This window comes from Ostrinia furnacalis, unplaced genomic scaffold, assembly GCF_004193835.3.
Source record: "Ostrinia furnacalis isolate ACB-3 unplaced genomic scaffold, ASM419383v2 OfSCF0867, whole genome shotgun sequence".
In the NCBI taxonomy this organism is placed as follows: domain Eukaryota; kingdom Metazoa; phylum Arthropoda; class Insecta; order Lepidoptera; family Crambidae; genus Ostrinia; species Ostrinia furnacalis.
In genome coordinates, this window is record NW_021131106.1 from 7,858 (window position 1) to 68,805 (window position 60,948).

The 60,948-nt window shown below is 36.4% G+C and overlaps 2 protein-coding genes across 2 annotated transcripts; both read right to left on the bottom strand.

The window, feature by feature from the left end:
* Positions 1-19,923: 19,923 nt before the first annotated feature.
* Positions 19,924-50,890, bottom strand: LOC114350333 (uncharacterized). Its single transcript, XM_028301090.1, has 12 exons — positions 50,819-50,890; positions 48,452-48,521; positions 40,516-40,609; positions 40,034-40,191; positions 37,349-37,501; positions 33,309-33,515; positions 32,124-32,426; positions 31,680-31,816; positions 29,774-29,919; positions 27,540-27,706; positions 25,670-25,821; positions 19,924-20,071 (listed from the first exon to the last, which is right to left on the bottom strand). Exons 1-12 carry the CDS (start codon positions 50,884-50,886, stop codon positions 19,924-19,926), a joined length of 1,803 nt encoding a protein of 600 aa, XP_028156891.1. The 5' UTR covers positions 50,887-50,890.
* A 7,769-nt stretch (positions 50,891-58,659) lies between these two features.
* Positions 58,660-60,506, bottom strand: LOC114350332 (dynein intermediate chain 3, ciliary). The gene has a single exon (XM_028301089.1). It carries the CDS (start codon positions 60,503-60,505, stop codon positions 58,754-58,756), a length of 1,752 nt encoding a protein of 583 aa, XP_028156890.1. The 5' UTR covers position 60,506; the 3' UTR covers positions 58,660-58,753.
* Positions 60,507-60,948: the final 442 nt, after the last annotated feature.

Here is a 60,948-nt window from a genome sequence, read left to right on the forward strand (position 1 = left end):
ATTATTTTTTGAACAAAAACAAAACCTCTAGTATTTCCGGTTTTGACCCGGGGACTGGACAAAACCGTATACATATAATACGACATCCTCAGATGATGAAAATACGGGTTTGAAACGCCCTAATCCTTTAGGGTGTAGAAAGATTTATGTCACCTGATGACCTGAACTTATTTACGCGGTCCTGCATTTAAAAATATCCCATTCCTCCTTTGATAACAGTCTTACAGCTTTTTTCATTGTTTCGGCATCCCAGCTTTGCCTATTAGTTGTTCTTTTATAATTCCGCGGCAAATTTGTAAATTCTGTAAACAAAGAATACATATTTATTTATTAAACTGATTTTGGATCCAAACCGTATATTGGCCGATTTTACCCCGTACGCTTTTACCCCTATGCACACAGTAAAGACATTTATCAAATACTGCACACACACACACGATACTTGCCGGTAAAAACATTGCAACAAATTCGTAAATACACACAATTCAATATAAAATAAAGCACACTTACTTGTTCGTTATATTCATTTTACTATTTAGACTCCTATTTTCCAAAAAATTAGATCAAACAACCTAAAAACAAATAAATGTTGATAATGCGTTAACGTTCGTGCCTGCACCAACAAGTGTCTGTTGACAGATTGATCCTATTGCTTGCTAGCTGTGAGTAGTAAATGCGTGGCATATTTTGAAATAATAACGGTGAAATCTATACTTTACGGTTTTACCCCGGTATACGGTTTTGTACAGGTCTCCCCTACATCATAATTATAATACTCGTATGTTGCGTTTGGGTTCGATTTCTCTGTTTGAAATTTGAAACCAGTTCGAATGAAATTATATGCTCGTATCAATCACAACATCTAATACCTACTGAAATTCTGTCTTTACTTACAATAATACCTAGCATATTAATTATCTACAATAATATATTATTATTTGGGTTTCGCCTACAATCTAGGGGAAGCTCCAATAAAATATTTAACAAATTAACGTGTCTTAAAAATTATAGAATAGGTAGGTCTCGTACCTTACAAAAAAGATATTATGTCGCTGCTATAATGGCTGTTACGACTCTGGTTATCTTTTATCTGCTATCGAAAAGAATCCCAACGACATTTAGCAAATTGCGGCCATACAAGACAATTATAGAAATTGGCAATATCAGCCAATAACCAGTAACAGATCGCCGCCCGTAATATTGTTCAAGTGCATGCCAAAGCGCATCGCGATCGTTCCGCCGATACCTAATATGGTCACATTTCACATTGCCGATGTCACTTTGTGCGCGGTTCGCGATTTCAAAAGTGGACTGGCCCTCGATCAAAACGTTTGTAAATTATCACTGCTAAAGAATTTTGCAACAAAACACTTTTATATGTTTGTTTACTTACCTTTATAAAAGTGTTTTGTTGCAAAATCCCTTAGCAGTGATAATTTATAGTGAAAATGCAACATAATAATTTAAAACAAAACGCTTGTTTGTATATTATTATTATAATAGGTATTTGTGAACAAAAATATTGAAAAGACACAGGTCCCACGGGATTTTAATATTTTATAGATTCGAAAAATTAATCTAGACTACAGTCTTCGCGTATGCATCATTTCTGTAATATACTGACTGGCTTTCCTAGGCTTTTCGTTCCTTTCCTAAAAGATTGCTCCTTCGTTTCGTTACCTTCATTTCAGCCTATATCAGTCCATGTCTGGACTAGCTTTCCCCTAAAAACGCTCTAAGCACAATCTTACGCATTTTTCTTCCAACAATTGCTAGCTATTTCTTCTTGAAGTACCTAGTCTCCATCAAGCAGTTTTATGTTACGTTGATCCATCGTAGCCACATCTAATTAATTAATGACACCCTGTAATCATAATAAAGCCATTCAACCACCTGAACTTGAAGAAAGAAAATAAAAATGTCCCCAATTTAAAGTCTTCAACGTTCCTGTTAAAAATAGCGTAACGAAGCAGACAGTGGAAACTTGTCTTCATTCAGTCTGTAATCAAGTCACGGTCGGCCAGAATTGGGTCAAGAGACCCCGTTTGTTATATGTGGACGGGTCTAATAGGGACAAATGTCTCTTTTGACTTGTTTGGACGTAGACTCGTGAATTTTGAATTGTAGAGGACAATAAAGAGACAGATCTGTGTTACACATTGAATCTTTGATGCTGTGTTAAAGTGAAAATAAAGTTAACAAGTAATTTAACTGTTCAACATGAACTACCTACCTTTTAAATTAAGAACTACCACTATATTTGAACTAAGTTAACCTTAAGTTGAATAAGTTAACCCCATCAAAAACATTTTCATGTAAAGTTTTGCCAAGCCATATTATGGCTCGCCATGTGAAAATGTTAGCAGATCTGCTAAGCTTTTAGATTATTACGCTCTAACTCTACATTTTAGTCAAAAAATCTTCACCTGTCTCGTCTTGGCGGGGCCACTTCCGTGTCCCTAGATGAAGTTCATAACTACCTACCTATTTACTTCATTACGACTATTATCGCGTCGCTTTTCCGAAACTCCAACCAACCTTAATTACAACGATAAATGTAGGTATTGACAACATACCACAATAATAATCAACATAATAGTTAAGCGTATCGTAATAACGGAAATTATCATCTGTATTTAGCTAACCAAAACAGTTATCTTGCCAACGTGAAATATCTCTGATTACTCAAACCGCCTGATGTTTGTGCACGATACACGATACGGAGTCTGATTAGGGTGCTTACACACACTAATCGAAAGCTTAGGCATCGATTGGTTTAATTGGGATCGCAATTTAATCGCAGTAAAATGATTAAAGCCGTGGTAGGTATAGTAGTATCCTCTAGACCCTAGGGATGCTTATAAGCCTTAACCCTCCGTGTACGAGGTGACTAAAAGTTACGTCCCGTACCAGGTGGGGTATGACATACCCCAATATACAAAGTGATAAAATTTTCATTGAACATTTTTTTAGGTGGAATTTAATATTTAATATTGATTATTTACGTACGCTAATTAGGTGTAAGAAAAGCTCTGAGCTGAAAATGTGTATTATAACATTTTTATCATAAAATAACAAAAAGACACAATTTCCGTTGTTCTTGTAATTGAGGAATCAGTTTCTTATGTATAATTTTTAATTAGTGCCTTTAATTATGACAACCGTTTTATTTAACCAAGTACAAGATATTTACTTATAATTTAAAAGTAAATTAAAAACTGGAAGGGTATAAATTTATTTTGATTATCGGTTTTCAATTTATTACAATTCTGATGAAAGAAAATGAGTATGCTCAATGCATAAAATGGGAGCGTAACAATTTTATTTATTTATAAAATATGCTGTTCCATTTCTGTAGCCCATAAATTGTATCACCAAGTATAAATTGTTGCCCATAAGTGTATGTTCACATACATCTTCGGATCTCAGTACTAAACTTCCAGGTTCGCACTAAAAGTCATCTCATTTGACTAAAAGTGCTTGAAAATTTCAGATTCCGTGAAAATTACGAAAAATATTATTTGTATTGAATTTTATTCAATTAACAAAGCTAAAAATATATAAATTATACCAAAACTGTTAAATTATTTTTTAACTTTTTTATCAACGTCCCGTACCCACACGCACTTTAAAGGCATGTAACTCAGTTGGTAGTCACCGCTGGACTGATTTTGCAGCGCTGATCGAAGCAGCAGCGCCATAATTCCAGCTACTGAGAATTTCAAATTCAGCACTAGCAAATTTTTAAAATTATGGCGATTTTTAAAGGCCTGGGGTGTGTCACACCCCACCTCGTACAGCGAGGGTTAAGTTATGTAAGAGCATGCTTACTACAAAACGATCTTAGGTACTCGTACCTAGTTGTCTTGTTAAAGTATTTTAATTTTTTTTTTTCTCCAAACATACTCGTGCCTATTTTATTGACAGTATGCTACCAAGGCACTACATTAAGTACCTATGCCTAATTAACTGCCAATTACTAACATAATATTATTACATTGATTTTTCACAATAATGGTCGATTTGCTGATTCACACGCACGATACTTAACCGCATAGTCCGAACATACTTATTTATTAAAGAATATTAGAAATTTGTAAATACACACAAATTTGAAAGCTAAAAGCTTGTGTTACGAGTGTGTTCACCACAATAGTTTAGCACAATATTGAATGTTTAAATCGTTATTCTATGAATAAACTCACCCCAGTTGTACTTTGTATTGCAGTAAGTACTCGTAGTTTGACATCAAAGGTCTGGAAAAATAATTGATGTTCCAACTAGTGTGCAGGATCTCTTATCTATTGAATAGACAAGCTAATCTCAATGCAAACTTGTTAATATTAGTTAATTAATTAGATTGCCTCGGCGGATACGAAGTTAGACAATAAACATGGAATTGTGCGGTTCTCCATTGTGGGCTCCAGCTTTGATTAACGTTCAGAAAACTACCTAATTACATTAGCCTTGTAAAGTTTGCGTTTTCTAACTAACGACGTAAGGTGAAACGGACCAACTATACTAGCGGACAAATTCTATTAAAAATGTAGATTTAACTCTCAGTTATTAATAAAAAGTAGTCTATAAAAATAGATCGTAAGTGATTGTTTGAATGACAAAAGTGCATGAACTTTACAAATTATTTACTTTATAAATTAGGTATTTGCACTACATTAGTTTCTTGTAAATGCTATTTTCAGTATTAAATGAGAGGCTGAAAAAGATGACTGAACTGATTTTTCCACCATTACTTCTCAGCATCAACCGATATGTTGTCCCGAAGTGTTAGTGGCACGGCAAGCTATTTGTGGGGTACATTACTAAAAATAATTGGAATTTAAATAATGGTCAGTGGTAATTTTATGTTTCTAAAATTGGCTGTTTTAATTACCCGACTGCGCCAGAAGTTTAACTTATGTTGGTGAACTCTGACTGGGTCTACTCAGTAATGCCTTAGTGTAGCAGACTCAAATTGCTTGATTAAAGCTTTAGTGGCCAATCAAGCACCTGCCATTAACATAAAAGCCTTATTCAGTATTAAGGCCCTTTAGGCTTGTTAGCCGTTTCAAAACCACTGATTGTTATTTATTTATCGAAAATGTCTATTCCAATTTTTCAAATTCCAATTCGTTTATTTTTCAAGTTGGTACCTTGGCTTATAAAAAGCTCTTTTACATTATAAAAATTACTTTGTAAAAAATTTATCAGGCTGGTTTAGCCTAAGAAAATTACTTTACTTTTTCAGAGATATAAAAAGGTATTATAAAGGTATTGTTTAGCACTTTCTGATAATTAGTGTATTCAAAACGTTGGTTTTAAAGATTAATCGGTAGCCACATAACCCCGGCTGGCCATTTATACCCTTCGTGTCCTATAACAGCCACTCCACGAATTCCAAATGCATTCATACATGAATACGCTCATCAATATTCCAGAACTAAATTCACAATTACTCCATTGTTAGTCAAGAGTCTGGGTAAGTTGCGCTGCGGAGTGCATTCAATGGGTTTGCAAATTTGCGCGCACTGTCTGGCCGGGGCGGGGCAAAACGCATACAGTGCTAGAATAATGGTCTGCCAGACTAGATAAATTATACTTATATTTAATTGCATAATATGATCTAGTCAGATCACCAGTCTGATGTCCAGAGGCGCTGGAATAGTTTTTAACCGACTTAAAAATAAGGAGGTGGTTAAGCAGTTTACACACAAAATCCGCATTAACACCATGCAGTTTAATGAGTTGACGACTTTTGACATGTTTTCAAAAGTCATAAAAAGTCGTCGACATGATTTTTTGAAGTAAAGCTGCTGCGACACCAAGCCGCCGGCTGTCAATGGGTTTGGTGTGTAGAGTCATTTATAGGTGGCCAAAAGGTAATTATGATTCCTGTCAGCATTATTTCGATTACCCTTTTGGGGAGGCCTTTGTCCAGCAGTGGACGTCATTTGGCTGAAACGAACGAACGAACCCTTTTGGTATTGCTGATGTCATTTCGTTAAAATTCCCTTACTTAATATTACTTTATTCATCAAAGTTGTTTTCAAAGTAAAAGGAGCAGTACATAAATCTTTTGTAATTTCATTTACAGAAATAGAAAACTAATTAGTAATTGAAACCACGTTGAAACACACCTAATGTTCTACATGCTAAAGTTAATTATAGAACAAAGACGTACAATTAAACCTCTTGAAAGCTTTCGGCTATTATGACAGATCCAGAGTTAGAATCTCAGAAATGTTTAATTAAAAGATCTGCAGTTGATACCAACCTAGAGAATACGATATGGAGGCAATATTATATTCGCGAAGTTCGCAGCGAGCGGTGTCAAACACACGTCTCATACTTTATTCCCCTATGAGTTGGTTTATATTTAGTTACAGCATAATATTAAGCCACTATCACACTTAGCGGATCGCAGTTCGAGAGAAGGTAAGTACTTGAAAAAAAAATGTGTCGGATGGAAACGCTGCGCCGCCTTGTTAAATGCTTCCTTTTGACCTGCTGGGTGGTTTAATTAAGAAACAAATAGTAGATTATATTTATTACTCAGCATTATATTTATTGCATTGTATTTTTAGCATTGTGTTTTCTTAAAAACCTTTTACACAGTAAAGTATTTCACTAGATGCCGTAACGTTAGGTTGAACACGACTACTATTTTTTTTTGTTTCATAATCACACCTGTTATTGCATTTAAGGTGACATAGTGTTTACTTTTATGTCTTTAATTACACTTGTACCTAGTACGTAGGTAACGAAATAGAAGCTCGGTAAATGAATGTGTGATTCGGGCCTTACTCGTACTTTGGCTTATAGGTCAGAACTTGAGAAGCTCCTGAACTAGCGTGGATTTTATACGTGAATATTACAGAGACATTAGTGTTACGCAGACTTAATAAAAAATCAATTGGGTTTAATTTTCAGTTTTCAGTAGCTCAACTTATTTTCAAGGCATGACTATAAAATTCATTCGTACTCATATATTGACTTTGGAAAGGTACTTACAATGGACGCTTAGGTAAGTGAGTGATTCTTCATGAAGAACATTCGGCTATTTTTGATAAAATAAGAATTTCATGCAAATCTTAGAGCAGTAAACACTTTGACAATATCACAGCTAAGTGTCTCTATCTAAAGCCATTTCCTCAATATGTAACAATGTTTTCGGGAACAATATTGTTTTAGCGATATTGTGATATCTCAAACACTTCAGGCAGAATGTGAGGTTGTATTCTCCCGATACCATACGCCTAGAATAGCAAACATTCCCGGAAAAACTGCGACACGTCTCATATCCAACAGGAACTCTTATTTTAAGTGCTTCTCAATTTATTTTTTCAAAGAAGCGAAAGAAAGAATGTTTGTGAGTATTGGTTTGACAAAAAGAATAGCTAAAAGCGTGTTTTTAAACAATATTTAACATACAAATATGTTTCAAAATTGTAAAAGGTTTTTAAAACCTACTTTGTGTCTGTTTATTGTCCACAAAACACATATTTTATGTATTTCTTACATTGTCAGATATCTTTTACAATGTAACGAAACCTTACACCAAATTGAAACCAAACAAAATATTGTTTGGTCCATAAAAGTAGGAACCGAATAGAAATTCCATATAAATGGAGATGAAAGCGATAAAGACATTCGCCCGCATACACAGAACAATGTATTTGCGTAAAAACAAAAAGATATAGGATCGTGTAATGTCACGGAATTGGATCCCCAAAGAAAATCACATTTGGGCCGTTTTATTTCAGTTGTAACTGTAGGCTTAAGCGGAACGATAAAAAATATGCGCATTTAAAAACGTTACGATAAAGTTTTTTGGGCCTTAATTAAATTGGAGGGATTCGGGATTTTTTCGAGGCCCTTTTGGTTTAAGGACAAATGAGAATTTCGCTATTCCACTTTATTAAGAAACGGCTCGACACGGATGGTATGTTTTTTATTAATTGTTCATTTAGATTGTTTTAAAGAATTTGAATTGAAATTAAATTTCTGAGAAAAATGCCAGGTTACTAAATCTGATATCTACTTTAATTATTGAAACAATAAACCAAGCTACATCAGGGAATTTGCTTTGTGAGTACGTTACTAGGTACCTAGCTACTTAACGGATAAAATAGACGCTTATGAATAGTAGCTAATGTCATTTTAAGCAAAAATAAACTTGTGATAGAGGACTTAATGAAAACTGGATTGATTTACCATCATCGTCATCATTTATATCATCATCTTTGTTCATTAATTTATATTCGAAACTAGAAAACATTACTCGACGCGTCATTTTAAGTTGAGTTCGCCTTTTTTCTCCACTTTGTAAACAGATTAAGTTTACGGCTGCCCTGACGAACGAACTATCTCTTCATCTTCAATTTTACTCACAATTTTTCCATCTGGTAAGTGCTATGCAAATACGCGGAATAAACCTCGGTTCTGCACATCCGATGGTCCTCGTATTAAAACAACTTTCCCTGATATTTGAATAGTTCTGCAAATATTTGTGGTGGAAAGAGATTTCGGTCCAAGCAAGTTTTCGTGTGCGAAGAGCAGTAACCAGTTAATATACTTACTTACATGTTTTGGATCTCCTGAAGTTATGTAAAGTGCTATAGTTTTTAATTAACAAAGAGAATCATAAGCCGTGCGTATTTAATTTAATAATTTAAGCATTTTAACCTTTTTGATCTCAAACTTGGTAAGAAAAAAGTTATGTTTTGATAAATGTAGGTACTTATAACAACACATATTTCAGGTAGGTAACTAAAGGCTGGCGCACGTCAAAATAAAAAAAATGCGATATTTTATGTATCTAGTTGTAATGTAATTTTGTAACAACAACGTATTTTGCAACAAGAGGAAATCTAGTGTACAGACTATACATTTCAGTGAAGCCAGCTTTAGTAAGTAGCTACTTATCTGAAAATGAATAACCATAAGTGCATGATAGTTCCCTCCTTCCCTGCACCGGCAGTGCCAAGTGTTGTTTATTCAAAACAGCACGAATAGGTTCGCTGCATGCGAAACACCACTAAATGTCATTATACTTCCAAATGATTCATGAACTGACGCCGGTGCGAATGTTTCACGGACTAGAAATCCGCTTTAGTCTTGTAAACGTATTATGTTAATCACATAATCCCATGTAAATAAAGTTGATTCAGCGAAATTATGTTTTATTAAACGAGGCGGGAAGCCAACTCCTGTAGAACGCGACTCTATTTGGCAGAATTCCATTTGAAATCTTGTTTGTAATACATCCAATTTATCTTTCCGAGTCTTTATGAAGAGGCCCAATACCTATTCATAATTGCTAAGTATTTGAACAAGCCGTCTGCCGCGTTTCACGGTATTAAGAGATTATACAGAGAGAGAAGCGTCGGTGCGAAATATGTTTGTAATAGCATAATGTTGTATTGTTTGTCATTTTATTCATTTTGTAAATAGATGAGACAGCTATAATACCTATGTTAACACTGGAAAGAGACATGTTTTTTTATGAGAAACAGAGTGTTTTTATTAACGTTATTTTCATATTAAACCTAATAGAGGAGAAATTGAAAATTAGATTCCTTCTGAAACATTAATTATCATCATTACTTACTGAAAATATAAAAAAAAACTGAAACTAATATTATGATTGATCTTGAAACTGTGGAGTATCTGTTCAATCAAAACAATAATTTCGTAATAACTTTGTTTAGCTAAAAGTTAGTAGACTAGATATTAACTCAATAATAATTATTTTAGAAGAAATGTTATTTGATAGCAATCCATTAACGTAAGTAGGTATGTACGTAAACTTTCTAGGGCATGTCAAAGTTAGAGAAAGTATACCTATTTTAACTAAGAAATCTGGAATCTAGAGTAATTTCAATCATCCTGACATTTAGTCGATTACCAAGATTAATCCATGTTCTAAATTTAGTTTTTAAGCCTGGTGTTCAAGTTTCACCTACGTGATGAATTTTATAACAATGACAAAGTTCGTTAAGGCTTTGAAGAGGCAAGTTTTAATGAAGAACCGCACTTTCAAACTGTATTAAAAAACAACTCATCTAGAGTCCTACACAAGGAGCCTCTATTTAATCTTAACGTTAAAATTATCTGTCTACGTATGTCTTTAAAGACCGCTGTACTAATTAAATTTAATATGAGAAATCTATATCTTTAAAAGCGAAAGGTCACTCATTGACTGACTCACTCATCACGAAATCTCAGAAACTATAAGTGCTCGTACTATAAGCTCAAGACGGGATTTTGTAAAATTCTACCCGCCCCGGGGGTAAAAAGGGGTCCACGCGTACGAAGTCGCGGGCGGCCGCTAATAAGTAAATAAAAGCGGGTTACATTTTGATTCAAAAATAGAAACCTTAGAAAGAGGGTGACATAGTTAGTACCTAAGTGTCAACCTGTGTGACACACTGTATGGTGGTTTGTGCTAGTATTGTACCGACATGGTAGGTTCACACAAACTTAATTCATCATATCCAACTGGCCGAGTTTGACACAGTTCCAGCCTAACTTTACGGTTTTGAAGAGATATGAATGGACTTTGATGTTGTATGTGAAGCTTCTTTACAGTGGTGTATTTTTTTAAATGTAACATTCTGCAGACAGATTTTATAAATATCTAAATATATAAAAGGAGAAACTGACTGACTGACTGACAGATCAACGCACAGCCTAAACGGCTAAACGTAGGCACTTGAAATTTGGAAGGGACATAGCTTAGGTACCGTAGAGGTGCACTAAGAAAGGAATTTCCGGAATTCCCACGGGAACGGGAATTAGCGGGAAAAACGGGATTCACGCGTACGAAGTCGCGGGCGGCCGCTAGTTATATTATAAACAAAAAGTAATTGATTGAGACTAGCCGTGAGCCCATGTCAGAAGCCTATGGTGGTGATGATACATTCATCTCATAAATCAAATAAAACAGAAATACTTACAATATTTCCTGTAGTTAGGTGCGCGTGATATGTGAGATCACCAGATGCTGACCTTTTTAACCAACTTCAAAAAAGGAGGAATTGTTCGACTGTTTGTCAATAAGCTATAACAAAATACCCTTGTTAAAAGTTGCAGTGCAACTTTGTCCATACAGCTGATAAAAGATGAGCCCAGCTTTCTGCTCTATAACAATGGATCACACTTTACGAGACACCCTGTTATAGCTTGGTAAAACGCAGAAAAAGAGAAATGCTTTTGCAATAGAGCCGTACATATTGTGAAAACAAACATGGCTTCCATAGGTGAAGTCGTCCTCTATATTGACATTTAGGTACCTACCTACATGGTGTTTTGGAATGGAACAGAATGTGAGTTTCCATTTAACATTGATACCTATTGCTTTTTCTGTCATTTTTGGTTATTTTGTTTTTTAAATTACTACGGTTTAAATATTTGTGCATCAAGATATACGAGTAAGTATAATTAATGATTATTATGTTGATTTAATTTACAAGTGCAATATTTACCTTTCTCAGTTAGACACCAAGAAGATTACCTTCCATCTTTAGTTTTTGTATAAAATTTTTAAACTTCTAGAAACTTCTTGAAATACGAGAAAAACCTAAATAAGGAAAATACACGTTGTTTTTACAATACAGTCTTCATCTATAAGGTCGGCGGGATATTGGACTTTGGCTAGACGCCCTGTATAATGCGAACGGCTTCTTCGCCAGATGGGATATAGCACTCGCCCCGATACCTATCTCCAGAGAATGCAGCTGAATAGGACATACATATAAATTTATATTGGAATGTCCATTGTCCATTGTAGTGTTATGAAGGAAGAAGATTTGTGCGCACCTCGATAGGTCGGGGGTTTGAAATTTCTTTTGTAATATTGTCCCCGAAAAGATTCCTCGGCGTTCCGGATAATATTCCGTAGCTCAGCATACATTTCTCTGTGAATGATTCGAGGAAATATTGGTGTTAGTTCACTTTGATGTTTGGTTTATTCACAAACCGTGTTTTGTTTTCTCAGAACGTGTTTTGTTCTTAAACTTGTGTTATTTTGGTAAACTATACTCCATCACTGGCGCAATTGACCAAACTTCCTTGGATTCAATATTTTGTACATTAGGTAGAGTCAGCAGATTGTTAGTTACCTTCATCCTACTCCAAGTGGTTATTTGTATTGAAACGCATGTAAAATCATTACAATTATATTAATCGTAAGTTTATAATCATTATACATATTTGCTAGACGAAAGAATATCAAAACCTGAAGGCGTGCTCTACCTAAGTCAACTTTAGGTGGTGGGAGCTAGAGATAAAAATACAGACCTGTCACGTATTTCGTGACAAAACTTAGCTTAAAAGTAAGCACTGTTCATGTTTTTCTAAGTTACATCGGGATGAAATCTTCTTCTTCTTTTATTATGTACGAACAAGTCTTAAACATCCAGATCCTTAAAAACAGGACATTGGGGAAAATCACAACAGCTACAAACACGACAAACATAAAGCTTATTCGTGTTGGCAACCGCTATAAAACGTTAGCGCCTCTAACTCACAAGAACGTTGGAACATCTAAATTTCCTCATTCGTGTTGTTGTACTCGTAAATGCAAGTCGTTATATTATGAAAGTTCCGCTGCGCCTACCACAATGTTTAACGCTGCTGCTATAACTTCGAAGGGTAAGCTGGGGCAAATTGGACATAACGTCATAATTAATGCAAATGTGCGCATATTGGTGTATACGAGAGCTGAATTATAAAATCACTTAATTACTCGGTAAATAACAACGGTTTTACCAACCATCCAATTATAAATGACATGAGATTAAAATAACGCATTGAGTGGTTCTTTATGTTTTCTTGTCTCCAACTATAAAACTTTTATTTAACTTTCGATCACACGCCGCGGCGTTTGTTTTTCTTTTTTTTACTAGCACCAAAATTTTAAAGTATTTTTGAAGGAAAGTGTACTCACCGAATTAAAGTATATCAATCAGATGCATCATTATCAACAAGTTGTAGTTCACTACTGGATGTTAGGGTTCATAAGCTGCATCTAAGAGCATCCTTCTCCATGTCAAGGATCGCACCATCTTCCCATACATAATTTTTCTTTCTTCATCCAGCCACTTTTAGATAATGACATGATCAAGAAGATGGCATTGAAGAATTTGAATTTGAATTCGAATTGAGGTCGTCTGTCAATCTAGTTGACCTTCTAACCACCCACATGTATAAAATCAAACACTTGAAGTCGACTTCAGGTTTCATTTTGAAACAAAAGTTCACAAGAGAATACAGAAATAATAAACCTAGGCTCCTTATATCCCCAGCTCACTCTTATTCAACAACACTTGCCAGTGCAAGTGGTATGTATTACATTTCGGGGACGCAGGTCTGCGGTGGCAAGTTTCCTCGGAGCTGCACGACAGGAAATTAAAGTTCGCGGAATTCAACTGCCTGAGTTTCAACTTCACTTTCAGATATTTAAAAAGTTTCACTAATATTGTACAAATCCTTTCCCAGACTGGAAACTCATCCAAAGTCGTTGGTGAAACGTTTTAACCACTCGTCTTACAACTTGACAAGTGACGGGAGTAACTTTTGCCCGAGTTCTGATTAGATTTGTACTTTGAAGTGTTCTAGAGTGTAAGTACTTAAAGGTTATTATTGTAAGCTTTTTATGATGGTTAAGTATCTTCTGAATTCGTGAGGAAATTCATCGTATTATACAATAGAATATTACGTCTGTTTTGTGTAGAATTTCCATCAACAATAACAACTCTGTCATATTGTAATTCGCTATCATTTATTTCGCGGTTACTTATTCTCACGGATCCAATTTCAATTACCAGGGAATTATTTATCATTCCATGCAGATCAAAACGTGCCACAGTGTGACAACAATAACGAAAATTTCAATTTGCCCATTTATCAAGCGGGTAGATGATACAAATTTGTCAGCGACCGGATGCCCCGTGGTGTCGGGGCGTCACACAATATTAATGAACATACCTAAACAAAGCATGACGTATTATTACGAACTAAGAATAATCTCAATAGGCTGGCATAGTTTGGGCACTTGGGCGTTTTTTGCGTAATATAATTAAGAAAAAAAGCCGGCCAGCCTACCCAAGAACGATGTTTTCAAATATGCTGGGAGCAAGGCTGATTGGAAATAATTGGTTCTTGAGTAGTGTGCTAACTTTTCAAAGGCAGGAACGTATTATTTAAGTGTTAGAATTTCATTTCGCATAGGTACAGGTTCACCTTAATTTTGTAGGACTCTTCACGATTTGTGTAATTTTGTATACGAATTACATAATGGTCAAATCAAAAACGCCTACTGACCTGACATTCAAAGGAGCTAAGTATTGGATGTGAACAGCCATGGACCGTCCTCACTAAAGATTTATGAAGGGCCTTCTGAAGTAGTACAGGACCAAGCTCGAGAGGAAATTATTTCAATTTCAAAACGAAATTATCTGGGTATTTGAAAACAACAATGCATTTTGGAAAGTTGTTGAGGCCATAACTATCGCTGGCTTTATTGTTTTAATACGCATAATACTCGTGACGATATGATTTTTGGTTAAAATACTATGTACCTACTACAAAAATATTTGCAACCATATAAATATCATAAAATAAATCACGATACTTTTCACTATAATTACACGATAAATATACTTATCGCAATGTTATCAGTTGTCTCATTTATTGATCATACCTAATTAATGGAAACCCCCAGACCAATAAATCGAGGCAAATGGTGAAATATTATATGAGATAAGATAATAAATAGTTCGGGGACAAACAGTATCGAAAGCTTCAAAGCTTTCGAGTTACATAATAACTTTGTAATACCGACTGTACATAAGACTACTGTGTTGTACATAGAGTCTAAATGGCAATACTTTATGCCAAAATATGCGTCGATCTTGCTTTCTACAATCGTTCATTTACATAAGCAAGCAATCAGAATAACAAAGGATGCTGTGATGAAGCTCATTGTCATAATTTTTCGCTGTCGTTTGCCAAGAAAAATATATTCTCTTTAGTATATTAAACGTATGAGGGCTTTGTGCTGGTCGTTTGAAATGTTTTGCTCGTATTGTGAGGTGTGACTCAGTGTTAGTATATTTATATGCAGGATGAAGACAAAATTACTACTAAAAACTAAACTAAGCTGTAATAATGTCACTTCAGACTCCTAAATATACATAATTATAATCATTATTTAAATCCAAAAGTTTCGACGAAATTATTCATTTTCATACTTTCACTATAATATTATCTTTCATATTGTCGTAAACTTGTCCACACCCCGTATTTCACATAACAGATTCCTTATCACCTTGAAGATCGAATAGCTGTGTACAAAAAATTGTTTTCTATTGTGTTTATCGTTTGGAGTAGGTAACTGAAATTCTTTATGATAGCAATTTTTGAATAATTGTAAATTGTGCTTTGGTAATGGAAATAAATTAGTAAACAGGCATGGAAATTACGAGTCAATTAAGAATTTGAAACAGAGGTAAGTTGAAACCTCACCAATTTATCAGAACATTTATTTATAGGTGCCTTGAATCGTAAACTAGAACAGCCCCTCTGTTGGGGCAGCGGGTTGCAAGAAATAAGCGAATTATGACGTTGTCAGCTTGGTAATGGTTTTAAGTTCTGAGAATTCGGTGGTGTTTCAACTCAAATTATGTTTCAAAATACCTTACTGCCACATTTGCCCTTCGAGGGTTCCCAACTTACGACAAATTAATAATAGCAGCAGATCAGTCTAGAGTTTACACTTAGGCTGGGTTGCACCATCCTACTTTAGCTTTGACAAACGTCAAAAATCTGTCAAACTCCATACAAAAACCACCGGTTATCCATAAAGTTACGATCAAAGTTAGGTGGTGAAACTCAGCCCTAGTTTTCGAATCGATCGTTTCATACATAGGTACTAATATTATATCAGGGCTTCAAAACCGCACAATATAGACCCTTCATTATAAGTACCTAAGTACTAAATTAGTTTCTGTTCAATTAATTCATTAGTATTACAATTTGTAACACCTAGGTTGCAAATAATTAACACATTTAACTAATTACTTGTCATAACTTAGGTGTGCATGCATATTCTATTGCTGCATATTCTAATTTAGGTGTTATGCTACTTCCATTATTCGATTAAAACCAACCTATGCTGTTAGTTTTGCATTTTCCATTTAATTATAACATTGAGATACAAAGGATATGGTCCAAGTTTAAACTAAATGAGACATAGCTTTGGTAAGGGTTTAAGTGGACAGAAAATAATTTGTTTTCATTAAATTATTTACGTAGGCTACTTAAACACTCAATAATCATTAATCCTCTTATAATAAAAAGTTACACCCGGGATGAACACTGGATTAAAATGACATTTCCATACCTACTAAAATAAAAAATAAAAAAATGTATTTATTGCCTTCGAACCATTAGACATAGGTAGGTACAGGTAGTTAGACTTATAACTAATAAGTACACCGAAGGCAATTGGACCTGGCTCAGTATACGTTGTAAGGACATATCCTTGCAACACTGGTTTTCAGCCATGCCCAATTCTCTAGGATGTTGAGCGAGAATAAAGTTATGAGGGCTAAACCAAAGTTTAACTAGGGTGTAACTTTTATTAATGGAGGTAAAACTATTGAGTTATAAAATAATTAAATAAATATCTTTGGACTTACGTTATGCTTTCATTTCCCTCGCTACCTATCAGGGTAAAATTCAAAATTAACCGATAATATTCATGTTACCTTGTAAAATTTTAATATCATCAAGCCCAACGTGGCAATGACGTTATGAAAATTGCATCGGCTTCATTAAGAGAGTATGTAATGGAATTTGCTCGTTTTCCGCTCGATTTCTCTCGCAAATAAATTAATGATGTATTGTAAATCAGGTGCCTCTCGTGTCACGGGAGGACCAATTACTAGAGTGCTTGCCCAGCGATTTTTCTTAATTGCCTTTTTACGGTCTAGTGCTTGTGCGATACGCAGTGTTTTAGTTAGTTTTTGCTTGTTTTTGTTTATATTATTATGAAAATGTAAGTTTATTTAAGCCCTAATTTTTGTGACAGTTAAAGTTCATAAAAATTGCAAAATTAAAGACACTTTAATTGCAAGAATTAATACACATTAAACGTATCCACAAGAAACAACAGTACTAAGTACCAATCGTGTGCGCTGTAATGGCGCTGGAGTTAGATTTTACGAGCTAGTAATCCTCTATAGGCGCCTGTAATGGCCCATGTACACTGTTGTACAACACTAAAGCAGTAACAAAGTAAGAAATATTGCTTCACCTTATTGTTCGACTCCAATCATCTTGAGTAATGAGTTAGCTTTAACTATCGTGTGAGTCTATAAGGCACAGACAAATTCTCGCACGGCGAGGCGAGCTAAATCCATGTTAGCTGTTGTGTGAGGAGGCTTGCATGTGATGCCACTCCGGCTTTGATTCATTTAGCTATCACAAATTGTGAAAGATGGCTCTTTTACCAGCTTTTGCGGGTTTATTCCCTTAAAACCTGGCGGATTTTTAGTGAGCGATAACTTTTGACATTTTCGTGGAAAAAAAGACAATTATTGTGAAGGAAAATGTAACGATTTCCCGTGATGTTTCCATCTTATGAGTAACAATGTGTAATTTTTATATTCAATTAATTAAACAGGTAAATAAAAAATCTAAGCGAAAAAGTACTAAATGCCATGCCAAGTTACCCAGATTGACTATAGTCATAATAATGATTGTATAACAGGTTATTTTAGACATCCATTATTATACCATGCTCATGCACTTTGAGCTAAGTCCATGGTAGACTTATTGCATGAGTTAGTATTAAAGACAGTTTCATACTGTAATGAAGCTCACTAAAGCTTATTATTATGTTCTCTCCACTACCGTTTTAGAGAGCATAACAAGCTTTATAAAACGAGTTCTCATTCAAGCACTAATCGGCACTGTGCAGTACTGTACGAAACACGTAAAGCGTCTAATCATGACACGATCTAACGTAACTTTCTAGAGCAAGATACTTCAGTGATATAAGCGTACAGTTAACTAGAATACCTACGAGTACTTTGCAAACTCATTTGAATAGAAATAGTTCTAGAGGCAAGCATCGCCGACAGATAACGCGAGCGTGCGTACTAATTGGAGCCACACGGACCGCGGACCGCATATAGCATTTCACATAGTACAGTCAGCTTGGTAAAAACATCCTCAATTTTATTATCTGATGTGCCGAATTTTTAAAATAGTTTCCACCATCATGAGCTGAACATGAGCAGTTTCTGATTCACCGCAATCTTCTTTATTTTCAGTAATATTAACACTCACGGAGTTGCCATGGAATATTTTTTAAATACATAACTGTCAGAGTGGTTTACCTTGCCACCGAAAACACGGTATAATCTCTAGGAACGATGGAATATTTCTTAGATCGGTATACGCCCACAAAAATGTAAGAAGTGCCACGTTCAATATACTCGTAAATAAGAAGTCTGGAGTTGACGGTGTGAGCAGAAAAATGACGACGCCTAAAAAGTACACCGGTCTTTCAGTAAAACTGAATTTATAACATGGCAAATTTATCTCTACATCATCATCAAGTCATTAATTTAGTATCCACTGCAGGCGTAATTATGACCTATATAATCCCTGAAATTATTTTGAACAAAACATTGTTATCCCTGACTGTACGTCCATATGTCGGGCGCGACATTATTGTGACTGTAGCAGGAAGTTAATTGCATGTTCCTTGTCAGGCCGGGGCTGCGGATGATTTAGGGTATTTTAGGCTTTCACATACGCAACTGAAATGGACACAGAAAACTCATTTTTGCACGAGAAAATTTGCATTTTTTACGAGAAAATTTGCATTTTTACACCAATTTGAATATTTAGGTAGTTTTATTATGGTAAGTTATATCAACATTCCACGACATTATTTTCAATTTTGAATCTTATGGTCAAGATAGACTGGTGAAATTCATCAGTTTGAAGTAATTAATCTGCTGGTAACTGTAGATACTATTTTCTAGTTTGTTGTGTAATCTGTAAGTAAATAGATCTAAGAAAGGTTGGACTGCTATGAGTTAAAATGTATTGTCAAAATGAACCACAATGAGATATGGTAGTAGAACAATATGGTATGTGGTTTTTCTGTGTCATTGTATATTATTTCGGTCGGCTCCGTTTCACTTAGTATTAAACTTTCCTTTTCCCGCTTAATTGACTTTTGTTACATTAACCCTTCCGAATGGGATGTGACCTTAACCCGTAACCGTTAACCGTTTTTTTGTATTAAGACCTAATCAGTTGTGTACTTTCGGTATGGTAGATTGGTTTTATTGACCTATCTACAGAGTGTAACAAGTGAAACAAAAGTTAGTATTATTATTTACACGGCTTAGATTTAAAATATCAAAAGTGCTACAAGTTAAAATCCAAATCCAAACAAATTAAAAATGAAGACATACATTTTAATTTCAAAATCGTTATTATCCAGATGATATTTTTATTTGTGCATACTGTTAACGCTCGGTATCATTGGCATCACCTAAAAGATCTAAATCATTGGTAAACTTTTCTCGAAACACATTAAGAAAAAAAACTTGTAACTAAAAAAAAGGTTATTAATTTTGTTGGCTGTAGGTATATGCCTTTGCCTTTTTCCAAGTCTAAATGAAACAAAAACACAAAAAAAACTAATTTCAAAATTTTAAATATCGAACTCCTGGTAAGTCTCCCAGTGGGTGCAGCTGCCTCTGCATGCTCCTAGCCGTGACGTGGATGGGGCTTTCCAAAGCATGATGTTACATTTAGAAATTGAAGAATAGGTGTGCCCTTGCCTGTGCTAAGTGGAAAAAAAAAAGAAAAGAAAGACAAACATTTCAAACTTTAAATTCAAATATCGAACTCCTGGAATCCCAGTGGGTGAAGCTGCCTCTGCACGCCCCTAGCCGTGGCCGGCTGCTGCGTGCGCGGTATGATGGACATTCGGCGGTTCGTGGGCGCCTCCTCCACGCGCGTGCCCGGCATTATTGAGAAGCGCCTGCAAAACGTTTCGCTCGTTAAAACTGTTGCTGGCCAGTATTTGGTGGTCTGGAAAATTGGTTTGCTTCTTTTTTTAAAAAAGAAATTAACTGCTTTTGTATTTTAGGTGGCTTGGCACGGTTTGTAGCAATTTAGTTGAAGATTAGCTACCTACATGGAGTATTAGACAAAGTTGAAATCTATTGTATTTGTGTTCTAAGAATATAAATAGATTTTCCCCCTGCGAACTAACTGTAAAGTAGGTTAACTACTAACAACTGAACAGAAAGAGTGATTTCAAAAATGAAATGATGCTCTATTAACACGTAAAAAACATTTATTTTTATTCTGAACAACCTTTTTCTGTCTTAAATTTTTCCAGAGCCTCTAAAATTTCACCCACATTATGTGGATCATTGTAAATGAACCTAACACCGTCTGTGATAATTTGTAACCGTGCCAAAATACATTGGCCTGCTCGTATGTCTAGACTAGACGTTTAGTTGGCAAATTACTTAGATATTATGTAAAAGTGCCTTCTATACACTCGTTTAATGTATGCTTTCGTAATGATTTTTTGCGAGATGTTGAAAATAAAGTAATAAATAAAATTGGCAAACATGATTTTAACTTGAATGCTGAAAAATGCCTTCAGCTAAAAAAGTTAATACACACGATCAGCAATAAAAGTTGTACTTTACAAGGCAGCTAATAGGTACTGTCTGAAATAAAAAAGTGTCTTCATTTCTGATAAGTAAAATTAAAATCTGATGATATTTTTATCAGAGAGAATAAAAGACTATCAACAATTTTCAAAGACCTTTAGGTCATTGTTCCTCTTCCATCTAATCACTCAAAATAACATGAAGCCCCCCTTACTGATTAAAGAAGAGAGATGAATAACGCCTTTTAAATTCGACTGGCAATGCGACTCATGGCATTAAGCCCACCCTCAGCACCCTTTTTATTCGTAAAGTGTAAATAAATAAATAAAAGGCTTAATATTTTTTTAAGTTGAAAAGAGCTCAATAGAAAATAGAAGTACCTACTTTTCTTTTTATTTTCATTGTAAAATATTTAATACCTTTCAATATAACATCAAAAAGCCTGCTAAGTTCTAGATGAACATGAAATACGATGGTTCCGTATTCACATTTATTTCTCTACATCTCTTAAGGTTCGGTTCGGCTACTAAACCGACGCGTCCTGCCTGCGCCGGTGTGCCGGCGTTTACCCGTGGTCCCCCCAACATGTCCCCCTGGTGGGTCCACGGGTAATTTTTTTTACCCGTTGTCCCACCGTTCTGAACAGTGTTTGCCAGTGGGTCTACGGGTAATTTATTTTAACCATGGTCCCACCGCACTAAGTGGCAAACATTGCTTGTCACCTAGCCTAGGTATCTATAATATTATAAAAAAATCTATAATTAATATAGAAAATAATTATAGGTAGGTACGGCACTATAATATCTTTAAAATATCTTCACATCACACATGTGGGTTAAAGTCACTCATATCCTTCTCGGCGTTTGATATTTCATCCCAGACATAGGTGACAAGATACCTAGGCTAGGTGACATGCAATGTTTGCCACTTAGTGCGGTGGGACCATGGTTAAAATAAATTACCCGTAGACCCACTGGCAAACACTGTTCAGAACGGTGGGACAACGGGTAAAAAAAATTACCCGTGGACCCACCAGGGGGACATGTTGGGGGGACCACGGGTAAACGCCGGCGGCGTGTGCGATGGCAATGGCGATCAGTAGAAATCAGTAGGATCGCCATCGCCATCGCCATTTGCGTGCGATGGTATTTTTTCTGTATCAAAATAATTATAACAGCTAGAGACTGGAATTCGTTGCATGCTGCTGTCTTTCCCGAAAACTATAATCCGGGCCTTTTCAAGGCGAGAGTGAATAGACACTTACAGGGCAGATATGTACCATACTGCATCCCACTTAACATTAGGTGCGATTGTGGTCAAATATCTGCCTGTTCTGCATAAAAAAAATGTAGGTCAACTTGAAATAAAAGTTTTCCCACAAAATCTAACTGCAAATGATCAATTTTCCATTATTATTTGTATTTATTAATTTGTGATTCTAGAATCCTAGAAAGACCTAGGTCTTATGACCAAAGCTTTTGATTATATGTATTATCGGGGTGATCCTAATTTTGTATTTTCTCTACCTCTGGTTGTACCACGGAACCCTAAAAAAACAATAAGCCCCCTAGCTGAAGATGGAAGATGAATATTATGAGAAATCGCATTATAAGGGTATCTTCTTATAAGGGTTTTGTTTCATTGGAAGGATTTTTCTTGTCCCTTTTCAGAGTATCTTTTGTATGATGTTTTATTTTAGAATGATACCACAAAGCGATGAGCAAACTGACCATTTTTGCCATTGTTTTTACTAATATTATAGTAAGCAACAAAGACATAATCTATACTTATAATAAATCTGTAGAGAGGTCAATTCTGTACATTAAATATATTTTCAAAATAACTATCAGGGGGTGATTAGTGATCGATACTGATGCCAAAAATGCAATCAGTAAAATTTTTGTCTGTCTGTCTGTCAGTCTGTCTGTCTGTCCGTCTGTATGTTCCTTATAGAAACAAAAACTACTGGACGGATTTTAACGAAACTTGGTACAATTATTCTTCATACTCCTGGGCAGGTTATAGTATACTTAAGAATTCCCACGGGAACAGGAATAAGCGGGAAAATCCTTTTGTAGGAAAAGTCTAAACCGCTTAAGTTAGACGCTTGAAATTTGGCATGTAGGTACCTTAGGAAACTTAAAGCTTAGTTACAACAAGGAATTCCCTAAATTCCCACGGGAACGGGAATTAGCGAGAAAATCCTTTTGTATGAAAAATCTAAACCGCTTAAGTTAGACGCTTGAAATTTGGTGTGTAGGTACCTTAGTAAACTTAAAGCTTAGTTACAACAAGGAATTTCCGAAATTCCCACGGGAACGGAAATTCGTGAGAAAATCCTTTTGTATGAAAAATCTAAACCGCTTAAGTTAGACGCTTCAAATTTGACATGTAGGTACCTTAATAAACTTAAAGATTAGTTACAACAGGATATTGCAAAATTGTAATGGGAACGGGAGTTAGCGGGAAAAGAAATTTGTATGAAAAAATCTAAACCGCGTAAGATAGATGAAGGAAGTAAAACGGGATCCACGCGTACGAAGTCGCGGGCGGCCGCTAGTATTTAAATAGTTTCTGAAATTCTTACTATAAGTCTAGGGGTTAACTCAGTCAGTGCCTGCAGTACGGGAGCGGCACGGTAGAGTTTTTTTGTTACGTCAGAAGTCAGCGAGACTTCAGGTTTGTATGATCTGTGGGTCTAGACAAAGTGAAAATTATAATCGCAAACCAGTCGAAAAGTGGTCGAAAAGACCCTTTTTTGTATAGAGTTTTGACGGATTCGATTTTCGATTCGATCAAAAAGTGCGTTTTGTCTAGGGGGGCTGTTACTTCATGTCAAAATCACCCCTGCCGTGCCGCTCCCATACCTCAGTCATTGACTGAGTCACGGTAATACTATCTATACAGTATTCCAACTCGGCCATATTTTTGAAATAAATGTCAACAGTCGCGCGGTACGTCACAGTATGACAACATGCGATAGGGCTGCCCACCTACAGTAACCAGTTTAATTACATCTGCCTACTTAGAATTTCTATCTAGTTTTTTTATTGTATTTTTTATTTAGTTAGACAAACAAAATACTTTGTGAATGGAATAGGTTAAAAATGTGTATTGTTTTGTGATTAGTAGATTGAATTTAGTAAAAACTACTTAAATAATTTCGAAACTTTAATAATCATAATGATCTGTTACTTTAATTTCGGGCGGGCGAAGTCGTGGGCAAAAGCTGGTTTAATACAATATAATTTTTATTTCAAATCAAACTGACTGAAAATGTCAATTTGACTAGTTTTTGACCAATTTGACCGTAAATGACGGTCAGTCAAATTCAATCAGTTTTGTCAATTTTTACACTTGGCCACCGACGTCCTTTCGGCACATTCGCGACAGACTTTTGCATACCGGAGATTTGAATTTCGAAAGAAAAATCTCGTTTTGTCTGTTTATATGAAGTTACAATACTGTATGATATTATTACCGTGACTGAGTTAAGAGCTAGATCCAAAGACAATTGAAAAAAAAAAACTAAACTATTACCATTAGGTCAACATCGATTAGATAAGCCTACACCGATTTGCTATCGGCCGATTCTTCATACAAATTAAAATCGGGACCAACTATCGGCCAACTTAAAATCAGTGGCCTGCGCCTAGGCTTAAAACACGAGTACTTAAGCTGAATTGCACCACCTAACTTTAACGGTTACTATAACGACAACCGGTGCTTTTTGAATAGAGTTTGACAGATTTTTGACGTGTGTCAAAGTTAAAATAAGATGGTGCAACCTAGCCTTAGTTTCCACTCATGCATTTCAATCCTAATCATAACCGGGCTTCAAATTCACATACTCTAATCATAACTCAGCTTAAACTGGTCCGCAGTGAACTTTGCCCAAAGTTTAAATTGTTTTGCCGGTGGAAATCGAACAAGTTGTGACGTGCCGACCACCAATCCTGAATTGTACGATAGCCTTTTGTTTACTTTCATAAGTATGACCAAGTCAGAAATCGGTTAATTGTTATCTGACAAAGGATTATACTTATTTCTCTTTGGTCTAAAAACACAAATTGTTATCAAGAATCCATTTTAGTTTAGATTTTTCAATTAATTAACTATTTTCCTAGCTCTGGCGATGATGAAGCTACACAAAAGTATGTACCTAACTGCAACTTAGTACTCGAACAAGATTAAGTCTTATGGAAATTTCATAATGAACACTTATCCGACGTGAAAAAATCTGCGCGGCGAAGACTAAAAAATGCGAGAGAAACTTCAAGCTGTTTTTTGCTGCATAAGTAATAGGTAGCATTCTTGGCAAGAACACTAAAGCGCTAAAGCGGTTCTGTAATCGAATTATTCAGCGCTTTATTTATTAAAAGCGCCAAAGTTAGCTTCAATTTGTGGCTTTGCTCACTCGAAATAGGGTCAGTCTGTCACAGAAGCGTTTTATTTGTCTCATGGGCACAGTTAACCAATCTGCGGGCAGTGGGTCAATTTTGTTACGATCACAAACGAGTAAATCGACACAGAAATAATTGAAGTTACTAGAATACTTCGATCCTTCGTGGTAGAGAATTAAAATGAAAAATCTCGTACTTAGTTGCTGTAAAAAGAAGTACCTATGTAGGTTACTCTTGAATGTGAACTCTATAGTCTACTATTCTTATTATTTTGCTTTTATACTTTTTAAATTCATTGGGTACCTAGCCTATCACCGACTGTGGGGTTACTCGTACTTCGAACTCCGGAGTGACTTAGATAAGAACTTCCTTGGTATGGTAGATAATAACGCAAATACATATCCGAAAGCACCTTGCATTTTTTTTTTAAATGGCGTGTTACGTTTTAATCTCACAAAGAAGTTCTTATCTAAGGCACCCCAAGTTTCAAAGTAACCCCAGTCCACAAGCCCTTTACTATTCAGGTACAATAAAAACAAATTATATTACCTGGCAGCCGGGATGACAGACATACGTCTGAACAGGTGTTCTGCTGCACTTCGAAGGTCGTCATCTTGCATCAGACTGACCATCGCCTTTTCACGTTTCTCCAGTATCGCTTCCGTGGTTCCAACCTCGCCTTCCAGTGAAATATTTACGCACTATAATTAAAACATTTATTTATACTAACTGTAACCAATACCTTTTGAACCGAGAATGATGAATTTTAATGGAGGCCCACAAATACTAAACAAATATAACTTGAGTGCTGTTTGCGTATCTTCATAATCTTTCCTGGAAAACTACCTAAATAAAATACAGGTCCGATCCAAAAACTTAATCCGCTTATTTCCCGGCACCTAGAGTTCCATTAAAAATATATCTGCGCATACAAAATGTAGGGTTAATAAAGAATAATAATTTTGCCGTTCCCGAAATTCTGACGCAAGGCTAAGAACTCACGGCGCGATTTTCACCCGCGCCCGCGGCGGTTGTGGAATTGTGATTTTATTTCAAAACTCACGGGAGCGGTTATTTGCGCGGTTATTGTAAGAACTCACGGCGCGATTTATTAAATCCCGCCGCGTTCTAAGCCACTGGTACAAAATGGGCGAAAACCGCCGAGCGGGACCCGAATACAATCGCGCCCGCTGCGGGCGAAAACCGCGTCGTGAGTTGTGCATTAGTTTTTACATATCTGCATTCTACAGAAGCTGCGGGCCCGCAACCGCCGCGGGCGCGGGTGAAAAAATCGCGCCATGAGTTCTTAGCCTTATACCTCGAGTCCTGCAATATAGAACGGGGTCAGATAGGCGCAGAGGTCAGATTTATGAGAGCTCTCAAGTACGGCTCAAGCACGGCCGTGCGGGTAGCCTCGCTATTTATGACTCGGCGTTGTCTAATGTAATTCCCATAATCCCTATTAAGCCACGTTTTCACGGGCCCAAATTAGAAGGAAAATTGGAGTCACCCAATCTGGAGTGGTTAAGCCATTTCGGTATTATTTTTTGGCCGAAACGCTTACGGTAAACGTTATTCCGCATAACGTCGCTTTAAAAACCACTGAAAGTGTTATAGGACTGCTAGCACATTTTGCGAGCGCATAAATATTGTTAATCCGTTATTAACGTTTACTTTTTGCCCGTGGGTTAACAGTTTTGCTCGTTAGCATCGGGGTGGAGTTGGAAAGAGTATGTACCTACAGCAAAATGGGTCCCATTAATAAATTAGGCCACTGTACTATATTTACTGTATGACATTCTCTGCGAGCTGGTAGCTTTTATATGACATGGCCTAATTAGGTATTATAGAAATAACACAAGATACTCGCTAATTTTGTGCCTAATAAATGGAGGCAACGTTAATTTGATTAAATAATAATAATAATAATAAATAGTATTTATTTTCTCATCACAAACATTACAATGACACAAGTTTTTAAGCACATTAATTACAATTCAAAAACAAAGTTGTTTGTGTGAGACTGATGCCTGTGATAGGTATTTGCATACCTGTAGTACAGGTCATCAGGCTCCCACCACCCCAGATATTGGCACAATTTATAATTAATTAGAGAACCGATATTATATTATATTATTGATTAAAGCTTTATGAATATTAAAGATTTCACTAGATTTCCTAAATTAACGTTGAAAATTAAGTACCCAATATAATAATCAAACTCTTAAAATTCTCCTATTATAAGCTACAATAGGTAGGTATGGTATGTGTAGGTACAATCAGCGTCAAATATTTCGTGACACCCATTGACGCTGACTGTACCTACATTAAAAATAACTTTTAGTCAAGTATTTCTGCATCCGTATTTCTCTCAGAATTATTTGTGAACAACCCAAAAATTAAAAAATCATGTACGAACCGTGTCAAGAAACCCAGCAACATCTCCGAAGCCGTACGACCGTGAGAGCCCAGCTGCTTCTAGCAACGCTGCGCGTGCTTCGGGTCGGTTGTTCTGAAGCAAGTGACAGCGGGCCAGCAGAAACGTCGAGTTTAGCAGCCAAATGTGCTGACCAGCGGTGCGCGCTTCTGTATAATGTAAGTAGAGTTGTTAATTAAGATTTCATACTTTCGCCGTCGCGCATGAGCCTAAGGTGAAAACTGTATTGACTGTTCATTACTTTTTGATATGCAATAGTTCGTGTAGTAACGAAATGTCTAAGCTATATATTTTGACCAAGGTGTAGAGTTTGCGAAAGTAGGGTTAGTAGAGTTATAGTGCGTCTAGCTTAAAATCTGGCTTTACATGAGATCTCTTAACTTTTTGCCAGGACGACGAGCATACAAAATTTCGAATCGATTAGTTTTAATTTATAATTGCCACTACTTCTATCAGAATTATTCAAATTGCAGCCACCTAAGCCAAATCTAATAATTCAACACTGGCACATTAATAATCGAGTTTGAAACGTCTATCGTTGTTAATCACATACAATAGCTAGATCGATCACATCTAATTATGTCCCTATAGGGTATCCTTCCGTTTGGCCAAATTACTTTTCGCCAAATTTCACTTCGCAAACAACTTATCGCCAAAGTTTCGTTTCCCAAATGAACTTTTAGCAACTGTACTTTTCGCAACTAATTCATTTGGTCAAATTATCATTTGGCCAAATTTTACTTGGCAAATGTTTATATAGCAAATGTTTTATGTTGCCAAATATTATATCCCAAATAATTTGTTTGGTCAAATTGACACTTCACATACTTACCCACCGTTACCCACAAATCAAAGCATAAGGCACATGATCATGGTTTTCACAATAATTTTATGAAAAAAAAATTGCAGAAAATAGTATGGTTGCAAAAGTAGGTATTGCAGAAAATAGTAGGTTAGGTTAGGTTAGAACAGTGACCCTTAATGCGCGAAGGCGAGCGAAGCGTGCAGCGGCAGCGGCCGCCGAGCGCTAGAATCACCTCTATTGTTAATGAATCATTTGGAAATTTTGATACAAAGAATGAAATAAGGAAATTAATGTAGAACAAATTTTATGTTAACTCCCCACTAAACAAAATAATAACCACAAGCTAATTTGTATACCATTCTATGTACCAATCAAATTATTTTGTAAATAGTTAATCGTGAAATATTTTTGCCTAATGAAACATTTGGCAAACCATACTTTGCCAAACAATAATTTGCTAAACAATAATATGCCAAAAAAAACATTTGCGAATTAAAAGTTTGCAATAAGTTGCTTTGCCAAATGAGAATTTGCCAAATGAAAATTTGCGAAACGTTGTTTGCGATGTGATAATTTGGGAAACGTTTTTTGGCCAAACATTAGTAATCCGTCCCTATAGACTGAATAATCGATCAGGGAGCGACGGATCTACAAAGTTGCTGGTTGATACGTCTTAATGATCGCTATTGACATTCAGTGACACCTTGGGGAGGACGCTCTTGCTGACAGGACTAAACAAGGTGATTGATTTACTTAGGTGTCAACTCAAGTTTGAGTTGTGTAGATAGGAAATGACGGAAGCGTGACTAATGACACCTTCAATTTTATGGTCTAACTAGCTTTTGCCCGCGGCTTCACCCGCGTGAAATTTAGTGCCACAGATTCGCATAAATTATAACGTATATGTTAATCTGGGTTACAAATAATAATACTGTAATGTTTCAACTAAATCCGTTCAGTAGTTTTTGGGTGAAAGAGTAACAAACATCCACACAAACTTTCGCCTTTATAATATTAGTAGGATGTTGGTGGAATGTCAGATTCCTTAGAATTCAAGGCCCTAAGTTTAATTCCTAGATGATCGCATAGTAATGGCTAGAAGTTTAGGTCTAATTGATTAGTAGGGTTCATCTGATTGAACTAAAATCGTCAGCCAAAGATACTGAGGATAAAATTAATAAAATTGCTCGTCGTTTTACTTGTAATATTAATCCTGAACTCCTTTTAATACTTACTTTGTACTGGTATAAACAAGTAGGTAACAGGTAGGCTACAATTTTTTTTTTATTATTGGTTTGGCGACAGCTTAGATGATATTTTATGTAATAAATAGGTATGCAAATATACTCTATTTATTTCAGTATTCAACAGATGCTTTTTGAACTCTACTAAAAACTAAATATGTAGGTACCTGATTGACATTTCAAAGCGAAGAATCGTGCTCTATGCGCTTGCTTCGTTTCCATTAAGAGCCTTGCCAGTTCGTGGAGAATGTAGCAGCGTTCTGGCGCCCTAGTGCTCATTGCCAGGTTCCTTTCTAAGATGCGTAGGCGCGACCTAGACAGGTTAATATGTTTAATGAATATAGAAATAGATACTATAAAAATATTTTCGCTGAAAGAAACACCCCATAAAGCAGTGTCACTAAACTTCACAAAAAACAGGTTCAAATTCTTTAGTAGTATGTAGTAGAGATGAAACGGATATCCGGCAACTATCCGGTAGGCCGGATATCCGGCCTAAATTTGCTATCCGGCCGGATACCGGATAGTAGCTCACTATCCGGCCGGATACCGGATATTAAAAAACTACGAAAATTTCCTATAATAAAATGAAACACATTAATCTTTCAGTTAAATATCAATAAAATGGCTTATAATAATGACGGTTTTTATCTAAAGTCCAAAAAGTTACAAAAAAGCCATATTAAGGCCTTTCAAAAAACTAATTTCTTTTCTGGGCTATTCACTCTAATGACGAATACATAAATAGTGAATATATTTTAATGTCGAAATATTGCCAAATAAAATAGGCGATCTTTTTTTTCCCCGGATGGTATGATGACATACAGGGTGACTTTGAAATCGTTGGCATCCTTTTAATATAAGACTACTCATAATAACTACATAGTGCATTCCCCAAATATGAGACAAATCCAATGAGATTTTTTGTCATTATTTTAACTATGTATTTGTATTAGTGTGCTCTTAAAAATAATTTAAAACTATTGTACAGTCAACAACACATCATCCTATACATTTTGTTGCAAAATAACACTTAATACATTGAAATATGATGCCACAGTATGAAGATTGATGTGCTGTCGTCTGTACAAGATTTCAAATATTGAAATTTTAATTCATTTGATATGACTCATATTTGGGGAATCATGAGAAGTCTTATTTTAAAAAGAATGCCAACGATTTCAAAATCACCCTGTATAATGCAGTTCAGTCAGATTATGCAGCAAGTAAACTAATTGAATTTTCACGATGGCAACCGAAATCGCCCAAATGAGGGTTTTCGCGAATGAAAATTCCAATATGGCAATACGTAGACGCGATGCTGCATGATTGGCTATTTTTGACATGACATTGACAGATATGTCAAAATCCACCAATCACGCAGCAGTCAGACCCCACATCCACGTCCCGCCATCTAGCGGATCTTTCATTCGCGAAAACCCTCATTGATCTGCCCCTTAGACGAGTGGTAAAATCTGACATTCTATTCGAACGAATTCGATTTTCGAAAAGTGTGACTTGTCTAGTCTACTAGACCCACTGATCGCGTTCAAAGCACCTGTGCCGCGCTAAACTCGTTACGACATGCAACATGACAATGGGACAACTATCCGGCCGCCGGATATCCGGCTATCCGGCCTAGCAGCTCGCCGGATATCCGGTATCCGGTATCCGGCCAAACAACTATCCGTTTCATCTCTAGTATGTAGACCCGTATCTAGGAACTTAAACACGTCTCAACAAACTAGTGATAATGTTAATCTGCACTCTACCATAAAAAGACTGACAGGCCGTTGTTTTACTGACGTCAAATCACGTCAGTCGTCACGTATCATGTTTCAAAAGGCTATTACACAATAATGTACAGGTATTATAGTAGTCTCACTATAGTAGTAAAAAAAACACATAAATACAAACAAACCGTTGATACTAATGCAAATTGCATCGCAGCTGTAGTTTCACAGAAACTAGCCGTTTGTTTTAAAATTTCATTTAAAATTAAATTTTAAATTCTCGCAGGTAGGACTCACGAATAAAGTTCGCGTGGAAGTTTTTAAGTGAATTACGTCTTACTTTGCGTCTCGGGGTGGGGCTTGTGGCCGGGCCCGAAGCACCGAGTCTCTGCTTGGTTCCCGAGACATGTACATTCCCAGCAGTACGAAGGCTCGCTTCTCCCGGTCAGACTCGCTCATTGTGTCTTTGACACGTTTCTGCAGAAATAAAGGGGACGTTTATTGCTGGAGGGATACTTTTATTTGTTGTAAGTTCTTTGTGTCCACCTAAGGCTGTTTGCTTAATAACAATATTTCCTTTATGTAGTAAGGAGCTTGGTTTATTAAGACACTGTTGTTTTTGTAGCTAAGTAGGCCTATATCAAACATCCTAAAAGGAATATTGTGCCAAAACAAGCGATATAAAAAGCGACAGTACCTACGTACTTTGTGGTGTTGCTTGGAGGAAGCTTACGATAGAAAATGATGAAGTTGATAATAATATAATGTAGTTTACACTTCTAACCTGATCCAAGAACGCATTCGCCACGATATCATACAGCTGCTGCAAAAACTTCTCTTTGGCCGGCAGAAGATTGCTGTTCTTCTTTGCGATCTGGTCCATCGCAAACTCGGCACTCTCCAGGCATTTAGCTGTGTCTCTTTCTTCGTAGGCTATCTGCGCTGCTCTGACTAGGCGCTTGGCGTCGACCGCGTGTTGCTTTTGCGCACGAGTGAGTTGTTCTTTTCGTGCGCGTGAAAGACGCGCTCGCGCCGCTGCTTCTGAAGCGCGTGCAGCGTAGAGGGGACGTCTCTCGCGAAGGACTGCCTGGTTTTTGACATACACGTGACATAAAATGAATGAGTTTAATTCTGAGTTCCACAAGCTTTAAGGTCCCTTCCTGTCCATCCCTACGATTCATCGTGAACTACCGAAGAGTGCATGCGATTATACCGCGGCGTAGGTTTCGTACAAAATACAAATTCAAAGTATATTAAGTAAGACACACAGACAATGTTTAGAGTTGCAACAAGGGCTATCACATTTAAATAAAAGCGGTAAGACGCTAAGTAGCTTCTTATCTATCTTGGTCGACTTTTCACCAAAGTAAGCTGGATTTCACCTTTAAACGTTTTTACTCTTTAGATACCTAATACCTCAAAAGTGAAGAAAAAGTTATTAAAAAGTCCATTTTCTATCAAACGCGGCAATTTTCCAAGTTTTTCCATCATTGCTTGTTAATTTTTTGGTGGCTAACCAAACCATTAAAAGACATTTTTTAAAAGTATAATATATCCTGTATATTAGTGTTTATTTATTTCGCTGGCATGCTAGTACTAATAAAATGTTTGGTAGATGTCTCTTGAAAGAATTGACACTATTTTCGAGGAGACTTAGGCCCAGAACAGACGGTGAAACGCAACTGCAACGAAACTGCAACTTTCGGATGATTCTGATGAATGAAATGAGACTGAAACTGAAAGTTTCAAACTGGTCGCGTCATGTATGGTCTTTCAACGGACGCTATGGCAGAAACTTAGATGCAACTCAAAAGTTACTAGCAGTTTCAGTTTCGTTGCAGTTGCGTTTCACCGTCTGTTCTGGGCCTTAGGTACAACCATAGCCGGTAGCTTCAACATCGATCGACAAATTGAAGTGAATTCTTCTCTTTATTCTACATAGTTTCAAAAGTGCACTACATCTACATACCTGTCTTTTCTCCACATCAGCCAGCGCCTTATTGGCAAGCTCCTGCAGCATTTTCGAGCCTTGCTTATTGGCTGAGATGAGCCGCTCGTCCTTACTGAGAGCCGTGAGGAAAGACTTGTCATGAGCCATCCTCTCCAAATATTTTGACGCCATAAGCCGGGATATTTGCTCGGCCCTCTGGCTCTCTGCGCGAGATATTTCTTGTACCTGGATGAAAGTAAACAGTTATGAGAAAAGTAAAGAAAAACCATTGAGACAATTATTTGCTTTGGGTCCCAAGCAAAATACATGCAAATAAAGGGGATATAAGATTTTCATAATACGAGTTGAACCAACTTACTTTAACCGTAGCTGTGACAATAACCGGTGTTTTTTGTATGAAGTTTGACAGATTTTTGACGTTTGTTAAAGTAAGATGGTGCAACTCAGCCTAAGATTATAGATTTTCTTGCTGCAAAATAGTACTTTATTGAAGCGACTTCAATGTTTTATTAAGCTTGATGTACCAATATCCACTTAGCAAATGCGAGAGCGCGTGAAATATTTTTTCCTTAGTAGAAGCAAGTAGCAGCCTTGTAAATTATTGCGTACTTCTCCCAGCTTTTTATCTGGTTCTACAGGAATACCGGGAATAAGACAAATAGGAATTCCAGAACCCTTCCACGTCCAAGGTTAAGGTAAGTTATGTATGTACTTAGCGGGGGCATGAGATGGGTACGTGACGCCCATAGAAATATCTTCAGGTGGATCTCTGACGATTTATGAATAGTTTAACATGTCGGTTATCATCGGATAAGGTGGTAGAGACAGAAAGTATACTTAGGCTGGGTTGCACCATCTTACTTTGACTTAAACATGTCAAAAGTCTGTCAAAATCTATACACAAAACACTGGACAACGTTAAAGTCACCGTCAAAGTTAGGTGGTGCAGCAACTCAGCTTTAGATATAAGAAACAATCGTTGAGAAATAGTAGGATTTTGTTTAATTTGTTTCTTAGCTTTCAAAGAAGTGTATTTCATTTGTTTTTAATTGCGTGTTTTCTGAATAATTTAATAAGGCACGTTTTACTCTCAAACGGATGAAAAACAACTATTCAGTATAATAGGTGGGATTTTCTCATTTTCTCGGGAAGATAGGAAGATTAAAATAATAATAATAGGTATTTAAGTGGAACCGATTTCTTTTCAAAAGTGGGTCTAATGTACCTTTTTACTTTTTTTTGGCAGCGTTGTGTGAATAGCTAAATCTATACCTATTTAGCTTCTCTAAGCTTTTTAAAACGTTTATGTTGGTTTTATCTAGAAATCTGTGTACCAGATTGAAGTCAAAACGTTGGTTCACCCTTTTAACCGTAGTTTACACGAGCTTAACGACGCACAGCGGGAAATTAAAAACTAAGTACTCGAGTAAGAACAAGCCGACGATATTACACGACTTTAAAAGTCTGCTGCTAGCTGCAACCAGAGCGAAGCATTGCAAGGAATATATGACTCCATTACATTAAGTCGTTAGGTGCATTCGGGTAGCTTGGGCAAAGCGAACACACTATTGACATAAGCTAGATAGAAAAGCCATCTCTTTTGATACAGCTGGATGAAGTAGACTAACGTTTTAGGAAGTCCTTACTAAGTGTCGGCCGTTTGGTGTAGTGGTTCGAAACGGACAACTATTCCGGAGGTAGCGGGTTCGATTCCCGCACAGTACAAATATTTGTGTGCATGAACATATTTGTTTGTATTGGACTGGGTGTTTTCTATAAAAAAAAGTATTTAAGTATGTTTCCGTTGTCTAGTACCCATAATACAAGCTTTGCTTAGTTTGGGACTAGAAGCGCAGTGTAAAATGTCCAAGGATATTTATTTATTTATTTAATATGTTTAGCAACTTTGTCTGCTTTGGTAAGTTTCATAAATTCAACATCATCATCATCATTTTCAGCCATAGGACTGGATAGCAAGGTTCTGGAGTGGAGGCTTCGTACCGGAAAACGCAGTGTAGGACGTCCACCCACAAGGTGGACCGACGACCTCATAAAGGTGGCTAGAAGGCGCTGGATGCACCACCAACCAGCCATTGTGGAATTCATTGGGGGAGGCCTATGTTCAGCAGTGGACGACCTATGGCTGAAAGTTTATAAATTGGTAAGCATTAAATGTGAGCTTTTTGGAACAAAGCACTGTCAACCAGGGTTTTGGTACCTAGGCCCATATAACCTTGGACCTACTTACAAGTTTTAACAGCTATTGCACGCCTTGAGTTGGTTGCAAGAGTAAAAAATGTTCTAAAAAGGAGTAGAAAGAACCAGTTCCATAGAGACTGTCTCCTGTTGAAATACGGTTCATGTTATGAATTGAGGTAGCTCTATTCCCTTGCATGTGGTCTTCTTCGTGTAGCCGTGGAGGCATTAAGACCATTTGGCATTTTTGCTCAGACACCGAATGCAGTCGTCTCGACGTAAAACTACACATTTCCAACATCTGCTATTGGGGAATGTTATGAAAGATCGTCTCGTTTTACTTTGTTGGTTATGAAAGATTTTCAAGAGGATTTCATCACTAAAGGTATTTCACATAACCATTCTGTTTTATGAGACATCTTTTCACCGTCACAAATACTTTTAACTCTTTAGGTGCATTTTGTAATTCTGTAAAAGCGTCAATCCAACTCTAAAAATGGTCAAGCCTTTCCAATCGTGTAGACAAAGTCGAAAAAATTCGTAGGAACTACGCAAAGGCTCACGAGCTTTGATGTCAAAAACCAGGTTGAAAACCGCGAATGCAGTGAAAAGTTTGCACAATCATTTGTCAATGTCATACTGCACTTGTGGGTTCGTGTATTCGGGTGAATGTGAGTGCTGGTTTAACCCTCTACAAGTCTGGATATTTATACGAGTATACGAGGCTACTAGCGTGGAAAAGCATTCCAATTGAATTCAATTAACCTTAGCCAAATGGCGTCCAAAACTGGACAAGAAGCAATATCTCCCGCAATTTCCATCCAGTTTCTTCATGAAGTTACTTCTCTATTGAGCAGGGAAGATTATTTGGTGCAGACCGCTGCCAACCGGCCAATATGTAAAAAATATGGGAAGGCCTATATTCAGCAGTCGACGTCCTGTAGCTGGAGTGTTAAGAGAATGGTAATGAAAGGGCAGCAAAAGCAAGCGAGATTATTTGAAGTAAAGTACCCTAGGTAATATAATTTATAAACTTAATAGAGAGAAATAGCACGAAATAGGTACTAACAAAATATTTTCTAGTCTTTGCAGAGGGCAACATTGAAATAATTTCATAAAGTTCAAGGAGAAACCTTGTATCCGAGATAAAATATTACATCAACATTAATTATGACAAAACACTGCTCTTTGTCTAATAAATATGCCCCGAGCTAGATAATAGCAAAAATTTTATCATACCTTCTTTAATTAGTTAATTAGTAGCTGATATAAACATTTTCATTATCTGAAGACAATATCCACAGTCAGCAAAAGTTATTCAGGTAATTTTGTTTTCATAAAAGATTTACTAGGTTCCTGCTAGACGATATTGTAATTTCCTTAGCTATCTTATACTATCATGATTTTTATAAATTATTTTTACTGAAGATTTTATGATCGCGAGAGGAATATACTATCTAAAAAGCTAAAGGATTATTATACTCGTATGTGACTTTTATAACGGTTAGGTAGGTACAATAGAATATCTTAATAATAAACCATGATGATAAGATTATACTTAATTATTATAGACAACGTCAATTTAAATGACTGACCAACTGACCAGCCATACCTACTAAAGCTTCAGCACGGTTTCAGTCACCTATTCTGCCAAAAACACCATCATTGATTTCACAGTGACAATCTATCGGTCAAGACATGTCTTGACTATAACGTCACATTTTCTGGAGCAATACCGTTATTTTTTCCAAGAATTGATAATAAAATATGATGTAAGGTTCTTCTTTTTGGGTTTAGTTAAGGCTAGTACATATATTAAGGCAAGGATATTAAAATTTGACAGGTTATTCCATATGCCTTACCTGATGCGTAGGTTTCGGCTGCATACGACTTTGGCGCACTATGATCACAGGTGCATTGGCGTCCATTGATTCTCTCTTCAGCTCCACGCTACGGTATAGAGTCGCTACGGATGAGAGCATTTTTCCGGCGCTTTTCCCTGCACATTCACGAACCTGTTTTGGAAAATATTCTTAACAATAAAATGTTTTATTATAAAGTTCATAGAGGTATTAAAATAAATAATTAAAATAATACTGCTTGTTCAAATAATAAGATTTATTTGAACAAGCAGTCTCTTTCCTCTCATATTTGTGAAATGCACCATGTATCATGGTAAGAGTCTTAGTTTAAAAATATGCCAACAATTTAAAATTCAACCTGTATAATTCATGTTCATTTCGCTTGTGTTCTAAAGACATAATTAAGAATCCAGTCTCTCTGTATACACTTTTTAAGGGGGTAATGAAAACTGTATACTCACGGACTCAATGTAAAGCTTAATGTATTATCTTATGAACATTGAGTAATAGTTTAATAATACCTGAAAGTGCTTAACTTACTGAGAGCATTCACATGTAATGTAATAAAGCAAAATTAGATTTTGAATATAATGGTATGCCGTAAAGCTCAAAATCGAATCATGAATATTATTACATTTACACACGAATGCTCCCGGAAGCACCTTATGGGAATTCCCGACAACATCAAAAAAAATCCGCCTACGAATAATGTGCATTTATTTTTCTCATGTTTTATGTTTTATAAGGTGTAATGGACATGATAATAATGTCCTTAAAGACATTTTGAACTATTTTTTTAGATTTTAAACTCAACTTGCAAAATAATTACTAATTTGAGACTGTCTATGTGTCCAAACAGCACAATTTCATAATAAAAAGAAAAAATCTTACAGTAAAACTCTGATAAATCTATGTCACATCTTCAAAAAAAGCTTATGAATTTCTTCAGAAGTTTTCGGGAGCGTGCCAAACAAATTAAATTAGATTTTGTTTTACTTAAACGTTCGGCGCTTCGATAGATATTTACGCTAACGTTTAGAAGTTAATCCGGGGTTTGAAATTGCTTAGTATTCAATAGATAGCTAATTGAATTCGCCTCCAATAAAGGGAAATTGCTTAATCTGAGCTTATATAAGTTGTCGAAGGGATATGCCGGAGTTAACTGTGCGTTAGAAAGGCCTACACGAAGGGCTAATTTTGTTACGCTTGTGTCAATTTCAGATATTGAACAACAAGATTCTATCTTGTGCTTTTCTTTGTACCTATTTAGAAAACACTCTTCTCTTTATTCTAAAACTAACACAGTTTTCGTTTATGTGAATAAGTAATACATATTTATTAGACGTCTTTAGGAAAAATAAATACTTTTTTATTTTACTTACTTAAGTTACGCTCAGTTTTTTTTACGCATAATAAGGCAAGTATTTGACCACAATCGTATCTGGCGTTAAGTGGGATGCAGTCTAGGATGGTACATATTATTATTTGCCCTGTAAGTGCCTATTCACTCTCGCCTTGATGAAGCCTGGATTATAGTCTTCGGGAAAGACAGCAGCAGGCAAAGAATTCCAGTCCCTAGCTGTTCGTATTATAAAAGAGTCATCGAAACGCTTAGTGCGATTATCAAATTGAATTGTTTAGCGTTTTAGAATTAAAATTAATATTTTTTCACGCAAAATATTCAAATTATGTAATTCAATATTTTCCTTTATTCTCTCAACCCTTAAATCTTTTGTCTCGTAAAAATTTGATTTATCCGAAAGTATCTATAACCAATATCTCGGGAAAACAAGGAAAATATTTTCTCGGCAAGTTATAAGGAAAAAGATTATTTTTACTGACATTTTCACTTTCCAATGTAAATAAAATATACCCAAGATGCTACAAACACTCCTACTCGTATATTTATACTTTATACAAAGCCGTTACCCGGTGCCCGTACTATCTATGTATAACAGATAAATAACAGAATAATCAAAATAAAACTGTGGTGATAATTAAGTTGTCGACTGTAACAGAAGCTTTGTGATCTATGACATCTTATGTCGTCGTTATGGGTGCTATTTTGCAAAAAAACGTGTCTGATATATGAAACAATGACAACATTTCCTTTATTATCTGACTGCTCCAGGAGAATGGTTAAATGGTTTTTTAATTAAATCGATCATTTGTTTCAGCCGAAAGACATCCACTGCTGGACAAAGGCCCTAACGATTTCCACAGCGACCGGTCCTTTTTTTTACCCAGGAAAATGGCTTATCCATACCTACCGCCGGGGGACGGCAGGTTATGTGGGGCTCGAACCCACTAAAAACCTGGGGTGTTCCCTCTGCCGCATAGTGGTCGGCGTCTTGGGTACTAGAAACGACCAAGGCGCCTTCCGCGGACGTCCCGCCCTACACGGCGGGACCCAACACGCCCCCACATAGTTGGGGGCCGACAGGATTAGCCGGGACCACGAGGCCAATCCCGTCCGACGGCGGTGGTAACCTGTGCAATGCAGGGGGAGGCGCCCCCGCGTCTCCAACCTGCTGGCCACCACCAACAACGACCGGTCCTGCACCGACCGCATCCAAGCACCTTCACCAGATCATCGTTTCACCTAGTGGCGGGCCTGCCACACCACATCTTTCGGCTGGTGGTCGCCCCTCGAGAACTTTAAATTATTTTTCTTAAATTACCTACCGTTTCTTCAGCATGCCTGGCGCACTCGGCAAAATTCGGTGGCAACCGACGCAAGCTCTGCCCTTGGTGAGCCAATACCAATGCGCGCTCAAAAGCACATTTTTCGTAGTTGGTTTGCGCTCGGATTTGCAATGCTGAAAGATTCTCCGGCTCCAATTCTATAAATAGAGAAATTCGTTTAATGTCGTTAATTCGTCTAAGTGGTGTGCTTTCGATGCCTAATATAGGTACCGTGTAGATTTTTACTTACTTTTTTGTCAGTCGATAGTTAAATAAGCATGAAAGTAGTCACAAATAATACTAGCCAACCAAACTATAGGCCGATAAAAAGTCTGCAGTCTGCCGGGGCTCTTAACCCTTTATACGGCAGTGGTAATATAGTTCCTACCATATTTTGAACTTTATTTCCTTGTCTTAAGGTCCAAAAACAATGAAAAATTTGGTCTTGTTATGCTCGTATAGGTTGAATAAATTATTTATACCTGCAGCCTTTGCAGCATCGTCTAGCGCCTGGGTATAGTGAGTAGTCTTGACGCGCGCCAAACTACGGCCGAGCAGAGAACGGACATCTGAGCTCTGAGAACAGAAATTGATAAAGGAGATAAATAAATAAGGGAGATAAAAGTCCTTGATATAATTTTAAGAACTTCTAACAGATACACTACTATATTATTTGGTTTCACAACTCTTGGATTTGACACACAATTCTCCAACTCTCGAACCTCTCCAACCAGCAACTCAGAAACCAACAGCCTTATTTAGAGCCTTTATTTGTAAACAGTAGGTACCTACAACAGTATAGTTTTGTACTTTACCAGGAATCAGTGAAAAGGCTCGTTTTACGATTACAACGCTCACGTGAATATTCAGTTTTATTATATTTTACATGAAAATTGGAAGTTGGAAATCTCGTTAAGTTTCAGTTCAGCACCTAAATGCTCTTGCAAATCATATTTGATCCCTTACCGATTTGACTGAACGGTAATAAATGGCAGTTACAGATCGATTAATGCATAGATTAACTCCTGAAAGCTCCCCATAGCTATGCAATAATGGCTATTGGTTATTAAGGAGACTCGCAAGACATCAGTTAGCGTGGTCCACATTAATCTCCAAGGTAATGATCGTATTGAAACTTATTTGGATATCAAGATGGGAATATAAGCACAGGTTATAAATGAAGGTTTAGGCAGACAGCCGATTTAGGTTGCGTTTTCATAGAAACTGAGCTGCGCGGAGCTTATAAAAATTGACCAATCACATTGCTCAAAATACACATCTCATCTCCGCTCCGATTCAGTGGAAACAGTGTTAGCGGAGTTGAGAAGATTTACATTAAAATGTATGGTGCGCGGGGTGGAGCAGGGCTGCGAGGGGTAACGCGACGTCAGGCGCGGGAGTTTGTTTGTTGCAGTTTGACCTTGTACCGTTATCGAGAGTGCACGTTTATCATTATGACAACGGACAAAAAATTAATTGAAAGCATGAAAAGATGTATTCACAGCCCCGTTCAGCTCATCTCCACTTCACAGCTCCGCTCCACTAGTCTCAGCTCTGCTCGGCTTCACTTCACCCAGCTACACAACTCAGCCCTGCGCCGCTCATCTCTGCGCAGCTTTAGTGGAAACACCTACCTATTTACACGGCTCTGCTCCGCTCAACTCCGCGCTGCTCCACTTCTGTGGAAACGCAGCCTTAAGCGCGGTGCGACAAGAGAGGCTTATGCTGGATTTATATTGTCTGACGTATTGTGTCGTTTTATGTCGTGATGCGTCAGAACGGAATTATCGTTATGGCTTCTGACGTGTCGCATAATGTATGAAATCGATTTCATTCTATAGGTCTAGCTCTTAACTAAGTTATTGCCTGAGATATCAGTGTGCTTACCATGAGTTTACGTTAGGTGTGCTCGCTAGCGACTACGTAAAAAAATGACATTAATGAGGATCAGTACTGTTGTAGAAAATTCAATGAAACTAGTATCTACGTTAATCTTTAAGACATTAGAAAGATATATCTTTTTGAATTATCCAAATCGGACCATTACTTACGAAGATATTAAGTAATAAACATAGACCGTTTTTGCCGCTAAAAGTCAACGTACGCAGGGCCGCGTGACGTCACTATATCCGAATCGAGCGCAGCCGGCGTACTATTGGGATGGAAAATATCTTTTTCCAGCTAAACTATCAGTTTTAGAAAAAAACTTTTAATAACATTTATTCATCAAAATAAAGTAACCTATCGTCCAGTAATTTTTAAAAATAAAAATTGTGAAAAATAAGTATCGCTATGTCCAAAAACCACATTTTCATAGGATTCGATGCAATGCGGAGACGCGGTTGGGGTGAGTGTAACTTAATGATTGTTTGTATTGAACATAATAATACATAATATGATGCTAATAATACCCAGTTTCTGGCCTGGGGGGGGTCAAGTCATACCCAGTTTCTGGCCTGGGGGGGGGGGGTATGTAATACTCAGCTTCTGGCCGAGGGGGAGTCATACCCAGCTTCTAGGCTAAGATTAAATAGATTTCCAGGAGGGAGCAGCTGTCCGTTCCTGCAGCAGCTGGCCCGCCCATGGGAACGGCGAATAGATAGGTAGGTACGTAGGTTTAACTCAGAAAAACTAAAAAAACTGGAAGAAGATATGACTCTAACGACACTTATGAACACTTTATTTGAATAAATCGCCAAATACCACCGCGGAGACCCCAATCGCGTCTCTGCGCTCCATTGAACCGTATGAGCGTATGGATTTTTTGCGTTATTTTTCACAATTTCTATTTTTAAAAATTACTTATCGATAGCTTACTTTATTCTGATGAATAAATGTCATTACAAGTTTTTCTCTAAAACTGATAGTTTGGCTAGAAAAAAATATTTTCTATCCACGCAGTACGCCGGCAGCGTTCGGATCGGATATAATGACGTCATCGTCCCCGCGCCGGGCGGTCAGTGAACTTTTTTAGTAATTTGGCCATAACTTCGTCAATTTTTGTCGTAGAACAAAAATTTTTGGACTGTGTATTAAGGATTTCTTAGCCCTATAAATCTGCATTCACAGCTAAAAATCGAAATGATCCTCATTGTATGACATATTGTGCAGCGCCCCTAGCGGCTACTTTCAAGAAACAAAATCTTCATAGAGATTTTTGACGTACTCGCTAGCGAGCACACCTTACGTAAACTCATGGTAGGTGCACAGAGCGGCGATATGTTGTTATGTGATAGAGCATACAAAACTGAAAGAGATCTGAGTGTCTGAAGTTTCGCCGACGTTTGACGTTTCAAAAACACCCTCCCGCGCCGCTCCCATACCTCAGGCACTGATTGAGTTAAACGCTAGACCTATAATTCATCGTATTATGTCTCTTCGTTTGTGTCATTAATCAAGAGAGACATCATTACATTAAGTTAATAGCCATTTTTCAAATTAAACAAGATTAAAAAGAGATAAATCACTAGTTGGACAGCTCTTAAGTCAATTTGTCTATTCTGAGACTTCGTTGAAATTATTGGTTTAAAGTCACTGCAAAATTCAAAGTAATCTTTTCTTTAATGTTCTTTGCTAAGTAAGATATTTTCTAAGTACTGGCTCATAAACGTGCCTAAAATTGTTTGGGGCATGTATCAACATGTCCTAAAGATAGCTCTACCACTGCAGTATCAAGAATAACTTTAACCATGCCTTCCAAATCACAGAGAGTTGTTTGAGGATGCCTCTAAATATAGTCGGCTTCACAACCTATTTTAACTTTCCGCTGATTTTAGACTAATTTTATTTCAACCAATAGTCAGTTCCGTGTAGAGACCAGTAAAGAATTGTATGTAGTACGAAACGATAAACACTTAAAAATGTAAAAGTAAGGCTGAGTTGCACCCTAACTTTGACCGTAACTATAAGGATAACCGGTGTATTTTGTATGGAAGTTGACAGATTTTTGACGTTTGATAAAGTCAAAGTAAGCTCATGTATTGGTAATTTTTAGAGTCAAGTAAAGGGTTTTGTAAAGCACCAATCGGTATTTCTAAAACAATGTAATAGAAACATTCGTTAATTAAGGTATTCCCCAATTACCGAATGGTGGTCGTATCACTTAATCGGGTGATAAATTGCAACTGTTTGCGAGAGAAACTTCAGCAGGGATCCGTTTAGTTAGAGGACGATAACGAGGTGTGTGCAAACATTATCAACATTTAGGCATCGTCTAATTGCCCGTTTGTAAATTGAAACTGTCTGTGTTTACGTAAAGGGCTCCTACAGTAGGTAAAACATCGCTAACAAGGACTTAAAGTCACGGCAAAAAGCTCTAGCATTACAAATGAGACGCATCTGTCAACATTATTCTTTGAAGATTTTGCTTTTGAATGTGGAAATGTAGAGCCATTACCTAATTTGATTTGATAGACCGCTACCGTTAGTTCGGGGTTGAAATTCTGCAATCCCACTTGCACTTTGGGAGATACGTCCATAATAAATTAGTTTTTACCAAGTTAGTAGTAGCTTTTGCTTAATTTAGAGATATGACTTTTCTTCTTTTATCGTACAAGTGCTCTAGAAAGAGCCTATGTAGTAAAAAGTGTAGAGCTGAACACAAGTCTATTCTGACTTATTAAATCACCATAGGTATCTAATCTAATGCCCGTTTTCACCATCAATCCCTAATTTTTAAGTGACCTCTATTGTAACACATAACTGGAATTTTGTTTTCAGAGGGGTTGCTTAAAAAATAGGTATGGATGGTTAAAGCGGGCATAAGACAACTTAATTAGACTGACAGTTTAACTTGCCATCAGAGCACGAAATCTTATTTATTTTATTTATCAATAAAATAGATTCCAGTTTGTTTCCAGTTTTTATAACCAAACTAGGAACAAAATTACATAAATTGATTCCACACTACATAATGGTGTTGTTCCACCTCAGATCATAGAAGGGAATAGATGTGAAACGGGGGCGTGGCGCGTGTCTCCGCGATATGCCCAGAAACGAACATCGCCCGCGACGCCAGGTTAGTCGCGATTCAGTCGTACTGAGGAAATGTTCTCCGATATTGTTGGATAATGCGTCGTAACGTGCAATAACATAAGTGAAACGAAGAACTACAGGAACAATGAAGTCATTTACCACATGTAAGTATTGCAAATCCATTGGTATTTTGCTTATAAATAAAAAGAACTAAACATTTTTACGAACGAATTCAGTGCCGTGACATTTACTGCGATATCGAAATTAGTGGTGATAAAAATTCAAACACGTTGTACATTGACGATTTAGTTAGCAACCACTTTATGTCATGCGTAACTACTGCGCAATGTATTTTATTTCTTCCGATATCCACTGACGCGTGAAAATACACAGTACGGCCGCATGTGCCGGTCGTAACATAGTGCAGGGCTCGTGTTCTAATACGGTTTCCTATTATCGATAAATAGAAGTAAATTATTATTTTCTATTTTCTAATTTTGAATGAAAAAATCATGAGTTGCTTGCGATTTTTAAGTTTTTACAAAAACAATAACAATAGTAGAAGGGATTAGTAACTGTCAACTATGTAATTACTATAAGAGCTAGTTGAAAGCCTAATATAGGCATTATTTTTGATAAACATAGGCGGTACGAATTTCGCCATAATTAAAAAGTTAATGCGCGATAGTAGTTAATAATAATTACAGTGATCCTGTTATTATTATTAAAGTAAATAATAATATATTACCAATATTGTAAATACTGGTAAAAATCGCAAGTACCTAAAAGTCATGGGTTAAGCCCATGACTTTTCATACAAACTTTGTCAGTCTATAACTTCTATACTCCATCGATAACGACATTGAGCTTTGGTTGGGGTAAATTAATATAAGGTAACTTCATTTAGTCCCAATAATTGATTCTGAGTTTTTCGTCCATACAAAATGGAACTGACTCCTTTATGCAAAAATCGTTAAAGAACATAATAATAACGTATAATAATAAAAAGGTTTTCATACAAGCATTTTTTAAACCAATTTCGAGCCTTGCCCCCAGGATTTAAAGTATAGATATCTTATCGACTCCATTTTATCTTTCTTCTCTCTAATTGCTTTTTTCAAAGTGTGCGTCATGTCACGCGGCCATTGATTGGCCATAAGGCACGCCTTCTGGCCAATCACAGCACTTTTAAGCCGGTTGCACATGTTGTCGTAGACTCTCAGTCGCTTTGTTTTTACACAGTTGAATGTGTGTGTGGGAGCTGTGGCGGGGGAAATGTGGGGACACTGGTTCTCGTTGTAGTTACGCGCGACTTCATATCTATTCTCTTTCTATGATCTGAGTGTTCCACCAATTGAACCCGGAGCATCTGAGTAGACAGAGTATCATCCAATACCAAGGAGGCTATAGAGTAGAGATAAATAAAAAACCGACTCCAAAAAACCTGCACTAAAAAGTAGAAAAATAATTAATAATTTTACGTATTTATTAGGACGAAATAATATTATTATGTACCATGATTGATACTTTTGGAGTCGGTGCCAAGATTATGAAACGTATGATATTTGCCGACACCGACTCCAAAAGTATCAATCACTCTATTTGAGATACAGTCGAATTGAGAACGTCCTCCTTTTTTTAAAGCCGGCTAAAGTAGTGTAGCTAGTTAACACATAGGTACACTACATTTAACTATGATTAATTCTATTCATCAGTATCTCACTAGGTATTATTACCATGATTGGACATCAATGACGTCATTAAAGATCGTTGATGGATTGGATCATTTCTAAGTGCTGTTTGAATCTAATCGTAAAGCAACTATCTCATCTACATCTATCTAAATCAAACCAATCAATCTTGAGCTTGTAGATAATCTATGTAAGCAAAACTAATTAATTTGATTATAATCGAACACTGGCAAGTACTCACTTATTGCTATGTAAGCTAAAACTAAGTAATTGAACTATTAACCGACTCTGTAGACGCATTACTCAACTAATGCTTTTAAGAATTGATTACATAATTCCAAATTATTTGCTATCATAATAATATACTTACCATGGTGTGTTTAATTTTATGATTGCAATATTTTCAATCCTTCTAATAAATAAAAAAACATCACACATCTTTTACAAGTGTAAAGTCATCGTAAGTACGATGAATAAATAATAACTTTTTTGAACATTCATTACGGATTAAAATAGCAAAGTAAAAACAATACCTACCTGCATTGTGAACATTATGGAAGCAATAAACTATTGAGTATTGAAAAATAATAACTGGATCCCAGATTTAAAGTACTTTTTTTATTTTGGGTCTGAATGCAAAATATACGAAAAGCTTTCTATCAACATACAGATCTAATTGCACGTTTGCGAGCACCGAGACCGTTTGCTTTAGGGTTCCGCAGTAATTGTACAAACGGAACCTCTACTTCGCTTCTATCTTGGCTGTAGAGGAAATGCTAGTAGTATCTGTGGACTTATTATACCACTGCATGATATCGTAGTGTACAATGGGTATGCATTTCCTTGATGGTAATGCAAGGAAAATCTATGCATTATGTTATGCTAGCACGACACTTAAATATCAGTTATAAAAACCCATTAAAGCAAATTTTAAACGTAATCACAATTACAACAAAATATAGTGCTCCGTGCTTCATAACGGACGAAGTGTGGATTAATGATTTTGATTGAACTCTATCAAGCATTTTTTTTAAATTACTTTAATAACTAACAATTCATGCTGCTCAACTACTAGACTTGTAAAAACTTAATTTTAATAATGATTTTTTTTAAATATTTTTCCTTTATGTTAAACTTTATCCTAGACTAAAACGCTCATAACCTCTATCTGCGTGAATTTCTAAGTTTTTATTGATATAAAAATGTTTTTGTATTTTTTAGTAAAGCTTCATATTCACCAGAGGGCATGTAATATCTCGCGGCATGTGATATTAAAAATGTTCTGCCTAGTGCGACTAAGGCTGATATTTCTTTAATAATACGAGGTTCATTCTAAGCATGTCATATGAATAGGTACAAGGCTACTGCTAGGGTACTGTACTCGTATATTATGTAGCTTTTAGAGCGTTCATTATTACTGCTACGGGATTTTGTAACACAATAATTTGTATTAAAGGTAAATATTATAGAAACTGCAACATAATAGTTTAAAATATTTTAGAGGGTTTACCGATAGAAGCTCACTGCTCTAGTGATAAGGCCAAAGCAAACCATTGAATCCAATTTTCGGAATTTCCTCTTCAATTTATGCCAATTTTCTCAAAATAATTATTTGCACTACACTACAAGGACCAAGTACAGCTGCTACTATTTGTTATTTGATAAAGCTACCAAGAACGTTTCAAGAAACATACTTGTAATGAATGCGGAACCTTGCCGCAAATGTGCTAAATAACATAGTTTTCGCACTCACGTTCCATCGCAACGCCTCGTTGTACGCCTGTATCGCTTTCTCGAACTGCTCCAAGCGCTGCAAGTAATTCCTGCCGACAATAAAGCGCGTCAGAGGCAGACGTTTCTCTTAAATTTATCGCTAGACTATTTGCTGTCAAGTCTGCGTGCTAAGTGGTATTTGTTCTTTGCGAACGTAATATTCGTACACTTATTAGTGACATAAATATCAGATTTCTTGTGCTAGTAATGTTTGTCTTATGTTATCGAATGGGGTCTTATGTCAAGAACCTAAATTATGACGACGCTAAGAGATGTTACGTTACTTTGTGATCACATTAATTTTGGAGACACATTCCAAAAAGAAAATATCCAAGACAAGTTGTAAATATTAGCGATTTATAGCATAATCACAAGATAAATAGTAGATTGTCTTTTGTTATTAGAAAACAACAGCTAGTAAAAAAATCCTGCTACAAATAAGATTTACGTTCCATTTTTTTAATTTTTGCGGTAGCAACACTTTGACACAGTGCTCTCTTTAAGTAAGGCGTCGGTTATTACTCAAAGTAAAATGTAACACACGCCAGGTGTGTCATGCTCACTTAAGTTCCGCGGCGACCCGAGCTAGGCTTAGGGTGAGAGTATGCTGAGATGTGGTACAATGCAGAATGGCATAGAAAAATAAGAGCAAAAGGAACTTTCACTGTAGAATTGATTTAAATGGTAGTATAGATACTAATTTCAATCTAAAAGTCTACTAGCTTTGCTCAAAATAATAAAATTGCAAGTTTTAACAATTATGCGAAATCTTTAAGCAGATTTTTTTGCCATTCTTCATTGATGAGCTCTGCACCTTACATCCATTCATTGTTTAGCTAATTAGATTCTAGAGATAGTTCTGCTCCTTGCCGTTTGCATCTTAGCATGAGCGCACCCTTAAATTCGTGCATCGACGTCATGCTGCGCACAGGTGCAAACAGCCTTTTCCATTACATTCATTTAACTTATAGCGTCCGTAAAAAGCAACTACATAACTTAAGTAGGAATGTATTCTAGTATTTCACTGAGTATTTTTATTTATTTGACTTATTTTTAAATAAAAATTTCAAATATTGATCTTGAGATTTTGATGTATCCACATGCATAGCATCAAATGAGGTAGAGGAAATACAACATTCTCCAGAATATTTGGTTTTAAAAGATAATATTCCCATTCACCCCTTCAGGTAAATGTTATGATTATGTTAGGTGGTTTTAGAGATACAAAAAGACAATTTCCTTGAAGTTGCAAGGTTTATTTTTACTGGGATGGAATCTTGCATTAGTGAGACAAGCCATTGGAAGACAGACAATAAGTACAGCTGCTTAAATGTTTGATATTTTTTCTCTCTACTTCCGATGTTCCATAAACTTAGCATCTTACAAAGAAATAAGACGCTGTCTCATTATAATATGCGAAAATAACGACGTTTATTTGCCGTTCCTGCATTTGCTATAAGCTGTGCGCTGACCAGGAAATAATAGTGCTCAGTATTGCCAAGTCAGATAATTCAGCCATGACGCTTTATTGTACAGTTCATAGCACATCAGGCATAGGAAATAATACAGACGACAGCACATAAGACTATAATTTTTGTTCGAAAATCGTCCATATTACAACTGTATAAAATTTCCACCGTGTTAACTTGATGTGCCGTCGTCGGTATCTAGTGTAATTAAATGCCAGATTCTTCTTTTGATGCCAAAAAATCGTTTGTACCTTAAAATGTATTACTACTTTGATTTCCTCAGTATGATGCGATTCAAAACCTTTTTCTTTTTGAACAGCTATTAGTTTTCTTTCAGGTTGTGTAATTTTCTATGGCAATAAATAATAGGTAGTTTTTGTCTTCCCAGGAAAAAAATCACATACTTACCGGGTCACACACAAGTTCACTAGACGCGCTTTAGAAGAATTAACTTTTAGCTTTTTCAAATATTTTACTGATAGGTACACTAAATAATATGTAGAGTTGCTATGCTATCTCATGACTATCTATCTATATCTATATAAATAAAAATGAATTGATGTTCGTTAGTCTGATTAAAACTCGAGAACGGCTGGGCCGATTGAGCTGATTTTGTTTTAAAATGTTTTTCGTAGTCCAGGGTAGGTCTAAACGGTGAGCAAATACGCGCGCGATATTGTTTTTCTGTGACAGACAAAATTCCACGCGGGCGAAGCCGCGGGCGGAAAACTAGTTACATATAAATACAAAAACTGTTAAAACTGTTATATAAATACAAAATCTAAACAAAAACACACGTACAAAAATCTCATTTAGCTCCCATTTAACATGCTCAAACTCAATTTGTACTAAATCTATTTGCCAGAATTTAAACCTACCCTCGTTCCCGGTACACAGCGACTGCGTTGCATACAGGTCTCTCCTCTGGCACTAATTTCTTCCTCATCCCGTCTTTGTGCACTGACAATTGTTATGTGTTAGTATGTTGCTACGCGAGGAACAATCTAGGTGACCCCGATCCACATTTTGAGCTACGAAGATTGTAATGGCCTTTGCTTTGCGAGATACCTGACGAGCAATTTCGGGAGTGGAGTAGACATGAAGATGAAATCTTCTCTAATAAATTGCTTAACTTTCCAATGATTCTGTTTTAAACAGAAAATATAAAATTGCTGAAATATTAATCGTGGTTAAGTTGAAGCTCAGTATATTTAAGAATTAAACATTAATGAAAAATAGCAATAATGTGACTGAAAATATTGTTAGGTATTAAAAACTGACATGCGTCCTTTGCAAAAGCTTTATTTCAACTGAAACTTAAAATCATTCAAATATTTATTAGTACTCTGAATAGTAGCTCTGAATTATTAGTCAAAATCTTTTTTACTTGGTTAAAGTCTAATAGATTTGAAAGGTCGAAACACAGAATCAAACTAATATTTCAATGTAAACCAATCTCAGAGGGTTTATACCCTTGTATTTGAACAGTTGACAAATAAGTTTTATAGGTAGGTAGGTACACTAATTCCATGTTTTTCCTACATTATTAGCACTACCTTTACATTCAACATTAGAGAAACGTCCGTCCATCAATAAATATTGTTTCGTAAGTACACAGAACTTACAAGAACCGTGCACTAGACACTTCGCAAAAGTCTTAGCAGAGTGTCTGTTGGAAGCAAGTTCGACGTGTGTACATGAGCCGTGTACTAGTTTACCGTGAAGTTTACAGTGCCTCTATCGGGACAAGTTGTCTATCGAGCATAATAACATTATCCTGATTGGAACTCTCGATAAATTTACCTAAGAAAAGCGCGTTATTTAGGTTCCATCGAAGGTTGCATACACTTAAGGAGTGTTATACAAAATCTCATTTATTTTTGCAAGTTGGCTTTTAAAAAGAACTTTTACAATTCCTCTATTGAGTGGTTCAAATAACTTGTTTGTTAATATTTCTATGTATGTTTATGTGTCTAGAGGGTAGTAGTTAAGTCTCTTTGTATAAACAGTTATATGAAGTAGGCTTAGATTTGAGACTTGCTATAAAAATCATCATGAAAAATTGTTTTTATTATTATTCACGTCTAGGCCCAGAGTAAAATTGTTAATCTCTGAATGCATATTTTAATGAATTTTATGCCACCAAAAATTAAAGTAGAAACCTACCTGTAAAGCTAGCAAAATGGGTTTTCTTTTCGAAGAACAATTTGGCTTAAAATTTCACTCGTTCCAGTGTTAATAGAAAAAGGAAACGCTCTATCCAATAAAATACAATGTAACAATTTTTAAGACCCAAATAATTTTCCTTGAAATCTCCTCAACTTTGTGCTCGACAAAAAACAAATTGCAACCGTTTCATTAAACTTCTTGGAACAGATGATTCCAAAAAGTTTCGTTGTTCGAAAGAAAGAATTAAGCAGTGAAATCCCCAAGGAACGAGAAGGGTTAACTACAGTACAAGATTACGGTCTCTGATTAGAGTTCCTTCAACCTTCATTTTATGATAAAGGCGGTGTAATGAGAGGGCTTTCGCACAGAATGGGCTACATACGAAAACACACACCGTTCCCTCACTATATTGCTATATTGTTATAGGGAACGTGTACCTGAGAATAACTCCCCGAGGTTCCTCTGTTTTGAGAATAACTCTCCGATTCATCTGTTTTATTCATTAAACAATATACATAGGTACATTAACTCTGTTTATTGTATAAAACTACCTTATAAAATGAATTATTAGTAGTTTAGCCAGACAATAAAATATTAGTTATACTCACCCCCGTTACAACTAGTATTATTAGACAATTTATAATAAGCGTTTTCCAAGATCTCATCATCTTCAATGACTGTGGTGATTTTTGTGGTGCATTGAATCACCACAGTGATCAAGCTGACATAAAAAAGTTAGTTGAAATAACAAAAAAAGTAAATTGTAGTAATTTTGATAGGTTTGACGATAAAAATAACCTAAAAGGACGAAAAAAACAGTTTTATGAAACAAAGAAAACGTAAACTAAAATTAATACTTTTTCCGGGAAAAGTTGTTACGTTTTCGCAAAGTCAGTTACGGCATTTTCTCAGAAACTGTTGATATCGAGGTTCCGTGTGTGGTACATTAAGCAGTAAAGCCTTCAATTCGTTTTTGGTGCGCTTACAATAGAGCTGCGAAAGTGACGAAAATTGTGTTACATTTACGCTCTAGAATTTTCCAGAATAAAGTGTCTGTATCTCAACAATGCTATCTTTTCTTGAGTTTTCTATCATTAGGTATACTCGTCGTCGTCGTCGTTTCAGGTAAGGTATGACTGACGAATGGCAGCACATCAAGCTACACATTTTTCTTGCAAAATAGCCCTTCTTACAACTACATAAGATGCTACGGATCGTTTCACGACGACGCGTCCCACCAATTTTTGGTCGAGGGAAGCGCGGGGTGCGGGGAGTCTGATCCGAGCGTCATTATTTGTAGTGTGCGTGTGCACTGTGCACTAAAGGATAATTTAGCGTGTACGGATAACACTCAAACATTAGCTGAAGAATAGTAGGGCGCGTCTTCGTGGATGAAATGACCTAGGTATATTCAGTATCTGTTAGATTAGCAAGTATTATAACGTATTTCAAGTGACAAAATACATAACCTAATACTTTGTAACAAATACATACGGTTTGCTACATCTCTACTTACACTAATAATGCGGCTTTCCCGCCTGCCACTATAACTTATTACCCACTCCAAGCCATTTTGTTACGTAGGTACATATAAATTTACAGAACAACTCCAGTGTGTAACACACCTGGGTACTGTTAACGGGGTGTTTACTGCTGTGACTGATAACTCTTAACCCCTAATTAATTAGGTCTAATTTCATTAATTCATAATGGATACCGATACGACCTTATAAAGCTGAAAAATATTCAACAGCAAGAAATCTGTTATTTTATCTGAAAAAAGTTTGTTTTTATTTGGAGCGTGCCTCAGATGGGACATGAAATAAATAAATAAAAATATTAAATACCTAGAGGTTTTAAATTACTTGACCTTGGTTAGCAATTCAATTTGTATGATTTTTAAAATAAATTGAAATAAATAAAATCTTTGAAACAGCTTGTTTAATTAAAAAATGCAAACTATTAAATTTGAATTTTACTAGGCTTTCATTATTAATTAATTAGATCATAAATAATCTCGCCGACAAATACGCAATTAGTCTTTGGTTAATTGATTTGGGTTGCAAAATTAATTAAGCTCTTCAATTTAATATTTATCTGCAAGTTTGAATTACTATTATCTTCAGTGCTCTTTATTATTTTATAAACGAAACCATCAATTTAGTAATAGATTTAGTAATTTATGCCCGCGGCTTCGCTTGCCTGAATTGTCGTCTGTCACAGGAAAGTAATATTAAGTTTTTTAGGTAGTAGTAATAGTATAAAGGAGAACGAAGTGTAAAGAAAATATTACAAAAAACTCATCAACTTACAAACTTGACCTGTAATATGATATTAGTGTAGATGTTTATACGATTGTATTATTCACTGTTACTGTTGTACACTGTGATAAATTGTGAATTTCACCTATTATGAGACAAATAAATACTTTCTATCTATCAACTTTATTTTAAAGACTTAATGAAGCAGAAAGAAATAGAGAAAAACTTTTAAAAGCTCGGCCGTACCTATTCCAGAATCACCCTCACTGTAAGTACAGCCTAACTACCAAACAATATGTGAGTTTATTTTGTTGACAACAGTGATAATCGTAAAGAACTTCTCCCGTAAAGGGGAGATAAGGAAATTTGAATTTTACTATTGTTCTTTCAACATTAAAATATCCCTATAAAGTGTATTCCCAAACATTTGGCTTATTTAGTATTATTAAGGAACTCTGAGTAACGTAACTTAAAATAAATTGATTTTTAACTAGCGATAGTCAATCAGGAACTGAATATTCATCAATCGATTTGATTCCCTGATATAGGTACTCGTAGTGGAATGGAAATCGAATGGAAACATTCACATTTTAATATTAGAATGGATTTCAACGATCGAATTCCTTTAATTTCACATGGTAATCAGAACAGAAGTACAGGAAATATAGAAAAAATCTGCATTATGTATTTATTTACAATTTTACAACAAAATTTAATACAAAGTTGAAAAGCTTACAATGGTAGCTTTAGATGTCAAAGAAACAAAATGAATATAGGAAGTTTCTCCGACCAGAGAAGTTGAGAACTAATATCGTCTAAACCATTTACGTGCCTGTCGTAGGAATCTTGCTTCTTCAATATTGTTACTTGTAAAACTTAGGAACTAAGTATTCAAGCTTACTATCAATTGTAAAGTCCTCCGGCTTGTTTCTTCTTCCTTTTTGTGCTTCTGCAATGAAAATAATAGTTTCATCATCATCATCATCATTTCAGCCACAGGACGTCCACTGCTGAACATAGGCCTCTCCCAATGACTTCCACATCGCACGGTTGGTAGCGGCCTGCATCCAGCGCCTTCCTGCTACCTTTATCAGGTCGTCGGTCCACCTTGTGGGTGGACGTCCCACGCTGCGTTTTCCGGTACGTGGCCTCCATTCCAGAACCTTGCTGCCCCATCGGCCGTCAGTTCTGCGTACTATGTGCCCTGCCCACTGCCACTTCAGCTTGCTGATCCGTCGGGCTAATAGTTTGGTTACTGCTTATACAAATAAGTGACTTGCGAACTGGAGGTTACTACTAACTAGGTTCTATGGTTATAAGGAACAAAATTTTGTGTAAATTAAACAAAGTATTTTGTAGTGAGCTAAACCTGGTTTAGCTCTAGGTTAACACTCAGTTCGCAAGTCACTCATTTGTGTAAGCAGTAACGAACCATTTTTTTTAGTGTGTCCTTTGATAATTATGTTCTTTCTTTCCTTTTAAGTATAATATAATATACTCTAAAAAGGTTCTTTATAATAATTACTAGCGACTTCTTACGCGTGGAAACTTCCAACCCCCGTTTTAACCCCTTAGGGGTGGAGTTTCGTAAAATCCTGTCTTGATGAACACCTACGTTCTAAAATGAACCCCCATGCAAAATTTTAGACACCTAGCACTTGTAGTTTTTGAGTTTTCGTGATGAGTAAGTGACTTAATCAGTCCTTTCGCTTTTATAAATATAGTTTTAATTGGATTCTGAATCTTAGCATACTGTTACGATTTACGACCTGCTTAGTGTTTCTAGAAAAATACCTTTTCCTGAGGCTTTTATTGAAATACCTTTCCCGACTTACCTTGGAGAAGTCTATAAAGTAAAAAGATTAATTACTTTTAGGCATGAAAACAGGCTCGACATTGAAAAGTCAGTCCTTATCTTCAACTAATTGATGTGCCGAATCGCTTAGTAAAAGGTAGATATTAATTACTTATATATTTTTTGGTTTCTTTTTAAACCGTCCAACTTCCAAATTTTTTCAAAATCAAATCAAAATCAAAATTATCTTTATTTGTACAGACTAATTAAATTAGTACGTAGGTACTTACAAATCCTCAAATGCTCTTAAGGAGCCTATAAGTACATGTCTCATTCTTTTTTGCCCTATCAGCGCTTCGAGACAAACATTTGGCAAGTGCTGAGAAGAAGCGCCGCAACAAACTCAGTCACCACTGTCTGCTGGTTTATTATCCTACATCCAATTACCTACCTTACACAAGACTCTTACGCCCGTATTCACAAACATTACTATGAGGTCTCACATTGCGCGTAGATACACAGAGGCATAAGATGACACATGAACCAATCACAGAGCTGTATTCAACACTGTGCGTTCAATTGTGTTCTTCACTTAAGCAAGCATCGTTTGTGAATACGGGCGTTACTTTAATTTACTCAGTACACAATACTACATTACCCATTACCTTAATTATGTTCGTATACGTATTGTGAGCATTTCCTGCAAATTAAATTCCGAGTAACAAATCGATCTTTCCCCTTTCTTAAGGAACGTCTAATCCGAAAACTCATCAACTTTAATCTCACTTAACAAACTTGTTGCTTTGCATTCTCCGGGTGTAAGGTTACGAATAATCAGCCTTAAAGACCTTTTGGGTGTTTCTAACTAGAATCACTATGAAGGTTTGAAAGGGTTGGACTAAATAGCGAGCGTTTGTCCGGTTCGGCGTGAAAAGGGCTGGCTTCACATGAAGTGAGCCCTGATAATAACGGCCCGGGTAACGACGGCCGAGTCTCTTTACCGGGTCAAAAGGACCTACGACGTTGAGGACGTTTCAGCATAATGGAAGTAGGAGAAGTTAACCCACTACCTGAGTATATACGTACAACTTCATTTCATATGGTGGATTTAGTTGATTATTCTAATTAGGTTAGAATACGTGCCACTGCATGTGATATACTTTGCAGTACTTACGAAGGTCGACAGCAAGAGCTTCAGGAGCATTACGGTCCCTTGCTCACGTCACTACGACTGTAGCAAGAATCTTAGCTTGACCGGCAATGAAATCCAATGATAAAATTGTCTCGTGTATAGTTATACTGCCATTTAATCTACGATAGGATTTATTATTAGTTAAGCTGTTGTTGTTAGGTTTAAGTTGTTATTCATTTATCAGAAATTTATTGCTAAATCGCTAAAAAAACACGGAAGCTTTTTTCTTGTCTCGATAAGATTAATATAACAAAATAGTAAAAATATCAGTCCCACAACATACGATTAACCGTAGTTGCTTGTACATTTCAAAGCTATGTATTCTGTCAATCACACCATTTGCCAGATTGCTTTTAACATTGACCCCTAGTAGTCAAGTCACTGGTTGAATAGATTATCCCTTAGGCTTATTATATTTGTCTTCTTCTCTTTCTACCCATTTTAAATTAAAGTCAGCTCTTCTCGTAAGCCAGTCTTTAGTTGCTGTTTGTTGATCTAGTTTAATTAACTGTTCTGCTGAATAATTTAGCCTATTTGTGATACTACTCAATGTGCCTTCATTGTCCACCCACGTTGAGTACCTACATTTCTGCCTGTGGATGATTACTTCTTATAAAATATGGTCGATTAATCTTTGCTTTCCCCATTTTTCTTTTAGTGTCGATACGTCTAGAATATAATGCGAAAAATGTTCAATGGAATATTTGAAAGGTTTCATTATCCTTCATCATCAGTTTTATTACGATGAGTAAGATTAAATTTACGGGCAGGGTCTTTTATCTAAGGAAATATTAAATTGCGATTATTTTTTACAGTCTTGGAAAAATCGGTACCTTGTATGTCTATGTGATAGATCTTTGACAGTATTTTTATCTTCTTTTCACAATAAAATGGTCACATGAAAAATAATCCACTTAAATAAGATAAAATATGAATTATAATAATATTTTAACAGCAGCGTAACTCTATTACACTGCAGTAAGGCTATAAGCTCTTATAAAATTTTACACGTTTTCTTGATACCTAGCCAAGGCGTAATTGCATAAATTAGCGCTAGCACACGATCAAAGGAAGCCAAATGGGGTACGAGTGCCTCCCACTTGTCTAATTGAAGCATTCCATTACGTAATAATGGCCACTGAGTAATTATATCGGTGTCAAGCTCAAGCTACATAACACTAAGTCTGGGTGCTGGAAATATACTTTAAAGTTTAACTTTGCAATGTAATTTGATAGCTGAAATGCAACTTACGTGTTTAGGAGTAAAGAAAAGATAACAAAGTAAAATAATATGGCATAATTTATTGTACAAACAACTAACATTCTAATGTGAAAACTTTGCGTTTTTAGGGAAAGGAAATTTTAATCAAATAAAAGGATAATGATAAATGAAGTGTTAACGTTTTCGCATTTTAGAATCAGCTGCTGGTCTACTTGCACCCCCAGGAGTGTAGCCTGTGCGCTTAACTTCCTCCTGGACAGACTTTTTGTACTCATCCTCGGCTGTCTTAGCCAGTGCCTCTTCGTCGACATATTCCTCAACCACAGCTGTCACTCCCTCTTCTTCTGCTTTACGTTTCAACATAATCTCCTTGATGCGAGTCTCCAGAATATGCTCTCGTTTTGTTTCTCGATCGAATATCTGAGTCATTAGCTGTTTATCCTTATCACCAGGATAAATTAAATTTTCAGAAAGAGAGAGTAAGTACAAAACACCTTTTATATCAGCCATTGCTACCAGCCGACCTTCATCGTGAGGTTTGATTTTCTGCAGCGGAAACTTTGACACAGGCATAACAATGATTGGCTCTCGGTACTTTCTTAAAAGATCCCATAACTGAAAGTTCCCGGCAGAATTAACGGACATAAAGCAAGAAACCCTCTGCGGTGCCCAAATTACATCATTGATTGCGTGCCTTTGAGGAAATCCAGTAACAACAGGAGATGTGTGGACGTCATCACTCCACAGATTTACGGTCCAATCCCCACAGGTGACAAACATTTTAACGATTAATGGACTCCTGTGCAATGCTTTTACTGGCCCCCTCTGAGCACTAAACACCGCACTCATTATTTCATTAAATGTTTTACCTTTTCGGTTAACATTAATCACAAAACCAGTATCAGTGCCACATAAAAACTTAGTTGGAATTGTACGCTCAAACTGTAACGCACTTACGCCTTCTACATAAGCTAGACTTGCTTGTTCGCCAGGTGGAACCCTAATAGCCATCATCAGAGAATCTGTAGGCTGTGACATATCTCTTAGATCCCACCACATACATCTACCATCAGTTGAACCGCTGAAAAACTCAGTATTTGTTCGTGAAGCAATATACAGGACTGAAGTAACAGGATCTCTGTGGGCCAGATGCATTGGGCTTAACAAAACTGGTTCTTTCTTATCTCGGATGTCAAACATACAAACCCTTCCATCATTGAGTCCTGCTACAATCACAGTAGGCGAGGCGGGTGAGCAGACTAATTGCCAAATAGCTGTTGGGGGATAAAATTCTTGATATGGAGCATGTGGATTTTCCAAGTCCCATAAATAACAGGTGTGTACGGTATTTACTGGAGGCATTATGGGTATAGGATACTTTCGGTTACAGTATGACACTACCATCTTCGAATCGTCTTCGATCGTCCACGCAATCGATGAGACAGGTCTAGTGAATGGATCTTTGTATACATTAGTCAATCTGATCAATGATTTCTCAAGAGGTTCTTCAGGCTTCATGCCTTTGAAATACATTTCATATAACTCAACAGCATTGTTTTGTTTTACAAAATGTTCAAAATCAGAGTAAAGCTTGAGAACTGCATCTACGTAGTTATCGTCACGTTCTACGCGTCTACGGTATCTGGTGGTAGCTTCCTCATCCATGAAATTCACCTCTTTCGGCCAACCGCCTTCTCCATGATTTGCACCCGAATCTGTATACACTACCCTTTTCGTATTAATGTAGTGTTCCGATTGGTTTAGTGATACTTGAGCTTCACTATGCACTGGATTTCTTAAGCCATACTTTTTCTGTTCAGCGATATTAGGATCAATGGAGTCGAGTAACTGCACTGGAGCCTCACAGAACATCGGCTGCCTCCCAAAGTTTTTGCGTATTTTATTGTACGAATACGATATATCCATTTTGAATTATGTAATAACTTTGCTATTATTTATTAGCAGTCAAAATTTTACGAAGGGAACTTGTAAATAAAATTGTCAACCATGACAATAACTTGACATTATATAGTTCCGAAATACTGAACTGTCCTATGCATGACATTGACAGGGGGGCGCCACCGTCAATACCGGATCGCTGGTTCCGATTTTTGCCATGTCGGAAACCATATAGTTGAACGATGGTAGCGCCCTCCTGTCATTGAGTTTGGTGGGACAGTTCAGCATGGGTCATCTATACTCAACATCAACTAGTATTTTTTTAATATCTGTAACTGAAATCGTAAAGTTTTTATTTGATGAAATATACAGCTACTAAAGAACCAAAAGCTATAAAACGTGTTTATTTCTGTCTCAAGAAAATTCTTTAAAGATACAAGAAATCAGGTGAGATACAGGCCAAGAGCTTC

Bases quoted from the DNA above. Each gene is read 5' to 3' on its own strand.
- LOC114350333 (XM_028301090.1), bottom strand. From the start codon at position 50,886: ATGAGGAAGAAATTAGTGCCAGAGGAGAGACCTGTATGCAACGCAGTC. The intron at 31,817-32,123 runs GTTAGAAGTGTA...TTATTTCTGCAG, and splicing joins CGAATGCGTTCTTGGATCAG to AAACGTGTCAAAGACACAAT. The intron at 20,072-25,669 runs GTAATATAATTT...AACGTTTTGCAG, and splicing joins TCTGTCATCCCGGCTGCCAG to GCGCTTCTCAATAATGCCGG.
- LOC114350332 (XM_028301089.1), bottom strand. From the start codon at position 60,505: ATGGATATATCGTATTCGTACAATAAAATACGCAAAAACTTTGGGAGG.